Raw genomic sequence first — 72089 nt, 5'->3', positions numbered from 1 at the left:
TCAAGAGTGTCCTCCCCTCAAAATAATTAATTTATGGCCTTTGTTCCAAGGTTTGTCAGTTTCCTGCTTAAAAACGGAACACTTTAATCATGACTTTCATAAGAAAATTATAACTGAAAATAACCCGAAAATACTTCACACCATCATTCTGGAATTTAAGAGACAATCAATTACATACCAAACACTTGTACATTCTTATTAAATTACAGTTATAATTCAGTTATAATGCATGATAAAACTTCCTACTAATTAGTTTGTTAGTTTTAAACACAAATCATACATTACACAACATGAAACACATAATTGTCAGGATTATGATTAGGTTAAACCTTGAATGAGTGTTCTAGGCCCTTTAGCAGATTATGTACATGATAAGATTAAAGTAAGTTTTGCGATTGTGTCAGAGGTTATAGATTCAAATGCTGTTTACAGGAAATGATCACAATGTCTCTGGACCTCCTGATTAGTTTAGTTTAAGTGTGTAGCATTTTGGTTTATACTGAAGAACAATAGGTTTCTCTGTTGATCATGGGGGGCTCTTTAGAAGCATGAAGTTTTCAAGTCATCTGGACAAGACTCTTTTGTTTGTTTTATTGGCCAGATGGGGTTCATCTCATTTAGCTGGACCAGGCCAGACTTTAGGGAGCCATATTGTCAGCTCTTAGTTTTATGGCTCTGAGGAATTTCCGGTGCTCTAGGCAATCTTGGTGAAATTCTGTTTTAATTCTTTTTAATTTCCTTCTGCCTTCAGTCACTACAATTGCTTTGGGGAAAGTACTTTCCTCGAATACCAAATTGAAACCCTTGTACAATAACGGCAATCTTCTGATTGGCAATGATGTTTGAGCCCCACACCATTAGGTGCATATTAGGTGTTGTGTCAAGGAGCCGTGAGGATAGATGCCTGGCACTGAATTATCCCAATCAGCCAGGAGAGGGATGAAAAGGAGCTGGATATGCCAGTTCGAGAGAGAGAGAGAGCCCAGCTGACATGCTACGTGTATTGGCCGCTGCCGTTTTCATTTATGTTAAAGAACTTTGAGTTACTTGTGTGTGAAGCTGTACCATTGTGCATCTAAGCGAATGTGTTTTGTTGTTAAAGTAAGAGACAATCCTGAGTTGGAATCACTGTCTCCCGCTTCATCATTTCCTGAACCTCATTACACTGGTGCCAAAACCCGGGAGTTGGAGGAAGTTGGCCAGAGAGCCCTTGCCACTGACGGAGGGTCACAACTCTGAGGGAGTGATTGATTCTGTGCCGCTGGAGCAGTGTGTCAGCCAGCAGCCAAGAGGGATGGCTGAGGGGTTCAGTGGTATTTACCAGCGTTGCTGGGGACCGCTGTGCAGCTGGCTGAGGACAGACTGGTGGCGTGGTCAGGGACCAGCATGTTTTTTTTCCTTTTTTTCTTTTTTTTCTCTCTCTCTCTTGGTCTCCCCAACTCTCTCTCCTGAAGTAAGTCAAGCAGAATAGCTCCCCGGCCTGAATCGGGTGATGGAGGTATGTGACGAGGAGGAGGGTGTGGCTAGACCATTAGGATTGTGGCCGGACCGTGAGGATGGACGCCTGGCATTGAATTATCCCAATCAGCCGGGAGAGGGATAAAGAGGAGCTTGAGACGCCAGTTTGAGAGAGATGGAGTTGCACACAGCTCACAGACTTGTGCATTCTGCATTGGACCGGGAAGGACAACAGTGTGAGCATCACATGGAGCTGTGTGTGTGTGTGTGCCAGCGTTATTGGGCTGAAAAGCACTTATAATGTTGTGTCTGTGTTTAATTAAAGTCTTTTGTGAACCATTCACCCGGCCCCGCTTCTTCCTTCCTAGGAAAGGCAGAGATCTGCCACATGTGTATATAAGTGGGCGCTCAAGTATCATTACTTTAGATTTTCGGTAACACTTTATTTTGATGGTCCCAAGTAGATATTTAACTGACTATAAGTGAGTTATCAACTGGCTTGCTATAGCTAGTTAACAGTGTTTCAACAAACATTCAGTAGACTTTCAATAGCATGTATAACAGCAGCAAAATAACAGCTTATCGACTGATTTGCTACAGCTAGTAAACAGTGTTTCAACAAACATTCAGTAGATTTTCAGTAGCCTGTATATATACAGTGCATCCGGAAAGTACCCACAGCGCTTCACTTTTTCCACATTTTATGTTACAGCCTTATTCCAAAATGGATTAAGTTCATTATTTTCCTCAAAATTCTACAAACAATACCCCATAATGACAATGTGAAAGTTTGTTTGAAATCTTTGCAAATTTATTAAAAATTAAAAAACGGAAAAAAAAAATCACATGTACATAAGTATTCACAGCCTTTGCCATGACACTCAAAATTGAGCTCAGGTGCATCCTGTTTCCACTGATCATCCTTGAGATGTTTCCATACAGGATCAGTGATGATCTGGGGGTGCTTCAGCAAGGCTGGAATCGGGCAGATTCATCTTTGTGAAAGACACATGAATCAAGCCTCATACAAGGTTATCCTGGAAGAAAATTTGCTTCCTTCTGCTCTGACAGCGTTCCCCAACGCTCGTTTTTCCAGCAGGACAATACTCCATACCACACAGCCAGGTCAATCAAGGTGTGGATGGAGGACCACCGAATTAAGACCCTGTCAAGGCCAGCCTAATCTCCAGACCTGAACCCCAATGAAAACCTCTGGAATGTGATCAAGAGGAAGATGGATGGCCAAAAGCCATCAAAAAAGCCGAGCTGCTAGAATGTCTGTGTCAGGAGTGCCATAAAGTCACCCAACATCAATGTGAAAGACTGGTGGAGAGCATGCCAAGACACACGAAAGCTGTGATTGAAAATCATGGTTATTCCACCAAATATTAATTTCTGAACTCTTCCTAAGTTAAAATGAACATGAACTTGTTTTCTTTGCATTATAGGAGGTCTGAAAACACTGCATCTTTTAAGTTATTTTGACCAGTTGTCATTTTCTGCAAATAAATCCTCTAAATGACAATATTTTTATTTGGAATTTGGGAGAAATGTTGTCAGTACTTTATAGAATAAAACAAAAATGTTAATTTTACTCAAACACATACCTATAAATAGTAAATTCAGAGATTTACTGAACTGATAATTTTGCAGTGGTCTCCAATTTTTTTTACAGAGCTGTATGTATGGCAGTAAGCTGGTCTTCGCAAAACATGTTCGTGAGGTTTTACAACCTGGATGTGGCATCTGTCTCTGTTTAGAGCACTTTTTATACATCCAGGTATGCCAAAACCATCTGTTATGGGTAGGCTACCAGTTATAATTAATACAGCCACCATTATGTAAGCTATGGTTATAATACCCCCTCTGAGGCCTCAAGAACTCCATATAAAAATAAAACTACTTTTCCAGGGTTGCGAAAGGGTTAAAATCACTCTGTGTGATCTACTGTATATAGATTCCAATACTATAATAGCCCCTATCTGGTATTATCCATGTGGGGTTATTCATTATATATACTTAAGGCTTAGCTACAAGTCATCAGCCTGCAGGCCTGTGACTCTTTACACATATCCGTATTTAAGTGTTTTACCACTGGGAGTGTGACGTCACGTTGTGCAGTGGGATGCGATTCTGTTCCCCGTATCAATGTCGAGTGGACTGAATCGAAAGGAAACGTCTACAGTTACACATGTAACCTCGGTTCCCTGAGATGAAGGGAACGAGACATTGCAAAAGCTGGTGGCACTACTACTTCAGTATTTGAGGAAAGAGTAATTCAGTCAGAAAATCTGAAGAAATTATGCTTGAGCACCCACTTATATACACCTGATGCACACCTAAAGGGGCGGGGCTCAAACATAATTGCCAATCAGAAGATTGTTATTATTGTACAAGCCCATATTCTAACAGCTGTGTCCATAGTAACAGTGACTAAAGATGGCGATGTCCCAAACACCAGCACGTCTTATCACAATTGATGCCGCATTAAATTAACGAGTCAAATCAAGGCACGAGTTCTTCCATTAATTCATAATTAACCAATAGCAGCTTTAAATGCTTTTTTACTGAGTGCAGAGCACAGCATTTGTGTCGTGCAGCTGTGGAAAACAGCGGCTGAATCTTCGGATGACCCACAGCTCATTTCTCCGTCTCTGTGAGTTAATGAAATCCGACTTGAAACACACAAAACACACGCGTGTACAGTGCCGCATGTCTCCCACATTATATGATGTGACAGACAACTATAGTTGTCCAGTACAGTTCCGTTCACACAACACAGGTTTGCCAAAAATGTTGTGAGTCCTGAAAATTTGTGAGTGTCAATTCAGTAATAGAATGCGGTTGTCACTCTCATAAATTACCGAACTGTGTGTGAACGTAACTGTATTAAGCTCTCAAATACAGGTCTGACAACCATATTCTGTAAAAATAGCCATAGGAGCGGGGGTCATCCTTGAGTATTTCACAAGAGTCATTCACTATAAAAACAACGTTCTGTCCTTCGCCATTGTAAAATCTGAGGTTGTTACCCATCCTACCAACCACCAGAGGGAGCCCTCTCCTGAATACTGATCTTCACCCATTTCTTCACCGCTCATTTTCTGTTTACCACATGTATATATAGCCATGCATTTCCATTGTTCATTGTGAAGTATTGCCAGTTTACCCTGCCCTACCAAGTGTTTTTCCATTGCCATTGTTTATTATGACCATTGCCTGTTTTTCTGGATTTTCTGCTTTTTGGATTACCCTTTGTTTTGTTTGCGTGGTTGGACTGTCTGTTTGGTTTATTGGATTTAGCTGCCTGCTTTACGACTATGTCTCTCTGCCTGCTGACTGGATTGTTGTGTCTCTTTTAATAAACTTCCTGCACATGGATCCTAAAACCATCTCCATGGCCAGTACGTTACAACCATGTTGAATATTTCTCATTCCAATGTGGAAACTCTGGTAAAAGGAAAGCACCTTGAGTATGTTTTTGATTACTCTGTCTGTTGAGTCTCTCTGTGATAAGTCTAAATACTGAAGCTGTTAATTTAACGGTACTTTCCAGCTGTAGTAGTGTAACAGTAGTCTGATCAGTCATGGAATGCACTGACTCAATACACGTCAAACTTAACTGGCTCACAACACATAAAAAAAAAATTAAAAAAAAAAAAATTAAAAAAAAAAATTCGCCACCTGTTGGCTAATATCTTTAATGTCACAATGAAAAATGAAAAGATGTACATTGCTCTTTTACACATCTTCACTGCTCTTACACTTTAGTTTAGAATGGCATGAACACAAGCGGAGTTATGCAAACAGTGAAGCGTCTGAATGCTGATGGCGTGAGACAACTGTTGTATATATGTGACTAAAAATATAGCATACTGTAACTTGAAAAACAATGGTCGGACATTACTAAGAGGTAAAACCATTCATCCAAAGAGACTTGCAATATATTTATGCCACAAATTTCATCAGTATGATTGAATGGTAAATCAAACCCATAATCTTGCTGTTGCTAGCATAATACTCTACTTCTTGAGTTACAGGAACACAACAAGTATAGGCTCTCCAGACTCTTATCTATATATGGAATGTAGATTCTGCAGTCATCTCTAGAAACTAATTTCAAGATTGCTAATTTGTTTATATCTGCTAAATTACAAAAGTACCGGCATACTCCAGAATGGCATTCATTTCCCCCCTTGAGAATATAGTGTATCAGCCATGGAGTAATTAAATCAAATTGCACATTCCATCAGTATAGAAAACAGGTCACTGGCTGCTGTAAATGGCACTCTCAGTACAAGAAATTCACTTAGACACACTATGTTATTAAACAAATTACTTATTATTGGCACAAACATTTTATTAATAACAAATCTGCCAATTCAATGTTGCAACATTGCTATTTTACATAAAATAAAAAGCGCTATTCTCAACAGGGCACTATTCATGCCCAGAAAAAAATAATTTAAAAAATCAATATTTAACAGGTTTCGGTGACGACATATGTATCAAAAGGGTGAAATGGGCAAACAACTAATATTCTGATGTGAAACATAAATTAATTTATGAGCAAAAACAGAACATGTATGTTTCCAGTCCATTATGAAAATTCATGCACAGGTTTTGGGAGAGCACATGCTAATATGATGATAAGCGTTGGCATAGGCAGAGCTAAATGTGAAGCTGACCAGTGTCAAGTTGAAACTATATGCTCAATTAGCTTAAAAATTGCAATAATAACACATAAGTCAAGTCATTTTTATCTGTATAGTGCTTTTCACAACACACATAATTTCAAAGCAGCTTTACAGGAAATCATGCATAACATTTTTTTATTATTATTTTTTTTTTTTAATGAAACTGTAATATCTACAATGTCTTACAGTGATCATTGTGTAGTTTGATTAAATATGAGTGTAAAATGTGTATAGAAATTAAATAATTAAATAATAATGTATTTAGAACCCCTGTGACTGTGGCAATGAACACAAAACTCCACAAGATGTTGGTTAATGGATTAAAATAACCTTGGGAGAAACCAGGCTCACTGTGGGGGCCATTTCCCCTCTGGCTAAACAACATGAATATAATGCCAATATTAGTTATTTGTGTGCAGTGCAAGTCATGGTTTTAAATTTGTAAATTAAGTAAGCGTTAATGTCCAGTGTTTTAAAAAGAAAAAGAAAAGACTTTTTTATGAACTTTAAGATTAATGACTAATGTCTTTGAAGTCCAACCTGGATTAACTGCAGATGTTTACATAGATGCATTGTCCTTTATTAGTTGGTTGATGAAGGCTTTTGTTGGCAATTCAATGACAGTCTATGTATTCCTTTTCAAGAGTGTAGTCCATCAATAGAAAAGGTGATGCAGGCAGTATGTGATGAGGTGCATCACAGTTCAACCTGCAGGTCATTTCGGTGAGGTTCAGTGGATCCTAAGTCCAAGGTTCAGGCAGTGGCTTATGAAGTATCCAATGTCTTACAGTTGGATTTGGCATCAGTTCATCCTCTGAAATCAAAAGACTGAAGTGATGTCTGGCTAGCACCGGCTGTAGTTTGTCATCATCTCCTTTTGTGGATTTTGATATTCTTGGAATTATTAACAAGCCAGAATATTGCATGTCAGAAAGTCACTTAAGTACTGTGGAGCTAGACCATTCAAAGCTTCGTATGTAGTTAACAGAATTTTAAAATGAACATGAAATTTAACAGGTAGCCAACAACGATATAAAATTGGGCTAATATGATCATATTTCTTAGTTCTAGTCACCACTCTGGCAGCTGCATTTTGAACCAATTGAAGATTATTTATTGAACTTGCTGGACATCCTCCCAGTAATGCATTACAATAATATAGTCTTGAGGTCATGAACACCTGAGTTAATTTTTCGGCATCAGCAACAGAGAGCATGTGTCGTAATTTAGCAATATTTCTCAGGTGGAAGAATGCTGTTCTACAAACATTGGAAATTTGATTTTCAAAGGACAGATTGGTATCAAATATAACACCTATGTTCTTTGCAGAAGAAGGCAATGTAACAGTACATCCATCGAGATTCAAATTATATTTTAGTGGCTTATTTTTAGAGGTTTTTGGTCCATCATTAGTACCTCTGTTTTGTCTGAATTGAGTAGAAGGAAATTTCTGGCCACACAATCTTTGATGACATTGATACACTATGCTAATTTGGAGAATTGTGAATTTTCTTTGGGTTTAGAAGAAATATAAAGTTGGGTATGGTCGACATAACAGTGTAAACTTATTCCATGATTCCTGATAATATCTTCCAGGGGAAGCATTTATAAGTAGAAAAGCAGAGGTCCTAAAACGGATCCCTGTGGCACTCCATACTTTTGTTTGATTTGACAATTCATTGTTTACACATACAAAGTGGTAGCGGTCTGATAAGTAGGACCTAAACAATGCTAATGCAAGTCCACTAATGCCAATATAATTATCCAGCCTATTCAAGAGAATGTCGTGATCTATCGTGTCGAAGGCAGCACTAAGATCTAAAAGCACTAGAAGAGAAATGCAGCTGTGATAAGATGATAAGAGCAAGTCATTTGTAACTCTGATAAGTGCAGTTTTTGTACTGTGATAGGGCCTAAATCCTGACTGAAATTGTTAATATATTCCATTTCTCTGTTGAAATGAACATAGTTGGGAGAACACTACCTTTTGTAGTATTTTCAACATAAATGGTAGATTTGAAATCGGTCTGTAATTAGCCAATTCTATAGGATCAAACTGTAGCTTCTTAATAAGTGGTTTGATAACTGCCATTGTAAAGTTTCTTGAGACATGTCGTAAGGATAGCGAGGAGTTAATAATATTAAGAAGAGGATATGAGATTACTGGGAATACTTCTTTTAAGCGCTTAGTTGGTATTGGATCTAACATACATGTTTTTTTATAAGTTTTGTTAGCTCTTCATGAACTATGGAAGGATTGAAGTTGCTCATGAGCAAAGTTATGAGACACTGTTTTCTGAGGTGCTGTTCCAATTTTATTTCTGATTATTTCAATTTTATCAGTGAAGAAATTCATGAAGTCATTACTATTGTGCTGCGACAGAATATCTGGTTCAGTCGATGCTTTATTCCTAACCAATTTAGCCATAGTACTGAATAAACACCTAGGATTGTTGTGGTTATTTTCTATGAGTTTGCTAAAATATGCTGACCTGGCAGCTTTTAGTGCCTGTCTGTAGCTACAGACACTATCATTCCATGCACCGTGAAATACCTATAATTTGGTATTCTTCCACTTGCGCTCCTTTTTCCGAGCTGCTCTCTTGAGTGTGATCATTGTACCACGGTGCAAGGCGTTTTTCTTTAATTTTCTTTAATTGAAGGGGGGGGGTGACACTATCAAGAGTGCTAGAGAAGACTGTATTTATATTTTCTGTTATTACATCAAGTTCTTCTAGACTTTTTGGCTTACTGAGTATGTGAGACCATTCTGGAAGATTATTAGTGAAGCTATCTTTAGTGGTTGAAAGAATAGTTCTACTTACAATACAATAGCATTTTGTAGATTGAGTGACATTAGCTGATCGCAACACACAAGAGACGAGGTAATGATCTGAGATGTCATCGCTCTGTGGTAGAATTTCTATAGTATCAACATCAACTCTATATGACAAAATTAAATCTAGCATATGATTATGGTGATGAGTTGGTCCTGTCACATTTTGTCTGACTCCAAGAGATTTTAGAATATCAATAAATGCTAATCCCAATGTGTAATTTCAATTATCTATGTGAATGTTGATGTCACCAACAATTAAAGCTCTATCTACATTAACTACTAGATCAGATAGAACATTTGCAATTCACCAAGGAAACCAGAGTAAGGCCCGGGTGATCTATACACTGTAGAAAGGGCAAAAGACAACAGAGATTTTTAATTTATTTCTGACGGTGTCATATTAAGCATTATCCATTCAAAAGACTTAAACGTATATCCTGTACTCTGAGTAACACCAAAAACTTCACTGTAAATTGTAGCAACACCTCCTCCTCGACCCTTCAGACGAGGCTCATGTTTATAACAATTTAAACGTATATATTCATCCAGTTTAAGCCAGGTTTCAGTCAAACAGAGTGCATCCAAACTATGGTCTGTAATAATTTCATTTACAATTAGTGCTTTGGTATAAAGAGATCTAATGTTTAGTAGCCCTAACTTTATATGTTGTTTATCTTCAAAGTTTGAACTTAATACATTTTTTTTTCAAAATGATTTAGTGAGAGTTTTGTGTTTGGTAGTTCGGGGAACAGATACAGTCTCTATATGATATCTAGTTTATGTGACCTATGTGACGTCTCAAGGCAGCTAGCAGATGTTTGGATTAACCAGTTTGTCTGCTTCCTGACCTGGGCCCCAGTTAGTCAGATACTATCATTATTAAGACTATGAGCCAAATTTCTAGAGAGGAGAGCGTCACCATCCCTTGAGGGATGGAGTCCGTCTCTCTTTAGCAGGTCAGGTCTACCCCAAAAACTCTTCCAACTGTCTATAAATCCTATGCTATTCTCCAGACACCACTCAGAAATCCAGCCATTCAGTGACACTAATCTACTATAAACCTCATCACCACGACGAGTAGGGAGGGGGCCCGAGCATATTATAGTGTCTGACATCATTTTTGCAATTTCACACACCTCTTTAACATTATCTCTAGGTACCTCCGACTGGTGAACCTGGACATCATTAGTGCCTACACGAATAACAATTTTAGAAAATCTATGTTTAGCATTAGCCAATACTTGTAAATTTGATCTGATGTCATATGCTCGACATTTAACAATGTTGGCTGGAGTCTCAATTTCCACATACCTTACAATAGAATCACTAATTATTAGGGCTCTTTCAACATGATTCTCAGTAGGTGCATCACTGAGTGGGTAGAATCGATTGGAAACCCTAACAGGAACAGGAGAGTATTGTCGCTTTGCTGAGTGAGTATGCCACTGAGACGTCACCCAATTGCCCTGCTGCAGGTGCTCTAAAGCCGGAACCAAAGTATGTGTGTTGCTCACTGTTCTACCCGCATCTGAAACAGTATCTACTGGCTTCTCTTTCTCACTGCCCTCCACTAGTGTTTGAATGTGTGTCTCTATCTCATTAACCTTCTCCATCAACCTAACTAATTCCGTACATTTATCACATGTGAATCCCTCACTGCTGATGGAAGAAGCTATAGTAAACATGTGGCATGTAATGCAGGAAGAAATAACATGAGCGGATGCCATGACTTACCGTGAGTTGAACACAGTATAATGCACACATATGAAACAATAGAAAAGTGTAAAAACCCGAAGCACGTGGTAAAATGGCAAAGGATAAAATGAAGAACATACAGTATAAGAATAAGATTAAGCAATGCTAAGCAGGTTAGCAAGCTACAAACACTCGTGCAGCATGCCGTCAGCTACAGGTACAGCTAATAATAATAATAACAAGGAAAATGTGAGGGTCCCTGAGTCAATGGTTTAAATGAATGCACAGGGCATGATAGATTCAGGTGTAGAATACAAATGCTTTGACTATTCATATAGGCCTCTGCAGGTGAATAAACATGCAAAACCACAGGCTGACCTAAAACAGCAAAAGAAAGTATCACATTGCCCCAAGGTGTGTATACAATTCGATAATTCAGATTCACCAATTACAGAAGTTTGGTTCAAACTTCTCACCAAGATTGTAATACTCTGGAACAGCGGTTTAGCAACTTTAATTTTAATTTTTATTTTTGAAATATTGCATCTATCATGAGTGTAAATAAAGCTTACTAAGATCATTGCAATGCCAGCATCTGATTATTTGACAAAACACCAAGGTTTTTGAGTAAATGGTATTTGAGTACAGCCACAAGTCAGGTTTGTTTTGTTTGACAGAATAATTTCTTCTCAGTCTACAGAAGTATACAAATCTTTTCAGGAACCAGCAGGAAAAAGGCAGCCTAAATTCTGGTATTAAATGGCGTTATTCGGAGAGAAACAAGCAAACAACAAAATTATCTTGTTTCATTTATATTCTTCATTGAAAATTCCTGCATCAAAACAATCACCTGTTGTCTCTATAGGCTTTATCTTTGCAGAGTCTTTCCCAGTCTGTGTAATCTGTTTTTAATTGCAAGGGTGGGTTCCATTTTCCTCTTTGTTGACCTTCTTAGCTTAATACGGCTCAGTCTTTATTAGAATCGAATGATGCTACAGGCATCAGAGTCTTTTGGTAAGAGGATATTGCTGCATATGTTATAACAAGATTGAGTCATGTTAACACTCTTCATTATAATCTACATGCAAGTACAGTTATCTAGAGTGTCATCAATAAATGTGATTTGAGCTTTAGCTGCTGATTCTTACAAATTACTCAAAAGAATCAATAAGAGTTACCCATATAGCTTCACTGCTTTTCCATACACAAAGAGTTTAATGCTTAATTTGTTAGTAAACAAATACGTGAGGCCCCTTTGGGTGACGACCACTGCTTTATCAGCATACAGCAGCACATCCTTGACTAAATATTAAAGGGGCTAAGTGCAAATATAATACATTCTTGTTTTTCAATCTCTTCCAAAAGAGAATGTTTCTATGTTTCACATGAAAACATTACAGACTATTATGATATATGAAAGTATTATCACTGTACTCATGTAAGTAGACAACCCTACTCATTACACAAAGTCTAATAAGAAAGATGTATATGAGAATCCTAAGTCTTTAGTCTGTTTTTTCAGTTGTGAGTTGTGGAAACCTAATAAACGGACTCGTAGAATTGAAAATTAACAAAGAAATTAATTCTGTGTTACAATCCTTAAGGCCCAGGTATACTTCGTTTTGCATGTTACGGACCGACTGGCACCTGGTCGACCGTATTGCCTTTATGAGTATACTCTTCTGACCAAAAGCGAATACGAACGCGTTTGACGCTTGCCCGCTACAACTTCTTTGTGATACCATTTTGGTAGGGTCAATGGCCGATACGTGCGCCGACGATGCGCACAGATGATGACGAGTCAAGATTATCTTGCCGGCACGCGGTTGGGCCACGTGTACTGGATTATGACTACATTTATGTCATGCATACTGTGTGTCAGAGATGGGGACTCGAGTTAGAGATTCGGACTCGAGTCTCACTTGAGTCACATTTTAATAGACTTCAGACTCAACTCCAGACTCGACCTAAAATGACTTCAGACTTGACTCGACTCGAAACAAAGGACACCTGAATGCTTCAAAAATGACTTGAGTCTTTTAACCTTAACTATTAATTAAAGGAAGATTTTGTGTTTTATTTGTATAGTTTTATCTTCTTCACATTTCCCAGTGTGTCATGATCTATCGGACCCTTATCATAGAATTCGATAATGTATTTCCGCGTAAAGAGTCCCATAAAAACTTGACGGCACCCACCGTGCCATTTGTGCTAACATTTGTTTGTGCCCTCAGAAGCAGAAACTTCAGGGAGAACACATTCTCAAAGGTTAGTCACATTAATTAACACACAAAGCTAGCTAATATAATATTGTACTGTCGCAAACATTTGGTTGTGTAGCTACATAGCTCATTAGGATCGCTGACACAACCAGAGGTTGCGTCAATTTAAACCTAGTGCTTTTATTAATGTTTTATTAAGGTCTAATAAACATGTGTAATGCAGTTCTGCCCCCATTAATGATAAGAAATGAACAGTATATATTGTGATAAATATTGATATCGAATTTATGAAAAGAAATATTGTGATTTTTTTTTTTTTTTGGTCAAAATCGCCCAGCCCTACCTAATGATTCACATTATGTTGCACTGCACGTGTTATATTGCATTGCTTGTGGGCAGGCACTGAGCCTTGTTGAACTGACCATAAGAAAAACTGCAGCACCTCTATTACAAAAAAACGTACAGGATAAGTTAATTAAGTCTGTGAAATCATAAATAAAATGAAATAAAATAAATTTTTACAAGATTAGGTACAATCCTATTAGTATCTCAGATTTTTCAAAGATCATTCTATGGAGGTGAGGGCATGGTCGAGCGTTCCTCTGGGGAGAGAGGAAGCGGTAAGTGTTTTCACCTGAAATGAATTGCTGCTAATTGTGATTTCTATGATCACAGTGAGAGGTGGGGAGATAAAAGACTGCCCAAAACCCCAGAGCGGGAGAGAGAGTCGAGCCTGCATGTGTGTGTGTGTGTGTGAGCGTGCAGCCCACAATGTCGAGTGTGAAATTTCTGTAAATTGTGAAAATAAAATAGCATTTTGAGTTGGATGCGACCCCGGCAGCAGTGCACCCCCATGTGTTTCTTACCAAGATGGGACCCCAAGATGACCCAGAAGCATATCTGGAGCTCTTTAAGCATATCGCTGAAGCGATGAAGTGGCCACAGGGCCAGTAGGTGTTGCATCTGCTACCACTGCTGACCGGGGAAGCCCAGATCGCAGCACAACAGCTTCCAGTTGCCAACCTCCTGGATTACACAGTGCTGAAGAAGACCATCCTGCAACGGGTCGGCCGTAACCCTGAAGAACATCACCAGCATTTACGCTCCTTAATACTGAGTGAGGTCGGCCGCCTGTTTGCCGTCGCCCAGCAGCTCCACGACTCCTGCTGCCAGTGGGTGCTGGCCAAGGAGTATAGCGACGCCAATGATGTCGTCAACTTGATGGTGCTGGAGCAGTTTGTCTCCCGGTTGCCGAAGGGGATGGCCAAGAGGGTCCAGTGCCATCGACCGGCATTGCTGGATGAAGCAGTGCAGCTGGCAGAGGACAATCTGGCAGCGTATCCAGGCGCAGGTGCGCCCCCTGCCTTTCCTTCCACTAATGTCACCTCCCCGGTTCTCTCTCCCCCCCTCCTTTCTTCGGTCCTGTTCCGTTTCCCTGGAAACACTCCCCCAAGACAGGCAACCCTCTGGGGTATCACCTGTTTTCAAAACAAAGAAACTTCGAACCAAAAGAGTCTGCAAGCAAAAAGGGAAAGCGACAGAGCCTATAACAATAAAACACGAAACAACATCGGCTCGGCTTGGCTCCAAAATCTTAAAGGATTTAAAAACGACCCAGAGATGGAGTTTTTCTCACTCGACAGGTAAGATATTTTATTGGACCGATAGTTAGCCAGGTCGTTCTCTTAGCGTGGTAGTTCGTTAGACAGTGTTAGCCACTTTAATGGGGCATTTTATTATGTATTGTGGTACTGCAGTGTTTGATTTCATTTTCGAGGGAGGACAATGGGGAAAAAATATCATTATTCTGGTAACAACACAATCTCTAAACTAGTTACTGCCTTAGTCTATTTGCCTGCTAGCTAAGTTATAATAGTTTCCACCATTTGACTTTTTCTGATATGACTTGCAATCATTGTCTAATGACAGCGTTGCCTAACTTTTGTTACATTATTTATTTTGAAACAATTGTTTTCAATTAGACAAAACAACAGTGGGAGATACTCTACTTACCTGATAATAAGACATATTTTTCAGATATCCATCTTTTTATTCCTTTTGTTATTTAAATAATAATATTAATAATTTTGAGGGGAGTGGGCAAGTTTTGTTATCGTTAGTGACATTCACTCTGATAAGTTGATCACCTGTAACCATGGTTACATCAGTACTCCTCAAATCATCAGATTCATCCACGCAGAAGAGCAGAGCCAAAGCCCAGCTCACGTATTTACCAAAACAGTGTTCATTCACAAGTAACGTCCTGGTTACTTGTGTAACCTCCGTTCCTTGATGGAGGGAATGAGACGTTGTGTCGATGTAGTGACACTAGGGGTCACTCTTGGGAGCCCAAAACACCTCTGGTCTTTGATAAAATGCTTTGATTTTGAATACCACTCCCCCAGACATATAAAAGGGTATAAAAGGAGCTGGTATGCAACTGCTCATTCAGATTTTGTGCTGAGGAGCCGAGACAAGATCCCGGCCATTTCAGTGGGTATATCAGCGTTGTGGCAGGAGGGACACAATCTCTCGTTCCCTCCATCAGGGAACGGAGGTTACGCATGTAACCAGGGCGTTCCCTATCTGTCACTCACTCAACGTTGTGTCGATGTAGTGACACTAGGGGTCCCTATACGAAACGCCGCAACTGGCTGAACTGTGTTATGTGAACTGGTGGTGTGTGACGGGCAGACCACTGTGTGCCTCGTAGCCAGCGCACCAGGCTGACACGTAACCTCCCCCAACATAGTTATGAGTGTCGAATGGCACTTTGGGGACAAGTCAACTACCCAAAAGATAGAGACGGGCTAGCCCAGTCATGGCCTCTTATCCCCTTTTTTTCCCTCTCCCCCAAAAAAGGAATTAACCGACTGGGGCCACCAGGTCTAGTCGGGGGGGTGTCACTCCCAAGGTGAAGACACCGTGGAGACCACACCCCACCCAAAGAGGGGGGGGGGGGTATTTTGAGTGGAAATATGTCACATGGTCTTGCTGAGCTTTGTCGGAAATATGCCTTGTGGAGAAGTCCCATGGTAGGTCCCACCCTGTGGGGGAGGTGTTTCTACAAGCATGGTGACTGGGGCAGAGGGGCCTCTGAATGATGCAGTTTACCAACAGGGAAACGAATTAGTGGAAGATATACGTTGCATGGGGTTACCTACGGGGAACCACCACATGCGGAGCACCTACCCCAGTACAGGGCTTAGTTAGCACGTGTACTGAGCCGGCAGCGAGTTTCTCCGCAAACTCGTCTGCCACAGGGCTCGGAGGAAATCAACCAGGGAACACAGTTTGTGAACACTACTGGGAGTAAACGGCGCATGTCTTCAGCTCAAGGGAGGTGAAAGGCGCTATGCGCAAGCGATACACACGGCCAGCTGTCCCGGACTTACCTGCGTGCCACTACACGGGACGAAACCAGTTCCACCCAGAGATTGTAGAATTTCGCAAAGTTGTTGGGTGTTGCCCAGCTCGCTGCTCTGCAAATGTTTGTTAGAGAGGCACCGCTGGTCAAGGCCAAGGAGGCCGCTACACCCCTGGTAGAATGGGCTCATAGCCCTACCAGAGGCGGCATGTCCTGGGTGTGATATGCCATAGTTATGCATCAATGAGCCAGTGGGCGATCCTCTGCTCGGAGACAGCGCTTCCTTTCCGCTGTCCAACAAAGCAGACAAAGAGCTGCTCAGAGACTCTAAAGCTCTGTGTGCAATCCAAATAGATGCGTAAAGCGTGCACCGGACACAGCAACATCAGGGCTGGGTCTGCCTCCTCCTGGGGCAGCGCTTGCAGGTTCACCACCTGGTCCCTTAAAGGGGTCATGGGAACACTGGGCACATAGCCCGGTCGGGGTCTCAGGATCATGTGAGAGTAGCCCAGACCGAACTCCAGGCATGTTTCGCTGACAGAGAACACTTACAGGTCTCCTACCCTCTTGATGGAATTGAGCACAGTCAGGAGGGCAGTCTTCAAAGAGAGTGCCTCAAGCTCAGCTGACTGCAAGGGCTCAAAGGGGGCTCTCTGTTGACCCCGAAGATCTACAGAGAGGTCCCATGAGGGAGCGAGGTGCGGTCTGAAGGGATTCAACCTCCTGGCACCAATCAGGAACCTGATGATCAGGTCGTGCTTCCCTAAGGACTTACCGTCCACTGTGTCATGGCTATAGCGGCCCCTCCAATATTCAAGGTGGAGGGGGACAGCCGCCCCTCTAACCTCTCCTGCAGGTAGGAAAGCATCAATCCGACTGCGAATCTCTGGGGGCAAACAGACGCCACTTAAAGGCATACAGGCGCCATGTAGAGGGGGCCCTAGCCTGAGTGATTGTGTCTACCACCGTGGGTGGTAGGCCACTTAAGTCTTCTGCATCCCGTCCAGGGGCCAGACATGGATATTCCAGAGGTCTGGTCGCGGGTGCCAGATGGTGCCCCGTCCCTGAGAAAGAAGGTCCTTCCTCAGGGGAATTTGCCAGGGAGTGGCTGTCACGAGGAGTGTGATGTCCGAGAACTACATCTGGGTGGGCCAGTAGGGTGCTACCAGGATGACCTGCCCCTCGTACTCCCTGACCTTGCACAGGGTCTGTGCAAGTAGGCTCACTGAGGGAAAAGCATATTTGCGAAATCCAGGGGGCCAGCTGTGTGCCAGCACGTCTATACCATGAGGTGCCTCGGTCAGGGCATACCAGAGCGGGCAGAGGGAGGATTCTTGGGAGGCGAACAGGTCTGCCTGTGCCTGCCCGAATCAGCTGGACCACCTGAGGGTGAAGACCCCCTGCTCTAGGGGAATGCCTGCCCATAGAAACGTAAGGTCGGTCCAAGGGCTGAAGAGGCGGTGACAGATCGGCGTGATGGCCATGCGATGTGTCCCGCGGTGCCATGCCCATCTCAGGACTCGATCTGAAGCCAGTGCTGAAGCGGTCTCATATGCATCAACCCGAGTGGAGTGGCCACCGCTGAGGATGCCATATGCCATAGGAGCCTCTGAAAGAGTTTCAGTGGAACCGCTGTTTTCTGTCTGAACGCCTTCAAACAGGTCAGCACCAACTGTGCGTGCTCGTTTGTAAGGCATGCCATCAACGAGACTGAGTCCAACTTCAAACTGAGAAAAGAGATGCTCTGAACCGGGAGGAGCTTGCTCTTTTCCCAGTTGACCCGAAGCCCTAGTCGGCTGAGGTGCCCTAGTCCCTGTGTGCACACAACACATCCCGAGAGTGAGCTAGGATTAGCCAATCATCGAGATAGTCGAGGATGCGAATGTCCACTTCCCTTAACGGGGCAAGGGTTGCCTCTGCGACCTTCGTGAAGACGCGAGGGGACAAGGACAGGCCAAAAGGGAGGACCTTGTACTGATACGCCTGACCCTTGAATGCAAACCGCAGGAAGGGTCTGTGTTGAGGTAGAATCGAGACGTGGAAGTACGCGTCCTTCAGGTCTACCACCGCAAACCAATCTTGATGCCGGACGCTCACCAGAATGCATTTTTGCATCAGCATCTTGAACGGGAGTCTGTGTAAAGCCCGGTTCAGTACTCGCAGGTCCAAGATTAGATGCAACCCACCGCCTTTTTCGGTACAATGAAGTAGGGCCTGTAAAATCCCTTCTTCATCTCGGCCAGAGGGACAGGCTCTATCGCATCCTTCCGTAGGAGGGTAGCGATCTCCACACGCAAGGTAGCAGTGTTCTCGCCCTTCACCGAGGTGAAGTGGATGCTGCTGAACCTGGGCGGATGCCTGGCAAACTGAATCGCGTAGCCAAGTCAGACGGTCCGGATCAGCCATCGCGATGGATTGGAAAGCGCAAGCCACGCGTCCAAGCTCCAGACAAGGGGGACCAAGGGGACAATCTCGTCGGACGTACTGGCAGGTGGGGCCTCGCGGCAGGGCAGAGCCCGAGGTGCCACGCCATGTTGTGGCCGTGCTGAGTTCAGGAACATCGAAGCACTTACCTGGCTCCTTGTGACCACCCCCGGAACAGCCTGGGACGGGGGAGGAAGAGGCCTGTCCTCATGACCCGTGGAGACTGGCACATCGGGGGCGGATTTGTGCCACAGCTGGGCGAGCAGGGGCAGGGAGACCGCCGCTGGAGTGCCAAACCTGCCAAAATGGAATGGTGGAAGGTGGTCGTGATGACGGCCGTGCACACACCGGGTATGTGACCCAGGGAATGAGGAAACTGCTCTTTTACTGAACTGTTGGGTACCGCAGCCACTTGGGCATGCGGCAAAATTAAATGAAAAGGCAACAAAGGATTCTCCTCCCGGCCCTCCACCGGGGGATGGAGTGGTCTGCTTACCAGCTCCAAGGCAGTGAGTTTCGCCTGTCTCAGGGGCGCTTTGAAGTCTTTTGTGGGTTCTTGGTGGCCGGCCGTGAGACGGGTGGTGTCTACTTCCTGCAGTGGGCTCCACGCCGGGGCCGGGCCGCAGGGGCGGGCTTCAGCGGAGCTGGTGCAGTCACCACAGGGGGGCGCCCTTGGTGACGAGCAGGCGGGGTGCGGGATCTTGAGCCGTGCCGGGGCAGGATGTGCAGGATAGCCTCCGTCTGCTGCTTCATCTTCGAGAACTGCTGGGCAAAGTCCTCGACGGTGTCGCCAAATAGGCCAACCTGGGAAATGGGAGCAGCAAGGAACCGTGCCTTGTTGGCCTCACCCATCTCGACCAGGTTGAGCCAAAGGTGGCGCTCCTGGACCACCAAGGTGGACATCGCCCATACGAGAGACCACGCCATGACCTTCATCGCCCGGAGAGCGAGGTCGGCACAGCTCCTGCATCAAATCTGGGCGGAACTACCCTCGTGCAGTTCCTTTAGCGCCTTGGCTTGGTGGACTTGCAGGAGAGCCATGGCATGCAGGGTGGAGGCGGCTTGTCCAGCGGCACTGTAGTCTTTGGCCGTCAGGCCTTGGACGGGAGCTTTGGGCGCCCGTGCCAGGTGGTGGCGCTCTGCGGGCATAGGTGCACTGCGAGCACCTTATTCATCGGGGGAATCGCCGAATAGCCCCTGGCCACCCCACCATCGAGGGTAGTGAGGGCGGGGGAGCTGAAAGATCAGGACCGGGCAGTAAAAGGTGCCTCCCACGACCTTGTCAGGGGAAAGCAGAGGATTCCACTCTAGCCCGATGCTCGCGGCTGCCCGGGAAAGCATGTCCATCATTTCTGCGTCAGCCTGTGACTGGGCGACCGTACCCATGGGGGGGAGCCCAGCTGAGGCTTCCGCGTCCGACTGGATGAGCCCGCTCTCCGATGCTGCGCTCGAGAGCTCATCAGCTTCGCGTGCTCCGAACAAGAGGTCGAACTTGCCGTGAGACGAGCCGGCGGACTCATCCGGAAGCCCGATCGGGGCAGACGAGCGTGCTGGGGAATGGGAGGTCCATGGGGGGATACCCGGTATCCAAATCGCCCACAGTGCTAGCCGCGCTGGCCTCATACCCGTAGGTAGAAGGACCGAGGCAGGGAGCCGCTGGGGCGGCTTGCTTTCTTACGAAAGCAAGTCGCGACCGCAACGTTGCCATGGTCATGTTCTCCCAATGAGTACACGATTCATCCACAAACGCTGTCTCCGCGTGGGTCGTGCCCAGACACGAAAGACAGTGATCATGACCGTCAGAAGTTGAGAGATAATGACTGCAACCAGGAATAACACACAAACAGAAAGGCATCTTTAAAAAGATTCGTCTTTAAAAAGACGTTCCGTGTGTGCCGCTCTTTTAGAGAAATATACTCTTTTAGAAAAATATACTCTCTTTTTTCTGCCGAAGCGCCCAGGGGCGTTCTCTGTAGTGCACCAGTGCAGAGGAGGGAGAAGCCGCTGAAATGTGCCGTCAGATCCAGCAAAGGTGAATGAACAGTCAGCTCAGTAAACATCGACCGTTCAGCTCCGAAGAGAAAATCTGAATGAGTGGTTGCATACCAGCTCCTTTTATACCCATATGTCCGGGGGAGTGGTATGCAAATACCACTCGCCAATTTTCATTGGCCTTTTATCAAAGACCAGAGGTGTCTCAGGCTCCCAAGAGTGACCCCTAGTGTCACTACATCGACACAACGTTGAGTGAGTAACAGATAGGGAACTTGAAGTTCTATGCTTCAACTGCTAGAGGGCCAAAAGTTACATAGTGTAGCTTTAAACTTGCATTGCCGCTCCAAAAGTTTTCTTTGTTACATAGGGTCCAAGTATCTATACATGTACGACACCAATCAATGTTAACATTAAGCCAGGTAGCACCATTTTCAATACTTGTTCACACCAAGGGAAATCTGATTTAGTCTGCAAGCAAGATTGATTCTATATTTGAGCTTGCCCTCCAACAGACAGTGAAAATATGTCTGATAGGTTTTCACTTCAAGGCTACTTACACTTCTTCGGACCCAGGAATCTTGTTATTTCCAAAGCCCTCATGCCTAATTGGCCTCAGTCATTGTCTTGTTAGATAGATATGGTCCACCCTGATATTTTGGCTCCTCTAAGGGCCACTCATTTTTTCAATACCCCTTGTTCTTCACAAGATGTCCACTTTGTAGGGAAAGGTTCATGATACTCTTGAGTATCATTGACAGAATCCCTTGTCCTTGGTATCAAGGAATCCGTTGAGTGTATCCAAGGATGAAAGAAAAAGGCAATGTAGCCAGATCTCATTTTATAATACATGAAGTGTTTTAAACTTTGAAATTGAATTCCAAACTTCTGATATGAAAACATATGCCTGATGGTATATTCTCAAGAGATTTCAATATGTACAGTAGACACATTGCAAAAATTGATTGATGCAAATGCATAATGGATATTTATATCTCATGATGTTTTGACTGACATCACCTTGTGATACCCCCTCTTAAGATCCAGAATTCCTCGACATCCTTAAATATTTCACATGGTCCAATGTATAGCAATATAGCAATAGCCTGTTGATAAAATACAATTACATAATTTATATTCTATAATGTAACATCAGGAGGTTACTTAAATGGCTTCCTGAAAATCACTTGTGTTGACTTAGTATCCAAATGTAATGCTTTTCAATGGGGGTGATCAACATTCTTACACAGGAACACAGGAATTCAACATTCTAATCAGTGTGTTAGTTTTTTTATTTTTTCACTTAAATTCATACCCAAAGTGCAGTATGCTGGATAAGTGCTACAATATGGTAATTTTTTCATGCCAAGAAAATTGCCTGCACTGTGCATTTGTTGTCAAATCTGGGTTGTGCAAAATTCTGAATTTTAGAATGAACTCCCTTTCAGTTCATGAGTTGGAATTTGAATTTAATTTACCATGCCCCACAGGAAGTGGAATTTACTGAATTGCAATTCAAAGAAATTCAACACAGTCACACTACACAATTTTATTAGTCCAAGACGCTTTTTGTGACAAATAATTACATTATTTATTTATTTACCTTTTTTTTTTTTTTTTTTTTTTTTTTTTGGACAAAGTATGCCTATTTATTCTCTAATAAGTATAATTACATTTTTGCTTTTACTTATAGACATAATATCTCTCTCTCTCTCTCTCTCTCTCTCTCTCTCTCACTCTGTATCTAAAAAAATTATATATTTTTTTTATAATTATAATTATAATTATTTATTTATTTATTTATTTATTTGCTGTACAGCAAAAATGGTCTACCACATTATTTTCAGATAACTACATAAAAATAGATTCAAAATTTTGAGTAAATTGATTGTTTAATGTACAGAGCAAATTAGAGCATTTCCGGACATGAAGTGTTCATCCACCATGGTCCATAAAATGAAAATGTTTTAAATATAGTGAAATAAATGAAATACAAATTTCTATTAAGTAAATTAACTTAATGTTAACATGCCATGACTTTTACATAGTAGCAATACGTATTACATATTCATTTAGTTTATTGTTATTAATGGAGAGCAAAGTGCTTGCTGTTTTAAACCAATAATATCCCATTTTTACTTATCACATGAACAGCTATGAGAAAAAAAAAACAATAAAAAACAAAACAAAAACAAAAACACAAAGCTTTTTAAAATGACACGCACAGACCTCGATACTTGGTACATAAAACACGTCTAGAGTAACAATCAACAATTGATAATTTTATTAGAGAAACAAACTCATCCTGACATTGCAAAACAAGTTACCTACTGTGACAACAAAATCATCAACATGAAACCATTTTATTCATGCCCCATTGCATGCAGGGAAGAATATAAATGGGACTGAACCACGTAATCATTTTGTGTAGACCAGTTTGAACTCAAATAAATGCAGTAATCAAACTCCCTGCTGTGACTACTGGTTCGACTTAAAAATAATTTAAGTAGTTGAAATATAAAAGCTGCATAATCAAGTAAATCTTTCAATATTTTTTTTCAGCAGTGTTTACTTGATCTAAGAACATTATTTACTGTATAATGTTTCTGGAAATAACGTATTTGTTATGCATATGACAATATGATACCATGTTTCATGTTATACTGAAAAATAAAATGTATTATAAAAAAATAAACTTGAAAACAGTCATTTGAATTTCTTTGAATTTCATTCCATTTCAATTCTACTTCCTTAAATTCAAATTGCAATTCTACATCCTTTTTGCTACCTCAATTCAAATTCAATCCAAATTCAGAAACTGAAATGGAATTGAATTGACATCCTTCATTAAATTCTGAATGGTGCACAACCCTGTGTCACATCCTTTTTGATCTCCAGCTAGCAAGATACAACATTTTCAAAAAAGTTAAAGAACACTGTTTTGGTCAGGGTTTAGGGTTAGGGTTTGGGATTAGGGAGTATATTCATGTCATTACTACTCAAATGTTTCCAAAAAATCAGATGGGCTGTGCCTTTCACGTTACATACATTCAAAAGCTTCATCTGTATAATGTTTGCTCATGTCTTGTGCAGCAGTAGTTCAGAAATTGGGAAAGCATAGATCGGTTTTGTCAAAAAAAAAAAAACAAAACAAACAAAAAATAATAATAATAATAATAATAATAATAATAATAATAATGAAGCTCTTCTTGCTGATTTTCCCACAAGATTGTTGTGTTTGTGGGTAGGCAAAGCATAAGACATAATTGCAAAACCTTTGAAAACAAATGTCTTTTAGCAGTCAAAGGATCACAAGGATGAAAAAGCCACTGTTGCTCTGCAAAAACAGAGAAACATCAGAAAACATTCTCTGCTTGTTACTGGAATATGACAGCCTTTTTATATTCTTTGCTTAAAGCTACACTATGTAACTTTTTTTGTTACAAAATAACAAAATGTTATTAATGAGAGAGTGCAACAAAAATCCATCTTCCAAACCATGTCTTTACTTTACCCAAATACACTTTGATAAACCTATAATAATGATATTATATTATAAATATTTTAGAACTGTCAAGACGGATTTTGCGGGAAATTGCATACATACGGCATTCGCCCGTGCGTGTTGACATCATATCCAAACACAGAGAAAATAAGATCCGGCTACTGTAGCACGTGTGTGTCGGAGTAGCTGAAGCTGAAAGTTTGTTGTCACAACGAACGAGAAACTTTGACCATGGATCATTCAAAACGGCAAACCTCCTGGGAATCACCGGTTGTAAAAACAAAAAAACCCCAAACAGAGCAGAGTCTACAAGCAAAAAGTGAAAGTGACAGGGTCCGTAATAAAACCCGAATCAACATCAGCTTGGCTTTTCAGAGGTGGCGACAACTCCGAGATCTGAAATGATTTAAAAGCGACCCAGAGATGGCTTTTTTCTTACTCAACAGGTAAGATATCTTATTGATATTGTTTATGTATAGTTGTGTGTGTGTAGTGAAATACAATAATTATACCGTAATTGGTGCAGAATTTTTCGTGCAGAACACGTGTTAAATTTTCTTTATAACGGCAATAATTTATATAAATAAATTCTTTAGTCCTAGGCTTGCCAAGGAAATGTGAGTCTTGAAATGATGTTGACCACTGGTTGGTAACAATGACAATCTATAAATTAGTTACTACCGTGGTCTATTTGGCCAGAATACCCTGCAGTTATAAAAACTTTACAGCATTTGACCTACAATGTCAGACTAGCAATCATTATGTCTAATGTTAACAAACGTTGCCTAACTTTTGTAACGTCATTTATTTCAAAACATCAATGGTTTAAATTGAGTCAAAACAACAGCGTAAGATATGGCACTTATCTGCTCAGATGACGTGTTTTCAGATATCTGTCTTTTTCTTTCTTTCATTATTTATTTGTCCATTCGTTTTGATAAGATGTCCTGTATCCATGTGTACACCAGTGCCTCGAACCACATTCATCCATGCAGAGGAGCAAAGCCGAACCATAACCAAAACAATGTTCTTTGGCAAGACACTCGCAGTTTTATTTTTTAACCGCTAGAGGGCCAAAAGTTACATAGTGTAGCTTTAAGGGTCAATATCACTTTCAGCTGTGAATTGTTCCCCCACATGTCACCCATGTGGTTTTGTTTTGCGTTTCCATGGTATTGTAGCACATGCTATGGTGTATCCAGGACGGCACTGACTTGCATGTAGAAGGCCTGCTTTCACAGAACCCTCCACAAAGTATTCAACAGAGAATGTGAAAGAGGAGAATAAAATTAAGGAGGTTTGTTCCAGCCTGTCACCAAGGTGAGAGGTCATGTCAGTAGGCAATATCATACTTAAAGTATGCAAAATTGGCTCTGTGGTGAGAGCTCCCTTAAAGGGACAGTTTACCCAAAAAAATGAATTCTGTCATTATTTATGTGTCATCATATTGTTCCAAACCTATGTGACTTTATTTCTTCAGTGGAACAGAAAAGGAGATGTTATACATAATAGTTAGTGTCAGTCAACATTTGCTTTCATTATGTGAAAAAAAAAAAAAAAGATGCAATGAAGGTGAATAGTGACTAAGGCTTTCAGTCCCTAACATTCTGCCTAGAACTAATTTGTGTTTCACAGGAAAAAGAAAGAATGCAGATTTGGAACAACAAGAGGGTGAGTAAACAATTACATGTTTTCTATTTTGGGTGAGCTATTCCTTTTAGAAACGTTTCCACTTTCTCAACCCAAACTATTTTTCTTGGCTGTTCTTTTCTTGTCAGGTAAAATTAAGTACAGAAGAAAAATTAAGGTGCACGAAGCACCTGTAATAACCTGCAAACCCCAGGACAGCATGTACCTACCTTTATGTAGTGGGTCTGTATTAAGACTTTCACATTTTATTATGCTACAGCTGATCTGGAATCCCAAGTAACACATTTCTTATAACCCCAGATGACTCTTCTTCAGCCACCTTCTGAACTCATATCAGATGCTCTCAGAATGGACAACTACATCATCCTGCTAATTCTTGATGTGGATAGAGAATTTCATCCTTCAACAACTAGAACCCTTGGCTTGGGGTCTCTGAACTGACAAAACCTCTCACTGAGTTTTTGTTTCTGATTGTTCCTCAATGTCATCCATGTCCAGGCCCTCAGCTGAGTAGGCAGAGCCCTGCAGGGTGGGTTCAGGTAAAATTTTCTTTAAATTAAGTTCAGTCTATTCTCTAAAAGATTGAGTATGTTAATATAACATATTGAAAATATATTTGTCTTGGCGGACTAGATCTGCAACACTGCTGCTGCCAACGGAAGTACGGAGACAATCTGCTGCTAGAAAATACACATACATACAGTAGTAAGTTAGCATATGGGCATGCTGCTGCAGCTGCACAATTAGACAAAATGCAAGGCATGTTGCATTGAGCATGTATGATGCTGTTGCACAAATAGACATTACAAACAATACCCATGTAGCAGATCTAGACAAGTGAATCTGGGGTGGAGGTGAGTTTCAGAGAAAAAACTCTTGCAGCGTGCTGCAGTGAAACTGCCTGTCCACAAAACTGAGCAATTTAAATGTTAGACAAACAGAGAGATGTAAATTGATAGTCTTACCATTAACATGTCAAAGGACCAATCTGCTTACACCGTGCGAGCCGATTGGCTTAACATATCACGTGAGCGAACTGACTGGATATCAGATAACCACTCAAAGAACCTATCAGTGTGTGCCAATGCTGTGCTGTCAAGCTGGTAAGCTCAAATGGTAATGTACCCCACGTTTTTCTTCTACCATGAATGGCCCCTGCCAAGAGGCAAAAAATTCCCAGTTAAAAAGGGAATCCTGTTTTAACACTATATATCCAGAGCACAACTTAAAGGATAATATGTAATATATTTACTGTACTAAAGCATAAAATTATCATAATATGTTATCAGAGATTTAGGAAACATGCTAAGTTGAAATACTGGCTTCTCCGAAAACAGTGCTACAGCCAGTATATTCTACTTTGTATTTTTTATTTGTATAGCGCTTTTCACAACACACATCGTTTCAAAGCAGCTTTACAAAAAATCATGCATTAACAGAAAATGAAACTGTAATATCTATAAAGTCTTAGCGTCATCATTGTGTAGTTTGAATAAATATGATCGTAAATTGTGCATACAAATAAATAATTAAATCATAATTGTATTTAGAACCCCAGTGAGCAAGCTGAAGGCGACTATGGCAAGGAACACAAAACTCCATAAGATGTTGGTTAATGGAGAAAAATAACCATGGGAGAAAACAGGCTCACTGCAGGGGCCAGTTCCCCTCTGGCTAAACAGCATGAACATACTGCCAGTATTAGTTATTTGTGTGCAGTGCAAGTCATGGTTTAAAATTAAGTAAGTGTTAAGGGCCATTGTTTTGTATGAACTGTAAGATTAATGACTAATGTCTTTGAAGATCATCCTGGATTAACTGCAGAACTTCACATAGATGTATTGTCCTTTGTTAGTTGACTGATGAAGGCTTTTGTCGGCAATTAATTAATAGCCTATGTATTCCATTTTAGGAGTGTAGTCCATCATTAGACCAGGGTGATGCAGGCAAAGATCAGTGAGGTGAATCGCAGTTCAACCGGCAGGTAGGGATGGGCGATACCACTCATTTTAATTTCCAGTCCAATATTGTCGATACCGATTCCGATACCAATACGATACTTCTATTAAACAGATTTTAAACAGATTTTTTTTAAATTTTTAACATGGAAGACATATTAAACAGATTTCTTGGGATAAAATGGGTAATTAAAAATATTATTTTCAGTCATAATTCAAGTCATTATTATTATTATTATTATTTTTACTTTTGTGAGACCAAACAGAAAATTACTAGACTTCTGTTTTGTTTACCCTTACAAAAATTTACCATGGTTTCATTACAGTAACTATAGTAAAAGTTACTACATGGTTACTACAATATTACTTTAGTAAAACCATGGTTAACTATTTTTAATTACTTATTAACAGCAACTACACACAAACTTATTGGAAATTCCATCTTAAGATATGTTGTTATTTTAGCACGAATTTACTCCAGAAGCTGTTTCTCTGATTTTCTATCATTACCTCTACAAGGCACTGATCCCTCTTGTTTGAATGAGCCTTGTGACAGTGCAAGCGCTTATCTGCTTGTATCTTTCAGCATCACTGTAGGGATGGTATTGGCCAGGTGATGAGTGGTGCCTGGTTTCCTCCAGACATGACGCTTGCCATTCAGGCCAAAGAGTTCAATCTTTGTTTCTCATGGTCTGAGAGTCCTTCAGGTGCCTTTTGGCAAACTCCAGGCAGGCTGTCATGTGCCTTTTACTGAGGAGTGGCTTCCGTCTGGCCACTCTACCATACAGGCCTGATTGGTGGAGTGCTGCAGAGATGGTTGTTCTTCTGGAAGGTTCTCCTCTCTCCACAGAGAAATGTTGGAGCTCTGTCAGAGTGACCATCGGGTTTTTGGTCACCTCCCTGACTAAGACCCTTCTCCCCCGATCGCTCAGTTTGGCCGGGCGGCCAGCTCTAGGAAGAGTCCTGGTGGTTCCAAACTTCTTCCATTTACGGATGATGGAGGCCACTGTGCTCATTGGGACCTTCAATGCTGCAGATATTTTTTTTTGTACCCTTCCCCAGATCTGTGCCTCGATACAATCCTGTCTCGGAGGTCTACAGAGAATTCCTTGGACTTCATGGCTTGGTTTGTGCTCTGACATGCACTGTTAACTGTGGGACCTTATATAGACAGGTGTGTGCCTTTCCAAATCATGTCCAATCAACTGAATTTACCACAGGTGGACTCCAATCAAGTTGTAGAAACATCTCAAGGATGATCAGTGGAAACAAGATGCACCTGAGCTCAATTTTGAGTGTCATGGCAAAGGCTGTGAATACTTATGTACATGTGATTTTTTTCGTTTTTTTATTTTTAATAAATTTGCAAAGATTTCAAACAAACTTCTTTCACGTTGTCATTATGGAGTATTGTTTTTAGAATTTTGAGGAAAATAATGAATTTAATCAATTTTGAAATAAGGCTGTAACATAAAAAAATGTGGAAAAAGTGAAGCGCTGTGAATACTTTCCGGATGCACTGTATCAAGAGTTCTAGAGAAGACTGTATTTTTATTTTCTGATATTACTTAAAGTTCTTCTAGACTTTTTGGCTTACTTATTATATAAGATAAATCTGGAAGATTATTCATGAAGCTGTCTTTAGTGGTCGAAAGAATAGTTCTACCTGAATGATAGTGTGGTGTAGACTGAGTAACATTAGCTGATTGCGGCATACAAGAGATGAGGCAATGATCTGAGATGTCATCGCTCTGTGGCAGAATTTATATAGTATCAATATCATATCCATATGACAGAATTAAATCTAGCATATGATTATGGCGATAAGTAGGTCCTGTCACATTTTGTCTGACTCCAAGAGAGTTGAGAATATCGATAAATGCTGATCCCAATGTGTCATTTTCATTATCTATATGAATGTTGAAGTCACCAACAATTAAAGCTCTATCCACAGTAACTACTAGATTTGATAGAAAATTTGCAAATTCACCAAGGTAATCAGAATATGGCCTGGGTGATCTATATACTGTAGCAAGGGCAAAAGACGACAGAGATTTTTTATTTGTATCTGATGGTGTCACATTTAGCATTATTAGTTCAAAAGATTTAAACTTATATCCTGTCCTCTAAGTAACACCAAACACTTCACTGTAAATTTACACTAATCTACTATAAACCTCGTCACCATGATGAACAGGGGGTTCAACTTTTGCCAGTTGATCTCCAAATGGCGAAACCGGACATTGTTAGTGCTGACATGAATAACAATTTTAGAAAATCTACGTTTAACATTAGCCAGCACATGTAAATTTGATCTGATGTCACATGTCTAAGCCCCCAAAATGCATTTAACAATAGTGGCTGGGGTCTCTATTTACACGTTCCTTACAATATAATCTCCTATAACCAAGGCTCTTTCAACATGATTCATGGGTGCATCAATGAGTGGGGAGAATCAATTGGAAACCCTAACAGGAACGGGAGAGTGGTGTTGCTTTGCTGAGCGAGTATGCTGCCGAGACCTCACCCAAACGCCTTCTTCAGCCGGAACCAAAGTGTGTGTGTTGCTCGCTGTTCTATCCACATCCAAAACAGTATCTACTGGCTTCTCTTCCTCACTGACCTCCACTAGCATTCGGATGTGTGCCTCTAACTCATTACCCTTCACTGTCAGACTGACTAATTCCTTACATTTCTCACATGTAAATCACTCACTGCTGATGGAAGAAGCTATAGTAAACATGTGGCATGCAATGAACGAGCAATAACATGAGCGGATGCCGTGACTTACTGCAATTGTTTGTTGTTATTGTTATGGTTGTTCTTGAGCGGCGAGGGTTTGAGATCGATGTGAATCCCTCATGCAATTGTTTGCTGTTGTTGTGTTGGTTCCTGATAAGCAGATGCTTGAGACTGATGCAATAATCCATGTAAAGCACAGAGGATAAAACGAATGCATGCAGTGAAATATGAGATGTAGACAAGGTGAAAAAATAAAAGAAAATGGTGCGTGCAGTAATATACACGCAGTTGAAACAGTAGAAAAGCAGAAAAAAATGTAAGCACGCGGTGAAATGGCAAAGGATAAAACGATGAGTGTAGAGGAATAAGCAATGCTAAGCAGGCTAGCAAGTTACAAACAAACAGACTCATGTTTGGCATCACCACCATAAGTGGGGAATGGCTACACTGGGCACTGAGAAACACATAAAAGAAAATACAAATAACAAAAATGAACATCATATTATAAACAAAACGGAAAGAAAAAACTCTGGCCACCATTAAGAGGATTCTGATACCAGAAAGGGGTGGTCATCAGACTTTGATGGGTTTACTGCTGACACGTAGCTGCTCTAATACACCCAAAGAGTGCACACTGATAGGCTACCAAAACCCATCTACAACTATGGGGCATAATCTAAAAAAACAGACAGAGGCATGCTTTGATTGTTATCAATAGACAACATTTTAAGTATCCTAAATAGACACAATTAAATATTATTTTCACATGTTTTACATAATTTGGCAAAATTACAGCTCGATTGGAAATGACACCCAATAAAAAAGTGATATTTAACTAGATTTTTCTTTGATTTCTTTTACTATCACTTGCCTCGTATTTTATCTCAATAATGCTCTTCACTGACACTTTTTTTGAATTAGTAAACAAATTATTATTATTTCTTTTAATTGTTAGAAATTGTTTTCACACAATAAATACTGACATTATTTAGGTTAATTTAACTCTTGTTTAGATTCTCATAGTTTTAAACATGTAATAATTTGTATTTTGATAATTCATTTTTAAAGTTTAATATTGAAAGTCAGCAGTAAAATCTATACATAAAATATGTACATAAAAGGCATTTGAAAAGTGCTGAAAATAAATGATGATGGCCTGGTAAAATGTTTACAATACAGTTTTAATGAGACTTTAACATAAAAAAAAAATAATAATAATTTAAAAAATAATAATAATAATTTAAAAAAAGTTTAAATCTATTCATTTTCTTAAAAAGAAAACCCCTGGGAAATGAAATTGCCTGAAGCTCAAGAAACACCCTAATACATTTTTGGTTGAAAACGCATTTATTTTACTGTTTATAGCTCTCATTCACACTGGAACAGCATTTCCCTCCACTGAAAATGTAGAAATTTGAAAATTATAATGTGAGAAAGCTAAAAATATATATTTTTCAGTTTTCAACAGGACTTTGACAGTGGCCCTGTGAGATTTGCTCCAATTTGCTCAAAGGGTACCTTGATTATTGCCACAATAGAGCTGGATGAATGGGCCAATTCATACAAGGATGTTGCTTTATTTAGGCCTGCGTTTTAAGAGATCAGTGAGAAAGTATTCTCACTGTTTATAAGCAGAGGTGGGTAGAGTAGCCAAAAACTGAACTCAAGTAAAAGTACAATTACTTAAAAAAATTTTTTTTTTTTACTGAAGTAGAAGTACTAACATAAATAATTACTTGAGTAAGAGTAAGAAAGTATCCAATTAAAAGAGTACTCAAGTAGTGAGTAAATCCCCTATATCCCATTACATAATACACATTGAACATGTACTACAGAATTATTATTATTATTAATGGAAATTCTGTCATCATTCACCATCATGTTGTTCCAACCCCATTTGACTTTCTTTCTTCCATGCAACACAATAAGGAGATATTAGAGAGAATGTTTGTGAGTCACTATTTACTTTCAGTGAATGTTTGTTTTTTGTTTTTTTGTTTTTTCTGTATATTTTGAAAGTGAATGGTGACTGAGACTGTCAGTCCCTAACATTCTGTCTAACATATTTTGTGTTCCACATAATACAAAGTGTCACACTGGTTTGGAATGACATGAGGGTAGAGAACTGATGACAGAATATTAAATTATGGCTGAGCTATCACTTCAAAGGGATAGTTTACCCAAAAATGAAAGTTCTCTCAACATTTAATCACCCTCATGCCATCCCAGATGTGTATGACTTCCTTTCTTATGCAGAACACAAATTAAGATTTCTAAAAGAATACTTTAGCTCTGTAGGCCAAAATTGTGATGCTCCAAAAAGCACATAAAGGTAGCATAAAAGTAATCCATAAGACTCCAGTGGTTAAATCCATATCTTCAGAAGTGATATGACAGGCGTGGGTGAGAAACAGATCAATATTTGTCATTTTTTGCTAGACAGCAGGGGGCGATATGCAGAGAAGAATGTGAATCACCAAAAACACAAGAAGAAGAATGTGAAAGTGATCTGTTTCTCATCCACACCTATCACATCGCTTCTGAAGATATTGATTTAACCACTGGAGTCTTATGGATTACTTTTATGCTGATTTATGTGATTTTGTTTAGCTTTAAAATATTGCCACCCATTCACTTGCATTGTATGGACCTACAGAGCTGAAAAATTCTTCTAAAAATCTTCATTTGAGTTCAGCAGATGAAAGAAAGTCATACACATCTGGAGTGGCATGAGGGTGAGTAAATAATGAGAATTGTAATTTTTGGGTGAACTATCCCTTTAAGGGCTCTTGTCAGATCTGGATGAATTTGTCAATAAGAAGAGAGGTTTGGAAAGATTTCTAGTAATTATTACAGTGTAAACGTGAAAATGTCCCACAAGGACATTATATATAATGCTGAAATATAAACCAAAGCAAGATCATTCTATAGTAATGCCTTCTTTCGCTATTTCCTAGCTTTTAATGTCCTGTGTGGATTCTTATTTCAGTGTAGTTACAGTTTTCAGTGTCGTAAGTATTTAGATCATTAGTTCTGTACAGCAGTACCACCGCTCTCTAAATGCATATACGCAGCCTAGTTAGTAGGGCACCAGCCCCGGTTGTGGAACACTCGCTGTGTCTGAAACCGCCCCCATCCACTATATAGTGCACTATTTCGGGTGTCTGCCATTTTGTAGGAGTGTCTGAATTCTGAATGATCCACTTGTTCCCTAATTTTGTTCACTCATTATTACCCACAATGCACTCTAATTTCGAGTGTACATTTGATGTACACTCGACGATGGTTAATTGCCAATAATCCACCACGGGGAAGAGGTACGAGCTGGGAGTTTACTGCTTCCTTCACTCCTGCAATGTTTTATTTCATGCTGAATGTAGTAAATTACTTTCTGACAAATCATTACTTGATTAAAATAACATAATAACATATAGAGAGACAAAACATACAGATACATTTTAAAATTTACTCTTTATTTGATCAAATGTGTTTACTCTTTATATTAACACACAGTATATATTAAAAATGACAAACAGAATGAAGATTTATTGTATTAATATATTATTTAATAAGAATAACAAGTAAGGCCCAAGTATTTTAAAATTTCATATGTGACGTTGTTTCTGCTTGGTTTTGTAAAAGTTCATCCAGTTACAAGAAGGCCATGATCTTAATTACTGTCATAGAGGTCACACATTTGTGCATTTGCACTGATTTAAAAATGTACACTTAAAAACTGATGTCATAAGAGCCCAGTTACATTATCACCCTGAAAATGACCATCTCATTACACAGAAAAGCCCACGTTAGGATTAGAGCCAAAACTTACCTCAGCGTGCTGCCTTAAATTGGAGCTGTGATTTTAATCTTGAAATATCAGCTTGTCTTGGTGTTAAATAAAGGCACTTCATGACGAAACTATTCGTTTTTCACTGTGAGGAGCGAAGAAAGTGTTTCACTTTGAAGAGTTTGATGCTGCAGCAGTGATTGAGTGACAGTCTGTGACAGCAGCATGCGCAGCTGTGTGAACTTCCTTTCTCATAAAAGTCACATTCAATAATCTCTCAATAAATTACACATTAATTAAAATTAAACCCAGTAATGTAACAACAGGAACGCCACCCATTGTAAAGAAGTCAAAGTAAAAAAATGTCATTAGAAATTTACTTGAGTGAGAGTAAAAAGTACCCACTTTTAAACCTACTCTAAATTATTATTATTATTTTTTTAAGTTACTCAAGTAAATGTAATGGAGTAAATGTAGAGCGTTACTACCCACCTCTGTTTATAAGGCATGGCGGTTGCAGGGTTCCCAAGGTTCTCCGGGTCAAATAATCTGTGTTGGAAGTGAAAGAAATATTAGTGGACTTTTCACTTTTTACTCACAAATCTTTTCCTGTCACCAGTTCCTGTTTCTGTGGAACATGTATACATGCGCTCAATGTTATGGACTGAATGGTCAAGGGATGTTGTTTGTTAGATTGCATGCAGCGACCTTGGAGTTACATAGAGAGTACCACTGTTTTTGCAGTTTTAAAAGAGTAGATGATATTCTACTAATGTGCATGTGGAAGATTCCAGCAATCCTTGGGACTATTCAAGGGAAACACAATTCAAAAATCTCTTTGTCACATTGTATGTCACATTGAGTAAAATATACTGTGTGCAAGATAACTTTTTTCCACTTATTACTGCAGAAATAAAACTTCTACAGATGTATACTCTTTCAACACACTTTTATTGTCCACAGTTTCCGTTGATGTTATAAAATACAGCACTTTGATGCTTTTTGTATACACTTATATATAATAAAATACCAAAATAAATGATTTAACATCTCCTGTAATGGTTCATAGCATATTTTTTAGTCTTCTTTTGTTGCTTCGAGAACAAAATGATTGTCAAAGTCCTATCTTTGTTGAAAAGGCTCATCTTTGATGATGAGAGCTATATTTGTTATACCCTGTCCCAAGTGAATTGTTCTGTAAAAATAGGACACACGAACAAGACACAATGATAATTCGTAGTCCATTTGTAATAATGCCTATATAAGAGTCTTCTTAAACTTTTCAGGGAGCGTCTTGGACAACATGAAGTTACATTATGTTTGTTTTTATTTATCACAGTTCAGTTACAAGTTGCAGGTCATTCTTGACTGGTTCCCAGTCTGGATTGGGTAATAATCAATATGGCGTGTGTAATGACCAGGTAAACATGGCCTGAAACATTGCAATTGCTGAAAATACAGGTGCAATAATTGAGAACACAATAGAATGTAGTTATATACTGTATAATGCAACACTTTTGGGGGGGAATAATCTTATATACACTGATAACACCTAAAATCGATCTCTCTTGGACATCATTGTGTGACACCAACTTTCCTGACATGTACAAACAATGCCTTATACTGGATGGGGATGCATAACCTGCAATGCTTTCTCATAAGCCACTACTGTGTATAGCCATTTAATTAGTTACGGTCATTGGAGGAGACATTTGTCTTGAAAGATTACATGTATCATTTAGCGCGAATGTATTTTTTCACACTAACAGTAAGCTGTATTAATAATTCATATATCCACAGCCAAATCGAACCAATTTTTTTATTTTTTTATTTTTTATTTTTAATTTTGGCAAAAGCAGTATACTGTACTTTAGGAGGCATTATTTATCATTAAAAAAAAAGCTTTATCCATTTTGTCTACAGCTCATAATGACTCTTGTACAATAGCTGGCATGCGCACAGATTTTGTGGTGCACTTTGTAGGAGGCGGTGTACATTTGTTGAGGACTTTTTTTTTTTTTTACCATATGACACCTCATAGGGTGAGTGTATCTTGGCAGCTTGCCTTGCTCGAAGAGCTCCGTTAGTCTAGTAATAGATGTAAGTTGACAAAAGCTTTTACCCAATAGCCTGTGGGTAAGCTGTGGCAATATGTAATATTCTTTTCCAGGCAGATTTTTTATTGCTGGCATGATGCAGAAATGTATATCTGTAATATTGTACATTTTTTCATACTAGAATTTTCTTATAGGACTTAATATTGATACAGTTTTCTGGATTGTCTCAGTGGGCTTTAAAGCAAACTCACATTTTATGTGGTGCTGGATAATTGTTGAATATATATCAAGTTCTGTTTTAAATATTAAATCTCATAAATGCTGTCACACAAACATTGTATGACAACTTGCAAAGAGTGACACTGAATATAGGGTCACACTGTTCACAACCAGGGCTTCAATAATGAATCACGGCTCTTGAGGTTGTCAGGGACATCTGCATTTCCCTTATAAATAATTAACTGAATGACTTGTTATTGAGTATTACTTTTAATGCAATTCTGGAAAATTATGTATAAAGCCTGACTGAAAAATGAGACCATGCAGACCTTCTTTTTTTTTTTTTTTTTTTAAGGGGGTGGGGGCCTTTAAAAAGCCATAAATAAAGTCAGTTTCCAGAATGGGCCATCACGGATATGATTCATTCTCACAGTGTCATGCAAGGCATGATAGAGTCCATATAAATATGAATATGCATATATAACTCTTTTAACATCAGAACCAAAATTTGAAAAGGCCACTTTTTATGATATGTCAGTGTTTTCAGCTTGTGTATAGGTTTTGTTTGCTTAAATGATAGACATTAAACTTTTAATTAAACTAATTTAGCAAGATCCTTCTGTAAATGGTGTTGGCTATAGAAATTTGTTTAAAAGGCATCCTTCTTCCATGATTAAGAGAAATGGCTTAATGGATTAAGAAAGCTTTTTTTTTTTTACCCTTAGAGATGGCCACACAAATTGTCAATAGCACATTTTATTTAGGAACATTTTGTTTCAAAATTATTTATTATAATTAATTTTTACTGTTTTTAACCTGAATATTAACATTTCAGGATTTTTTTAAATTGTAAGAAAAAGAAACATAATGATATAATATACATTCTGCACTATTTCTAGGCCACTAATTAAATAAGTAAATTACAGTGACAATGTTAACTCCTTTGTATGAAAGGTCAGATTTGATGGTAACCCTTTACAATACGCTTCCATTCGTTAACATTATTAAATGCATTAGGTATCATGAGCAAACAATTAACAATATATTTTTAACAGCATTAATAAATCTTTGTTAATGTTAGTTAGTAAAAATACTATTGTTCATTGTTAGTTCAAGTTAATTCATAGTGCATTTACTAATGTAAATAAATACAACTTTTGTTTTTTAAAACTATTAGTATATGTTGAAATTAACATAACTAAGATGAATCAATGCTGTAAAAGTATTGTTCATAGTTAATTAATGTTAACTAATGTTGTTAATTAATGTTAACAAATGCAACCTTATTGTAAAGTGTTACTGATTTCCTTGCTCTTTTGGAACATTCTCAAATTATGCTGTGAAATCGTGGCTCATCAGTGTTTTTGCGCAAACATTGTGCAGTCTATACCAGCTCGAGTGCATGCTGTCATTAAAGCAAAAGGGGGACATACTAAATACTATACAATTGGGCAACACAGATGAGGCTTATCCATTTGAGTAGTAGAATTTAATATTTAAATGGCACAAATAATTTTAATTTCCTAGAAACGTCTCTAATCTCAACTCTGATCTCCATGTATCGAGTAGCATGTTCATACTTTAAAGCAACAGTCTCACCCATCTTTGAACCATATTATTTTTGGGTAAAGGATTTCCTGGTGTTGTTGACTGTCAATGAGTGCAGTTTAGCACTTTATGTCTCTGAGGCCACTGGAAGAAGTATAATTGAGAAATCAGCAGGCCCCCTTCACTTCCCACAAAGTGATTCGCTTACATACTGCATTGCTACACCAATCACAATTGTAACGGTTTAGCTTTATTTGTACTTGAAGATTGTATGTCTGGTGGCACCCTGTTCTTATCCTGGCAGGGACTGCTCGGGAAAGTGGCAAACTTTCATTCTGGCAGGCAGAGGGTATTGATTTATTTGTGCTATTATTTTGTCTTTGAAGTGGAATGAAAACAGATGTTATGCTAGAGGACTATTTTAGGGTGTAATCTCGGAGAGGACAGTCAGGCTGTACTTTTGGCTATTTCTCCATTCACATACTGTTCGGTGCAGGACTAGTGATTTCTCAAATCTTGTGAAATAGTTTTCTTCTGTGCCAATTTTTATCCACTTCTTTCAGTGAATGGATCTGGAAAAAATGACAAACATGAAAGTGGATTGATTTTACACATTTGCATGCCAGAATGATTACAAGCAAGAGTCATCTGTTATTGAACAACAGGTTTGTGGGACATTTGTGAAATGAAATATTACTTTGATTACATTCATTCACACATGTTTATTTAAATACATTTCATTTACCCTTCATGTTCTGTTTGGGGTCTGAGAACCCAAAATCCTTTTAATCGCTCCAAAATGTAAACTCAACTTTGAAGTATCTGGTTAATACTTCATGTTTTTTTTTTTTTCTTCTAGTCTTATGAGAATTAATTATAACATTCATTACACATCCCCCATGAAAAATGCAACATTACTTCTGTTTACTATATCAGGTATGAAAACATGAGATGAAAGCAACACATTTTCACATGTTAAGACTTCTGTTTGGTGAAAACACCTGCTAGTTATCTATTGCATATTTCTAGTACATTTGCTACAGTCACATTTCTGAAAAGTTTATGCTTATTTTGTGATACAGCAGGTTAAAGCTTCAAAAATATCTACATTATGTAAAAATGGGTTTTGATTAAGTCACAGGAACATATTGAAGAATTTCAGTTACTTCAATTTAATGTTGGCAATGATATAAATGTTGGGAGTTCACATCCAGGAGGATAAAATAAAAACAGAAAATGTAATATCATTGAGCATTTAACAAATATCACTTACCACATGCACAGTAAGCCATTGTTTTACAAAATAAATTATCTCTGCAAATTAATGCATACAAGTGTTTTGGCCTAAGTTCTCATTAGGTCAAAGCACATTTCCTGCAGCATGCCTGAATTGTGAGGTTATCAGTTAGCCTAACAATTACTGTAAATCTTGCAAATAGCAACAGATACATAACTAATTATGTTCTCATCCCTGCAGCCATATACTGATCAGTAGTGATGTACTAATATTCCAGTTACTACAAGTGAAGTTCAGTTTGTACCTCCTTGGATCATCAATAGACCTGGAATTGTTCTTCAAACATTAAGACTAGATTGGGTGCACATAACATCAACAAAATAGAGGTATTCATTTTAAACTTTTTATATAAATGATATTTCTATGCATGCTATATGTATAAACCTTGTATAATCATCCTGCAAAACAATTATCTTGATTTTCCTGCCACCTTACTTATAAATAAATGCCATAACAAAGAAATGGTGGAATGGTGCATCTCAAACGCAATTCTGAATCTAAAAGAATCTGACAGTCAATCATGAAAATTGCCTTGAAAATGCATTTGAAAAGATTTGATTTGAGGTCCTCCTGCTTTGTACTATTTATTGTTATTGTTAGTGATCACCCTATCTTGGCTAACAAACAGGTTCATTCTAACCTAGAAACTCTGATTTTGGTAGAGCACATTCCTACTCTATCACCATTATGCCCGTGAGCAATGTACTTAACCCCATGTTGCTCCGGGGGACTGTCCCTGGAATTACTGCACCATAAATTACTTTGGATGCAAAAGCGTTTGTTAAAATGCCAAGTGCTGAGTAACTGGTGTATATTAATTTACCAAATGAAAAACAAGAGCATCAACATGATATTTATTATACACAAACAAGGTATTTACATGACTCAGCAGGTATCAAATCATTTCTCATTGGAGCACCCTGCTTATGAAAACATTTGCAGTATTGTTGGATACTTGAAATATGAAGTGTAAATGAAGATCACATAAAAGTCCTTTCAATGGCACAAGCTCCAGTTAGTCAAATGGAATCTGGCAAGCTTCCATGTAGCTTTATTCTGTTCTTTGTCCCCCACAGCTGATCCTAGTTAATCAACCTCAGCTGGGGGTTCTTTGTTAATAACTCCAATGGCATGACAAACCTGTAAATAGCAGTGTTTTTACATTTGTCACATGCCTCGGTGCTAAAAAAAAAAAATTGTTGGTAGCCAAGGCTGGGCGATAATATCACAGTACACAATATACTGTATATATTAGGGGTGTAATGGTTCTCGGTAAAAAAACAAACCATACGGTTCGCCACCTACGATTCGGGAAGCATTGGCACCGCAGTTCACCTCAAGTTTATTGATGCATCTGGAGGTTTTGTGAAGAAAATAAAGTGTCAACTAGACACACACAGAAACAACCTCCGCTAATGCACATGAATGGATCTGTAAATGGATATGCTCCGCCTGTGTTTCACGTGGGTCAACTTGATGACATCACTGTTCTGCAAGCGATGTGTGTAGTTGAAAATGGCAAGTGGAGAAAAAGAGCCACTGATAGAGAAGGCCCCTGCATTATTCAGGTATCCTGTCTGGAAACATTTTCTTTTTGCAGTCTATTACAACACTGATGGTCAAAAACGTTTACAAAACAGGCACTGTTTGCAGATATTGCTCGACTCGAGTGCCGTATACTGGTAATACATTGACAAATGATAATTTACGGCGAAATCATCTGGGAAAGATAGTGCGTGGCACACACAGGGCCGCAGATGAGCCGAAACTGCACACACTCCCTTTCGTTTTTATGCAAGCACTCTGTGACGATTTGGACAGTCATAAAACAATAACTAAAGCGACTGGGGTGTTATTGCCAACTATATGTTTCCCTACTCCATTGATGAAGATGTGGGATTTCCACATATGATTAAAACACTCGAGCTGTGTCACAACATCCCTCGTATCCATTTTAATAGCAAAGTTCCTTCTACAGTGATGTACAGCTTCTGAATATTGAATATATTTGCAATAGAGTTTTAAATGCATTTTATGTTGATGCATGTGTCATGTGTATTTTGTTGATTCATGTCTTTTATTTTGAAATGTTTAGTTCCTGTTTTCCTTGTCATGTGATTTCTGTTTTCCCTCCATGTTCATGTGTCATGTTTTCATTGGTTTATTGTTTAATTAGCTTGTTATGAGTTCTGTTTGTTCATTGGTTTATGTTCTCCCATGTCTTGTATTTAAGCCCTCATGTTTTCATTGTCTAGTGGTCAAGTATTGGATGTGAATGTTGTTTTGTTGTCAAGTCAAGTCAAGTCAAGTCAAGTCAAGTCAAGTCAAGTCAAGTCAAGCCAAGCCATAGTCAAGTCTAGTTTATGTCAAGTTCATGTTTTTGTTAAATCACGTTTATAGTTAGGGTTTTGGATTCACTTTTGTAAATAAACTGCACTTGGGTTCTCATCTTCATCATCATCTTCGTCTTCATCATTGCCGCAGCCAACATCGTTACAGCATGTAGCGTAATAGTGCAGATATTAAGATAAAATATTGATTTATTAATTAGAGAAAAGTTTTTTTTTAGTTAAAGACACAGCGAAAATTAACCATGGTTTTACTATGTAATATTGCACTAATCATGACTGCTGTCACCATGGTTTTCTTTGAAGAAATCATGGTACCCTATCTGTCACTCACTCGATGTTGTGTCGATGTAGTGACACTAGGGGTCACTCTTGGGAGCCCAAAACACCTCTGGTCTTTGAAAAAGGCCAGTGGAAATTGGCGAGTGGTATTTGCATACCACTCCCCTGAACATACGGGTATAAAAGGAGCTGGTATGCAATCACTCATTCAGATTTTTTCTTCGGAGCCGAACGGTTGATGCTCACTGAGCTGAATTCTCACGGCTGTCCATTCACCTCTGCTGGATCTGACGGCGCATTTCAGCGGCTTCTCCCCCTCTGCACTGGTGCGCTGCAGAGAACACCCTGGGCGCTTCGGCAGAAAAAAAAAGAGTATATTCTAAAAAAAGGGTATATTTCTCTAAAAGAGCGGCACACACGGAACGTCTTTTTAAAGATGCCCTTCCGTTTGTGTGTTATTCCTGGTTGCGGTAGTTGCGGAGACAGCGTTCGTGGATGGTTCATGTACTCATTGTGAGAACATGACCATGGCAACGTTGCAGTCGCGGCTTGCCTTCGTAAGAAAGCAAGCCACCCCAGCAGCTCCCTGCCTCAGTCCTTCTACCTATGGGTATGAGGACAGCACGACTAGCATTGGGGACCTCAATGGGACCACCTCCACCGGGTATTCCCCCACGGACCTCCCATTCCCCAGCACGCTCATCTGCCCATATCTGGCTTCCGAATGAGTCCGCTGGCTCGAGTTCGAGATACGGCGAGTTCGACCTCTTGTTCGGAGCCCGTGAAGGTGATGAGCTCTCAAGCGCAGCATCGGAGAGCGGGCTCGTCCAGTCGGACATGGAAGCTTCAGCTGGGCTTCCCCCCTCGTGTACGGTTGCCCAGTCACAGGCTGACGCGGAGATGACGGACATGCTTTCCCGGGCAGTCGCGAGCGTTGGGCTAGAGTGGAACCCTCCGCTCTCACCTGAACCCTTGCAGCTCGATGATTGGTTCCTGGGCCCGCGGCGCCGCTCACAGCCACGCCCGCCCCAGTTCCTTTCTTCCTGGAAGGGCATGAGGAGCTGACAAGGTCGTGGGAGGCACCTTTTACTGCCCGGTCCAGATATTTCAGGTCCCCCGCCCTCACTACCCTCGATGGTGGGGCGGCCAAGGGGTATTTGATGATCCCTCGGTGGATAAGGCGCTCGCGGTGCACCTATGCCCGCAGAGGGCCGCCACCTGGCGCGGGTGCCAGAAGTTCCCATCCAGGGCCTGTAGGTTTACGTCGTCCCTGACGGCCAAGGCCTACGGTGCCGCTGGACAAGCCGCCTCCCCCTGCACACCATGGCTCTCCTGCAAGTCCACCAAGCCAAGGCGCTAAAGGAACTGCACAAGGGTAGTTCTGCCCCAGGATTTATGCAGGAACTGCGCTCGGCAACCGACCTCGCCCTCCGGGCAACGAAGGTCCCCTGATTGTCTCTCGGGCGGGCGATGTCCACCTTGGTGGTCCAGGAGCGCCACCTTTGGCTCAACCTGGTCAATATGGGAGAGGCCAACAAGGCACAGTTATTTGGCGCCCCCATTTCCCTGTTCGGCGACACCGTCGAGGACTTTGCCCAGCAGTTCCTGCCCCGGTGCGGCTCAAGATCCTGCACCCTGTCTGCTTGTCGCCAAGGGCTACCTCCTGCGGTGACTGCACCGGCTCCGCCGCAGCCTGCCCGCATGGCCCGGCCCCGGCGTGGAGCCCACTGCAGGAAGCAGACTCCACCTGTCTCATGGCCGGCCGCCAAGAACCCGAGAAAGGCTTCGAAGCGCCCCTGAGATGGGCGACCTAGGGCCGAGGAAACCTGCTGCTCGGGAGCTGGTAAGCAGACCACTCCATCCCCTGGTGGAGGGTCAGGAGGAGAATCTTTTGTTACCTTTTCATTTAATTTTGACACATGCCCAAGTGGCTGTGGTACCCAAGAGTTCAGCAAAAGAGAGGTTTCCTTGTTCCTTGGGTCACATACCCAGTGTGCACGGCCGTCATCACGACCACCGTCCACCATTCCATTTCGGCAGGTTTGGCGCTCCAGCGGTGGTCTCCCCGCCCCTGCGCACCTAGCTGTGGCACAAATCCACTCCCAATGTGACGGTCTCCATGGGTCACGAGGACAAGCCTCTTCCTCCCCCATCCCAGGTTATTCCGGGGGTGGTCACAAGGAGCCAGGTAAGTGCTTTGATGTCCCTGAACTCAGGTTGGCCATGGCATGACGTGGCACCTCAGGCTCCGCCCCACCGCGAAGCCCCACCTGCCGGTACGTCCGACAAGATTGTCCCCTTGGTCCCCCTCGCCCGGAGCTTGGACGCAGTGGCTTGCGCTTTCCAACCCGTCGCGATGGCTGGTCCAGACCGTCTGACTCGGCTACATGATTCAGTTCGCCAGGCATCCGCCCAGGTTCAGCTGCGTCCACTTCACCTCGGTGAAGGGCGAGAATGCCACTACCTTGCGCGTGGAAATCACTACCCTCCTACGGAAGGGTGCGATAGAGCCTGTCCCTCCGGCTGAGATGAAGAAAGGTTTTACAGCCCCTACTTCATTGTACCTAAGAAAGGTGGTGGGTTGCGGCCAATCTTGGACCTGCGAGTACTGAACTGGGCTTTACACAGACTCCAGTTCAAGATACTGACGCAAAAATGCATTCTAGCGAACGTCCGGCATCAAGATTAGTTCACGGCGGTAGACCTGAAGGACGCATACTTCCATGTCTCGATTCTACCTCGACACAGACCCTTCCTGCGGTTTGTATTTGAGGGTCTAGCGTATCAGTACAAGGTCCTCCCTTTCGGTCTGTCCTTGTCCCCTCACATCTTCACGAAGGTCGCAGAGGCAGTCCTTGCCCCGTTAAGGGAAGTGGGAATTCGCAATCTCAATGAATGGCTAATCCTAGCTCACTCTCGGGATGTGTTGTGTGCACACAGGGACCTGGTGCTCTCACACCTTGGCCGACTAGGGCTTCGGGTCAGCTGGGAAAAGAGCAAGCTGGACTCAGTCTCGATGACGACGTGCCTCACGAACGAGCACACACAGTTTGTGCTGACCTGTTTGAAGGCATTCAGACAGAAGACAGCGGTTCCACTGAAGGCTACTGGGGCATATGGCATCCTCAGCGGTGGCCACACCACTCGGGTTGATGCATATGAGGCCGCTTCAGCACTTGCTCCAGACTCAAGTCCCAAGATGGGCATGATGCCACGGGACACATCGCGTGGCCATCACGCTGGTCTGTTGCCGCCTCTTCAGCCCTTGGACCGACCTCACATTTCTATGGGCAGGCGTTCCCTAGTGCAGGTCTCCAGGCGCATCGTGGTTATGACAGACACCTCCAAAACGGGCTGGAGTGCTGTATGCAATGGGCATGTATCCTCTGGCTCCTGGACGGGCCCGCGGCTACGTTGGCACATCAACTGCCTCGAGATGTTGGCAATTCTGCTCGCCCTGCGGAGGTTTCGGCCATTGATTCAGGGCAAGCATGTGTTAGTTCGGATAGACAACAATGCAATGGTGGCATACATCAACCGTCAAGGCGGTTTACGCTCCCATTGTATGTCACAACTCGCCTGCCATCTCCTCCTCTAGAGTCAGCAGCACCTCAAGTCGCTGCGAGCCACTCACATCCCGGGCGACCTCAACACTGCAGCGGACGCGCTGTCATGACAGGTACGCCCTGACCAAGGCACCTCTCAGTATAGACATGCTGGCACACAGCTGGCCCCCTGGACTACACAAATATGCATTTCCCCCAGTGAGCCTACTTGCACAGACCCTGTGCAAGAACCTGTGCAAGGTCAGGGAGGACGAGGAGCAGGACGTCCTAATAGCACCCTACTGGCCCACCCAGACGTGGTTCTTAGACCTCACGCTCCTCGCGACAGTCCACCCCCCCCCGGCGAATTCCCCCGAGAAAGGACCTTCTTTCTCAGGGACGGGGCACCATCTGGCACCCATGACCAGACCTCTGGAATCTCCATGTCTGGCCCCCGGACGGGACGCGGAAGACTTAAGTGGCCTACCATTCACGGTGGTAGACACGATCACTCAGGCGAAGGCACCCTCTACAAGGCACCTTTATACCTTGAAGTGGCATCTGTTCACTAAGTGGTGTTCTTCAGACATGAAGACCCCCGGAGATGCGCAGTCGGATCGGTGCTTTCCTTCCTGCAGGAGAGGTTAGAGGGGCGGCTGTCCCTTTCCACCTTGAAGGTGTATGTAGCCGCTATAGTGGCACACCATGACACAGTGGACGGTAAGTCCTTAGGGAAACATGACCTGATCATCAGGTTCCTGAGAGGCACCAGGAGGTTGCATCCCTCCAGATCACGCCTCATTCCCTCATGAGACCTCTCTGTAATTCTTCAGGGTCTATGGGGAGCCCGCTTTGAGCCCCTGGAGTCAGCTGAGCTTAAGGCACTCTCTTTAAAGACTGCCCTCCTGACTGAGCTCACTTCCATCAAGAGGGTAGGTGACCTGCAAGCGTTCTCTGTAAGCGAAACGTGCCTGGAGTTCAGTCCAGGCTACTCTCACGTGATCCTGAGACCCCGACCGGGCTATGTGCCCAAGGTTCCCATGACCCCATTTAGGGATCAGGTGGTGAACCTGCAAGCACTGCCCCAGGAGGCGGCAGACCCAGCCCTGATGTTGCTGTGTCCGGTGCGCGCTTTACGCATCTATTTGGATCGCACGCAGAGCTTTAGAGTCTCTGAGCAGCTCTTTGTCTGCTTTGGTGGACAGCGGAAAGGAAGCGCTGTCTCCAAGCAGAGCATCGCCCACTGGGTCATTGACGCCATAGCAATGGCATATCACGCTCAGGACGCGCCTCCTGCAAGGCTACGAGCCCATTCTACGAGGACTGCGGTGGCCTCCTGGTCCTTGACCAGTGGCACCTCTCTAACAGACATTGCAGAGCAGCAGGCTGGGCAACACCCAACACCTTTGTGAGGTTCTACAATCTCTGGATTGAGCCGGTTTCGTCCCATGTAGTGACAGGCACAAGCAGGTAAGTCCGGGACAGCTGGCCGGGTGTATCGCTTGTGCATAGCGCCTTTCACATCCCCTGAGCTGAAGACGTGTGCTGTTGACTCCCAGTAGTGTTCACAAAGTGTGTTCCCTGGATGACTTCCTCCGTGCCCTGTGGCAGACGAGTTTGCGGAGAAACTCGCTGCCGGCCCAGTACATGTGCTAACTAACCCTTTACTGGGGTAGGTGCTCCGCATGTGTTGGTTCCCCATAGGTGACCCCATGTGACGTATATCCTCTGCTAATTTGTTTCCCTGTTGGTAAACTGCATCTTCCTTGAGCAGAGGCCCCTCTGCCCCAGTCACCATGTTTGTAGAAACTCCTCCCCCATTGGGTGGGACCTATCATTGGACTTCTCCACATGCATACTTCCGACAAGGCTCGGCAAGACCACGTGACGTATTTCCACTCAAAATCCCCCCCCCCCCACCACCGACGGGGTGTGGTCTCCGCGGTGTCTTCCCCTTTGGATTGACACCCCCCCGACATAGACACTGGTGGCCCCAAATTTCACTCTTTTTTTGGGGAGAAAAAAAAAGAGGATAAGAGGCCACGACTGGGCTAGCCTGTCCCTATCTTTTGAGCAGTTGACTTGTCCCCGAAGGGCCGTTCGACGCTCATAACAGCGATGGGGGAGGTTACGTGTCGGCCTGGTGCGCTGGCTACGAGGCACACAGTGGTCTGCCCGTCTCGCACCACCAGTTCACGTAACATAGTTCAGCAAGTTGTGGCGTTTCGTATAGGGACCCCTAGTGCCACTACATTGACATCGAGTGAGTGACAGATAGGGAACATCCTGGTTACTTTCATAACCTCTGTTCCCTGATGGAGGGGATGAGACATTGTATCCCTCCTGCCACAATGCTGGACTACCCACTGAAACGGCCGGAACCTTGTCTCGGCTCCTCAGCACAATCCTGAAAGAGTGGTTGCATACCAGCTCCTTTTATACCCGTATGTTCGGGGGAGTGGTATGCAAATACTACTTTTTCAAAGACCAGAGGTGTTTCAGGCTCTCAAGAGTGACCCCTAGTGTCACTACATCGACACAATGTCTCGTTCCCTCCATCAGGGAACGGAGGTTACGAAAGTAACCAGGACGTTTTGATACAATTAATCATGGTTTTACAACAGTAATACTGTAGTTTCCATATAGTAACCATGATTACCAAATCAAATCCCTTTATTGTCACTCAACCATATACACAAGTGCAACAATGGGTGAAAGTCTTTGGTGCAGTTCCAAGCAACATAGCAGTATGACAATTAAAATAAACATCTGATTTACACATATCACAGTTTACACATCTGTTACACAACACAGTATACACCTAATAATATACAGTATACACAAAATAAGAAGACTGTATACAAAAAATAAAATAATAATAATAATAATAATAATAATATACAATATACAGTATGCACAAAATAAGAAGACTGTATACAATAAAAATACTCCCCCCACCCCCATGTAATCAGTGGAAATAATATAAAGTGTTGTGTTGACATTCATCTGTTGGTTGATAGTCAGTTGCCAGTGTGTTATTAAGAGAAGTATAAAATCTGAGTCCAGTCTGAGGCTAATAAAGTGCTGTGCTGATATATGTATCATGATCGATCAAGAGTTCAAAAGTCTGATTGCTTGGGGGAAGAATCTGTCATGAAGTCAGCTGGTGCGGGTCCTGATGCTGCGATACCGCCTGCCTGATGGTAGCAGCGAGAGCAGCCCATGGCTCAGGTGGCTGGAGTCTCTGATGATCCTCCTAGCTTTTTTCACACACCGCCTGGTATAGATGTCCTGGAGGGAGGGAAGCTCACCTCCGATGATGTCTCTGGCAGTTCGCACCACACTTTGCAGGGTTTTGCAGTTGAGGGCGGTGCTGTTGCCATACCATGCAGTGATGCTGCCAGTCAGGATGCTCTCTACATTGCTGGTGTAGAACTGTGTGAGGATGTGGTGGTTCATTCCAAACTTCTTCAGCCGTCTCAGGAAGAAGAGGCGCTGGTGAGCCTTCTTCAGCCTCTCAGTGTGGACGGACCATGTGAGTTCCTCAGTGATGTGGACACAGAGGAACTTGAAGCTGCTGACTCTCTCCACCAGTGCTCCATTGATGGTGATGGGGCTGTGTTCTCTGTCTTTTCTCATGAAGTCCACCACAAGCTCCTTGGTGACATTGGGGGAGAGGTTGTGCTCCTAACACCAGCGTGTCAGAGTGTGCACCTCCTCTCTGTAGGCTGTTTCATCATTGTCAGTAATCAGACCTACCAACGTCATATCATCAGCAAACTTAATGATGGCATTGGAGCTATGTGTTGCCACACAGCCCTGAGGGTCAGTGATGAGGAGATGTTGCTGCCCATTCTAACCACCTGGCGTCTGCTTGACAGGAAATCCAGGATCCAGCTGCACATCGAGCTGTTTAAGCCCAGAGCCTAGAGTTTCACATCAAGCTTGGAGGGCACTATGGAGTTGAATGCTGAGCTGTAGTCTACAAACAGCATTCTCACATATGTGTTCCTTTTTTCCAGGTGGGAGAGAGCAGTGTGTAGTGTAGATGCAATAGCATCATCAGTGGAGCGGTTGTTGTGGTATGCAAACTGCAGTGAGTCCAGTGAGGCAGGCAGCACAAAGCAGATGTAATCTCTAATTAGTCTCTCAAAGCATTTGCTGATGATGGGGGTCAGAGCAACAGGACACTAGTCATTTAAGCAAGTGATTTTGTATTGCTTTGATACAGGCACAATGGTGGACATTTTAAAGCATGTGGGGACTACAGACAAGGAGAGGGAAACGTTGAAAATGTCCGTAAAAACACCAGCCAGTTGGTTCCTGCATGCTCTGATTACGCGGCCCGGAATGCCATCTGGACCCGCGGCTTTACGGATATTCACCCGTCGGAAGGATCGGGTTACATCTACTACAGAGACGGATTGTGAACTAACCTCTGTAGCTTCGGCCGCGAGAGCTCTCTCCCCGAGGGCAGTGTTATTTCCCTCGAAACGAGCATTAAAAGTATTTATTGCTCATCCTGGAGAGAGACAGCGGTGTTCATGGCGGAGTTTTTATTCCCTTTGAAGTCCATGATGATATTAATTCCCTGCCACATGCTTCTAGAGTTGGTGGTGTTGAACTGTCCTGCAATCTTGTCCCTGTACTGGTATTTGGCTGCTCTGATAGTTTTGTGGAGGGCATAACTGGTTTGTTTATGCTCCTCCGCGTTCCTGGAATTAAAAGCGGAGGTCCGCGCATTAAGTTGTAGCAAATTAGCTCAAAAGGGAAATATGAATAATTAATTATGGTTAATTATTCATATTTCCCTTTTGAGCTAATTTGCTACATATTATGGTGGAGAATTGCGACATCGTTTTAAACATTGTTTGCAAGCGACCCAGTAATCAGTCTTGTGTGTTTGTCCCATAAGTTTTATTAACACCTTATACATGCATACCTGTTTCTGATAAAATCAGAAAAAATTATAGCTTGAATGCGCCTTCCTACGAATGGTAGAAAGTTTTCAATGCTATAATGCATGTTTAAATCGTACAATAAGAAATTAACCTGATATTAGTGAAGAAATCCTAATTTCTGTTGTTAATAGAGAGTAAATCTTCACTGACGAAGAAATCTCAGATTAGCAGCACGTATAAATGGTACCAGAATAAATTAACCTGATCTTGGGCAAAGAAATCCCCACTTTCAGCTTTAAACGCATAAGTCTTCTCTGATGATGAATCTCAGATTAGCGGCATGAATTAAACTGAGTGACGAAGAAATCTCACTACAGTATTGTTAATGGTGATTTGAGCGACACTCCTCATTTCTCAGAATGTGTTATGTATCATTGTGTTCATATTGATCCACTCATGTGAAACAATTGTGTTGAATTAATGGTGTAATTCTAGCCTAGCTAACTAGTAATTCACAAATTTCTGTGAAGTGAATGTGCTGTTTTGATTTGTGATAGAGTTGCATGCGACGTCATGACTGACCGTGCTTGAGTTTCCCATGCAAGTTTACAGCGACTCAAATGCTGCTCCATTTGTGGTGCTGTGGCCGTGCAGTGGTCTCTTAGCAACGTGTGACCCCGGAAGGTGCGAGCAGGCTTTTCCGGTTCAATCTGATAACAGCGCAACACGTCACCAACCTTCGTGTAAACAAACAAACTGCGTGTAGCCAAAAGCTAGCTCTTTAGCAGCCCTACATGCATACAAGTTAAAGCCCTTTACATCAACCGTTAGCTGTTAGCATCCGACTAACACTTAGATACAGTGTGAGTGTAATGTGTTAAACCAATCCTCTCTCTCTGCCCCTCCTCACTCTTGGTTTCACCCTCTGTTTGAGCTCTCACATGCTTCTCTGTCTCAATTATTTCAGTCCTTCCCCATATACTTTGGGTTTATTTGTGTTATTTTGATTTTTATTTTATTCCTCCTCTATTTTATTTTATTTAATTTATTTACTTTTGTTTTAGCCGGAATATCCCTATTCAGCTAAGTTGAATTTAATTACATTTGAAATTTAATTAAATCAGTTTGTTTATTTACCTTTCCTTTTAGTTTCCTAGAGCTATAAGGACATTCTACTTTTACCTTATTTTAGTTATTTTACCATCACCATCTTCCCTCTCGGTATAGGATTACAGTAGTTCTAGCACCTGTTGTTTCCTTAATGAGCTATACAGGTAATTAGTAGCCTAATTCCTGTCTCTTTTCTACCTCAACTCACTCCTTAGCACCTAGTACATGGAGTACGGTTACCGTTCAATGCACTGTAGGCCCCAGAGAGAACTAGAAACACTTCCTATTGTTTCTGTTTATTGACTTTGAGGTGTTTGGTGTGTCCCTGCTAGCTTAGCTAACAGCGCCCCTAGGATTTATGAGTCTACTGCAGCATCACTCGAACCAGTGACACCTGCTTAGCCGTATCTCCTAGCTTAAACTAAATAGGGAAAACCCTCCTTTCTTCTTTTCTCTTTCTGATTTCATCTTATTGTTTTATTTCATTTTTGTTTTATTTATTACCCTCATAGTGACCAAACCTGTGTGAACCATCAGTATTTTGAGTAATAGTTTGAAGATACATGTAGCCCCAGTCATTAGCTGCCCCGTTCACTTACAGCCCGTCAATAAAGATACTCAAACCTTTTATTTGTGTTCACCAACATCAAATCTTAGCACCTTGCCTTACTAGCTGCCCCACATCAGCTATTCACACCTTACATAGCCCACATATCCATTCCCCCCACACAGAGCGCTTACCACCTCTGTACGAACTTGCATTTGCCTTTGCCATTTCTCTCTCATGTTCCCACAAGTGTGCCAGCATGCCTCAGACATCCAGCCCTGCCACCCACCAGGACCCCATGAAGACCCGGCAGAGCAGTGTGATGGACATCTTTAAGCCAAAAGCAGCGAACGACCTGCAATGGCAGAGAAAGGAACAGTGAGACGGCAACACAAGCGGACACCCCACACCCAGCCTGAGCCGCAAAGAGATGACCAGCATAATATTCTCCTTGGCCCACGCTCTCACGGGCCTCAGACAGGAGGTAAATGAACTAAATCTGCAAGTCACAGAGTTCCACAGGGATCCAACCCCCACTCAGCAAGAGAAAGCACAGGACAGATGCAAGGACCCTGACAGAATGGAGCAACAGAAGGAGATCACCAGTCTTCAGGAGGCTCTGACAGGTGCTGGGCACCAAGAGCAGCTGGAGACAGCCACCAGACAGGATTTGGAAAGAGAACTGTTTTACACAAGGACACTGTTAAAAACAGCCAATGTGGAACTTAAAGAGAGAGAGGCTGAAGCTAAGGCGCTTGAAGGCCACCTGTGTGTAAGTCCAAACCCTGACTCAGCAATTCTGCAGCATCAAAGAGGAGCTTAACATGGTCCAAAAAGGACCCCACAAAGAAAAGTCACCCTGCTGAACATCACATCAGCAGCGCAAACTCCCCCAGCCCTGCACACAGGCACAAAGGGGGGAGGAGCCAAAGCCCTCTGCTTAACACTTCACCAGCCAATTTCCTGAAAGCCTCTGCAGCCGCAGAAGGAAAAGGATTAATTCTGACAAACCCTAAAATGACACGTGTAGTGACACTCAAAGACCTCAACCAAATGGCCAGAAACATCCCTACATTCACACCAGATCTCGCAGGAGACCACGACGTCCATGCTTACCTGCGTGACACTGACTTTCACCTGCAGTCTTTGACCAGTGTGAACCACCCAGATAGACTTTATCTGCTCTGGATCACTTCCAGGCCAGAGTTGCGACGCTTTCTGGCTCGGCAGCCAGAAAACATCCAATCAGACTACCAGCAGCTGAAACAAGCCATCATAAAGGAATTCTCAGACCCAGAGTCTGAAACGGACTTAGCGCTGCCCTAGACACCAAACAGGGCTGGCATGAAACTCCCTATGTTTACTACCACAGACTCAGACAAGCTTACTTCGGAGCTTCCAAGGAACCTGAGATGGAGGAGGACACCAGCTTCAAGAGCCTTTTCCTCCGAAACATCCATCCTATTGTAAGTCACCATTTAGGCATTAGGGCCTGCCCCCACACAATGCCTATTCAACAACTGCGTGACCTGACACAGAAGGCCTTTAACAAACACAAGGCCTCCTCAAAAAGGGTTTGTAAGACCCCAGTGATTATGAACTGTAAAACCCAGAATCCAGAGCTGGCACCAGAAGGCACCCAGCATTGCCACAATGCAAGACCCTTAAACAAAAAGCTTCTAGCCAGCAGAGGGCAGAACCATCACCATGGCAACAAACCCAGGTACCAAACCAACTGTTGGGAGGAGCCATGGAAAAGAACACCCTCTCCCTGCAAACACCACAGGACGTCCCACGGCAGTCTACAACAACATCCTCCTCCACACCCTTCAAACAGGTGTCAAACGGAGGCTGCACAAATACAGCAGGACATGCCTACTTCTGAGTTACAGGAGCTGCTGACACTAGCAAAAGAGCTCCTTGAACAGAACTCACCTGAGGAGCACTGGGAAGAACAAACTTCTGACTCCTTGCCCAGCACAACTCAGGCAAGCTCAAGTCGGCACCGCCGCCAGAGCAGAGTGACACTGCAGACTTCAGATGCCTTGTGAATGGGCGCAGAACCGAGGGTGAACGATCACCTGCTGCCCTCTTGCCACCAGTACTTGGTCAGTCTGAAACTCTCTTCACACTACACAACTCCCATAAGCACTTTCTGCAACCACAAACAAACACCTGTCCCAAACGAACTGACTTCAGGATGACAGGTGACACTACCAAGGCACCTGCTGCCTCAACACCTGCTGCATAAGCCTAGTGACCTGAACCTTGCTACTGTCTAAACCATCCGCCATGGCACAACCACCACTCCAGGAGGCACAAACAACCAGGGAGCCCACCACGGCCTTCCAGCCTTGTGTGCCGGATGCGTGTCTGATCTTTCTGCACCTTTGACTTCGCTCGATGTTGTCAATAGGACGGAAAACAACGTTCGAAAGGGGGGATGTATGTAGCATCTGGACCAATCAGACACACATTATTTAATGAATAATCCAACAGACATCTCAAGACCGTAACAAGAAAAGGTCCAGGTAGGCCCAAGCAGACTCTGAGATATCTGCTCCCCCACTGATCATTATCAGATTTTACTCCCCCTTGCTGACACTGGTCCAGCAACTAGTGGACCTCAGAGACATTCCAGGTGGGGGAAGGTAGCCACATGAAAAAGCAAAGGAATGTGGGGAGAAGTAACTCACTCCATTCCCCCATAGGAAAGACACATAAAGCCCGTAAAACAGACTTTTCTTCATTCATTTATAGACAAACTGTTCTATAAATGAACATGCATATCCCCAGGACATTGTGTGTATGATTATTACTGTCTCGTATAGTGTCTTTTGTACTGTATACCATTTTATGCATGCTTTATGACAGAACCACTAGATAATGTAAAATTATTGGTATCCGGGCTGGCAGGCCTCAAACACATCAAGCCATGTGTAACTTCCTCGACCATAACGTAGTCAAACTAACACCGCAAGTTCATCATTTCTTCATTCAACGCAGAAGAAATTGATTGCAACTTCAACACCATCGACTCAAGGAACCATCAAGACTTTCTCCCGAGACTGCATCCGGGTGCTCTCTCAACAACCAAGGCATTGCAAGTATCGTACAATTAACTAACTAAACAGAGGTTTAGTATAAGCTGTGAACCCATTTGGCAACAAAGATGCTTTGAAGTTTTGATGCTAAGGAAGTTATTTTTTGGTGGCCACGAAAAATATTCTTTCTGAGAGTTGATAGATGATCAATACTGAGTGTTCGCTGGACAAACAGATTAATTGATTGTAATGTTAATTCAGCTACATCAAGTTAATTCTATTAACTGATCCAAATATTTATAATGAATTATAACGAGTTATGATTAATTATTCATATTTCCCTTTTGAGCTAATTTGCTACAAAGTGCCGCACGAACATTGCTATTAATCCATGGTTTCTGGTTAGGGTAGATCTGACTGGTCCGACCAGCACTGGATTGTTCTGAGGGTGGGTGCTTCCTGTTTCAGTTTCTGCCTGTAAGCGGGCAGAAGCAGAACGGAAGAGTGGTCCGATTTGCCAAATGGTGGGCGGGGGAGGGATTTGTAGCCATCCCATAAGGGAGAGTAGCAATGGTCCAAAACCCGGTCCCCTCGTGTGTTGAAACTGATGTGTTGGTAGCATTTCGGTGCTATTGACTTGAAGTTGGCTTTGTTAAAGTCCCCGGTCACAATGAACGCGGCCTCAGGGTACGCGATTTCCTGCTTGCTAATACTCCCATACAGTTCCTTGAGTGCCCGGTCTGTGTCGGCTTGTGGTGGAATGTACACAGCTGTGATAATGACCGCTGTGAATTCCCTCGGTAGCCAGAATGGTCGACACAGAAGCATGAGAAATTCCAGATCAGGAGAGCAGAAAGACTTGATAGAATGTACGTTCCTCTGATCACACCAGGATTTGTTGATCATAAAACCTACACCACCACCTCTGCTTTTACCTGAGAGGTCTTTCGCTCTGTCCGCTCGGTGCACAGAGAACCCCGCGGGTTCGAGTCTGGAATCTCTGCAGACATCCAAGTTTCTGTAAGGCAGATAATGCAGCATTTCAGATAATGCAGCTCTCATTGGAAAGAGATCCACACTCTCAGCTCACAGAGCTTGTTGTCCAGAGACTGAATATTTGCCAGTAGAATACTGGGTAGCGGGTGTCGATTTGCATGACGTCTTAGTCTGATGAGAACGCCGGCTCTCCTTCCCCTTTTCCGGCTGTGTTTCCGCAGCCGTGATGCCCAGACAAAGGGCTCCGCTGTCGTGTTTGTAAACAGCGGGTTGGCATTGAGGTATTTAAAGTCTAGTTTTAAGTGTGCTATTGCAGAATCAATGTCCAAAAGTGTTTGTCTATCATAGACAAAAAGGCAGACAACATCCAAGACAAAAAACATAAGAATTGTAGACAAAACAAACAAAAAACTGCAACATTGGGTCAGAGCTCGCAACCCAGCAGCCCTACTCGGTGCCATCTTGAGTCTGTACTATATAATGTAAACTATGTTTTAAACTTATGCTATATTATGCTATATTATACAATATATAATATACTTATACTATATATTGTAAACATGACAGTAATCATGTTGATTTTGTGGTTACTATGTTTTTACTACAAATACCATAGTTAAACAATGGTTACTGTAAAACAATGATTTTTATTCAGGGCAAATCTGTTGAAGTGTTTGTTACCAAATATAGTATTCTTACTTTGGCAGTAATATTGTTTTTCTGTACATTGCAAATACCGAACTGTACTGAAACCGTGACCCTAAAACCATGATACAAACTGAATCGTGAGAAATTTGAACCGTTACACCCCTAGTATATATATGGGCTGTGCAGCGAAGCCATTATCTGTATCTGTATTTGTTCTTATGACAAAATTATCTGTATCTGTCTCTGTATTTGGATAGAACCGGCTCTGGGCAGGGCTTAAACCGGAAGTGTGTTAAAACTAAATGAAACGGCCATTTTTAAATGTTTATAGTTTCTATTAATAAAATATGCCTTGTGTATGCCTTTTCATAATAATAGCCTAATAATAATAATAATAATAATAATAAATATAGCTGCAAGCAGCAATTAAGGGGCCAAGCACATCAACCATTATTAGGCACCACAATGGCATCCCGCACAGAATCTAACAAGAACAGATTTGTGATTATAGGTGAAACCGTTCAGAAATTATAAGCAAAAATATGAATTTTTCATATCTCGTGACCACTAGGAGGCACTGTGCTGAAACTATGCAGGTACCCTCAGGTCAAGGTTGTCATAACACACACCAAATTTGGTGTGAATATGCTAAAGCATTGCGGAGATATAGCCTCATGTCCAATTTGGCGTGCTCTATGTCAAATTTGTTCACACGATATTCGAGAACCATTTGACTAATCAATTTGAATTCCATAAATTTTTGTCAGCCTGGCATGAAGATGATCTGATTCAATTTTCAATGGCAAAAAATAAGTAATTAAAGCAATCTGGTCATGATTTTAGGCAAAATGATTGAAAAACCTTGAATATTATCTATTGCAATGGGACATAAAAGCTTATTACTTTTGACCAACAGGTGTCACTCTCACCAAATTGATGTGGTGTGGTCAAGGTATGGTCATGATGACACATATAAATTGTCATGTCAATACGCCAAAGCGTTGCCGAGATAGAGCCTGAAAACCATTCTGGCACCGTGCCATCAAATTCATTGTTGTGTTAAACGAAAACGGCCTATATTCGATATAGCCTCACGTCTAATTTGGCATGCTCTATGTCGAATCTGTTTGCACGTTATCCGAGAACCGTTTAAATTTTTGTGCGAATTGGACAAACGGTCTAGGAGGAGATCGAAAAAGTCGTTTTTTGAAAAAATTCAAAATGCCGGAAAAATTTTCAAGATGGAAAATGACGACATGGGGTGCAATTGAACTTTGATTCTAGCACTTACGGTTCAAAAGTTATTAGCATAAACGTGTGAAACTTTGGGCATTTGGTGGTGCTAGAGGGTTTAAGTTAGAGACTCCAAATTTGCTCCAGTTAATGTTCAGTTAATCTGTGTGCCACAACTTTTACAACTTTCCCACATACGGTTCTATGGGCTACCATTGACTCAATGGCGGAAGAATAATAATAATAAAAAGAACATTAACGATTACAATAGGTGCCTATGCACTTTCAATGCTTGGCCCCTAATTATTATTATTATTATTATTATTATTATTATTATTATTATTATTATTATTATTTTATAATTATTACCAGATGAAGCTGAATTTGTTGTCCACATTAACTGTGGAATGTGTTGTTAAATTTGGTTTCTCCTTATATTTCTGATATTAATATCTGCCTGAAACAGAATTTTCATTTTCTGTTCATGTATAATTCTGGAGGCAGGAGGTGTCAAGCAAAATGTGAAATAACAAGCACACATTTTACAGTGAATAATAGTACAAATTCAAGTATTAAAATAAATATAATAAATCAATATAGCCTAGAAACAGGTGAAAGTCCCATTAGTCTAGCAGGAATTGTTACGATAGGACACCATTTAGTTAAATAATAATAATAATAATATTAATATTAATAATAATAATAATAATAATAATGCTAAATTTATACAGCACCTTTTCAGAGCTCAAGGACACTTAACATTCTCAAATGTAGCGCAGTTTAATGAAGAAAAAAAATAAATAATAAGAAAGAGCAAGTTTCAGTTTATTTGTTTTACATAAGCAGGGATATTCCAAATAGATGAATACTCCATGGAGCATTTAAACCTTTATGGATCATTTTAACTTTTTTTCAGAATAAAGTCTTAACCAGATAAATACCTTAATCGCTGATGTGAATATATTTGTGGTCAACTTTAAGAGAAGGCTAGACGAGCTCCAACGTGAAATCATCACTTCAGGTAAGGAATTTAACATCGCGCTCAGGTTTAGGCTATAAATAAATTCATGGCAATCACATGTGAAGCGTGTGATATAGTAACAGACAGTTCAAGAAGTGGAAAGTGTACACGATGTTACACTTGACAAGCTCCAGATGCACAAAATTTACAAAGAGCGCGGCCATTCGATCTGAAATCACACCGTGCATTTTCATTCATAATGTTTATACTTTAGAAATATTGGCTGCACACATTCATACATTTGTTGTAATTTAGAATATGTTCATTTTTCAATGTCACTTTATGCTTGTGTTTATTGGATTATCAGTCAAACAAATATTATTATTTTTTATTTTTTTGTAAATATTATTCGGATGAATCCGTTATTCGTTTAGAAGTCATTATTCGTGTCTTTCCGAATAGGTTATTCAGCTTCGGGCACATCCCTAATCATTTCTATCAACCAATCACTGTCCTTTGATGTCATCATTGTCGTGTGCTGACCAACACCACCTCCCATACTTCAAAAGTTCCTTCCATATTGACCCAGACAATGGGTAAGTTAATTGGAGCTCCACCCTCTCTGCATTTCTTTTTGAAACCAACAATTTTTTATTCTATGAAACATTTCAGAAATTCAACTCTTAATGGCACTGTGTAATACATCAATGAGCTAGCTGATAGCTAATTACATGAAACAGGTATGTACCATTTAGCTAGCTGGCTAAGTTTAGTTAGCATGCTAACCTAGTCTTTTATTAGTGTTATACTGTTATACACCAATGCACCTTTATTAATATATCTTTTTTATTTTTCTAAACTATTCAAATGATGTTTAATAATCAGGTAATCAGAATGTCCCTCTTTGATTTATGTGGCTTGAGCCTGAATATATTTTCAAATGGAAATCATGTTAATCAAGTTAATATCTCAAATATCTTTGAAATTATATATAGATGTTCATCTAACATGATCCTTTCAGTAATTCTGGATATATTTGCTAATGTTGATCCTGGGCAATTATATATATATATATATATATATATATATATATTGAAAATGCACTGTGGTCGCCAAAAGGTTTGATGGTAAACACTAGATAATAAAAAATAAAATGTCTTATTCATGTTTAATAATTGATAGTTGAATATCTGGCAACCACATCGGAATGCTGTTGTCTTAACAATCAACATGCTGTAAGCAGTGCACCTGAATCAACACAGTCAGTAACATTTTTAGACAAATCTAACATTTAAATAAATGCGGCTTCTTTGCCAAACTTTGTCAGCGTCCAACTCAACATTCAACTCAGTTCTAATTTAAAGAAGCATCTCAAGCTAGTGCTAAGTTCATTACATTTGTTGACAAATAGCTAGCTAGCTAGCTATTCAGATTCACTTAGATGTTTAAAGAACAGGTATAGTGGCTCAGATAAGATAGTAATGGCATATGACACATAATTTCCAATTGTGCCTTGCCTTACAAATATGTATTCTAAAAGTAATTTTAATATGTTACTTTTTTGTGTGATGTATCTGAATACATTACTGAATTCATTTAAGAGAGTCTAGTATTCGGCCCAGAATACTTAAGTATTCTGCCCAACTCTCATTCAAGCTCATTCACTTTGAAGTCAAAAACACAAAAACTGAAGGGTTTTGCTTCAAAATAATTGCTTAATCTAAAGTAAAATTAAGAAAACAATTAAACAAAAAACACGGATTTTATGAAAAATAATCGTAATAAATAAAATGAAGAGCCCTTAATTTACTAATGTAAAATGTACGTAGATCCAGAATTATTGAGTCATCAGTTGGTTCATATAGCGGCAAGCTGAAAAGTGTTTAATCTGCATTTAATCTGTCAGCCAATCAATTGACACACTCCATCTTCACCTAACATTTAATTGTCTTGCCTCAATTGCTTGCAAAGCAGTTAGCTGGTCTCACTGCAGCACACTATGAGAGCTGTCTCTTTAAAACCCTACTCCTTTTCAGCACCACCTGTCTCATTCTGCTTAGGGAGGATCTTATGTTTGTCTATTTATGCAGCAGCAGCAGTATGTATTGCATACTCGCTGCAGCATGTTTGTATATGTTCTTATCAGTAGCAAGACTCAATTGCTTTGAAGCAGCATAAGCTAATATAGTCCACTAAAACCAAACCTACGTACTAACTTGTCATATCCATCATAATACTTTAGGATTTATTCAAGAGAGTTGTTTATCCTGGATTAATTTATTTTTGCTTGTCCTGAATAGTAATTTCCTTTTTGATTCTTGTAATTTGCTGAAGGATCATCAGTTTTATTTCATTTTTCATTATGTCCATCCTAGTTTGTATTTATGATTGATAAATATTTCACTGTATACAATCTGTCACCACCATGTAAAATTTGATAGTTTCTTCAGTATGTTTTTTGATATAATTTTAATATAACACTTTTGTGTGTTCATTTCAGAGATGTTTCATAATAAAGGAGTTTATCAAAAGGAATGTGGAAAATGAAGAGAGGAGAAAAATAAGACTGAAAAACATAAAACTCAAGGTGCATGTTCTTAAATCTGAAAACCAAGAAGAGAAATATATCACAGAAATAATTAACAATGAACACAAAAAACCATCCAGGACCACAAATTATTCCAGTTTAAAAGACAAAGAAAGAGGATATTATATTTTCCATTGCAGAAGATCTGGAAATGTTTTTGAAAGAAGTCACAGAGCAGTAGGATGTAAAGCATACATCACTTTTAAAGTAAGAAATGACTGGAAAGGACACAAAGTTGTTGTACAGAGAATGTTTGACCAGCGTAATGGTCATGATCTTTCTGAAGAAGATGGCCATTTTCAGCAGATTCACCCTGAGCTTGTGGACCAGATCAAGAAGTGGATCACGTTAGGAATAAATCCAGATGTCATCCTTCTTCAAGCTGAATAAACTCAAGGAGAATCTAATTATCATTACAGAGAATACTTTGTTATCCCAGAAGACATACATAACCGTTCTTGTATGCTTAGGAGGAAACACCTTGATAAAGATGACTGTAAGAGTATAGAGAAATTGTTAGCTGGGACTTTAAAAGAGGATGTTATATTTTATCAGCCTCTGGATAAGGACCAGGACCTGCTAATTGTTCTTTAAACTGAGTGCATGAGAAAAGACTTACACACACATGGAAGGAACATTGTGTTTTTTGATGCCACACACTGTGTGAATCAGTATTCATTTCCACTTTTCACATTGCTTGTGAGAGATGACCATGGTCATGGATTTCCTGTAGCTTACATAATAACAAGCAGTGAGACCCAAGAAACCCTTAAGCTTGCACTTCAGAAGCAACAACCTGTATTTCCTAAGCCACCAAGTTAATTTATTTAGAAACTGACAAATTTGTGTTTGTTTTGTTTTTTTGTTATGTACTGTACTGTAGCATAGCAATGGGGAACAAGGTAACTACATTTTCTTTTTCTTTAAAGATGCTTCATGGTTGACAAAGACATGAGTGAAATAAATACTTGAACAAAGTTTTCCCTGAGTCTGACATTCTGCTCTGCTGGTACCATGTACTCCAAGTAAGTAACAGGGAATTTTTAATAGGAAACTTTTTTTTTATTTTATTTTTTATCAATTTAATTATCAGTAATTGTAATAATACTTGCATAATACATTACATATGTTCTGGTTCACAGGCTGTTGTTCGGTGGTTGATGAAGTCAGTTCCTTATCTGTCACTCACTCGACATTGTGTCGAAGTAGTGACACTAGGGGTCACCCTTGAGAGCCCGAGACACCTCTGGTCTTTGATAATAGGCCAGTGAAAATTGGCGAGTGGTATTTACATACCACTCCCCCGGACATACGGGTATAAAAGGAGCTGGTATGCAACCACTCATTCAGATTTTCTCTTCGGAGCCGAACGGTCGATGTTTACTGAGCTGACTGTTCATTCACCTCTGCTGGATCTGACGGCGCATTTCAGCGGCTTCTCCCTCCTCTGCACTGGTGCACTGCAGAGAACGCCCCTGGGCACGTCGGCAGAAATAAGAGAGTATATTTTTCTAAAGAGCATATTTCTCTAAAAGAGCGGCACACACGGAACGTCTTTTTAAAGATGCGTCTTTTTAAAGATGCCTTTCCGTTTGTGTGTTATTCCTGGTTGCGGTCGTTATCTCTCAACTAATGACGGTCACGATCACTGTCTTTCGTGTCTGGGCACGACCCACGTGGAGATAGCGTTCGTGGATGGATCATGTACTCATTGCGAGAACATGACCATGGCAAGCCACCCCAGCGGCTCCCCACCTCGGTCCTTCTACCTACGGGTATGAGGCCAGTGCGGCTAGCACTGGGGGCGATTTGGGGACCCCAATGGGACCACCTCCGCCGGGTATCCACCCACGGACCTCAGATTCCCCAGCACGCTCGTCCGGAGAGCTGGCTCATCCAGTCGGATGCGGAAGCCTCTGCTGGGCTCCCCCCCTTGGGTTCTGTTGACCAGTCACAGGCTGACGTGGAAATGACGGACATGCTTTCCCGATCCCTCCGCTGTCCCCTGAACCCTCGCGGCTCGATAATTGGTTCCTGGGCTCGCGGCGCCACTCACAGCCATGCCCCGCTCCAGTTCCTTTCTTCTCGGAAGTGCACGAAGAGCTGACAAGGTCGTGGGAGGCACCTTTTACTGCCTGGTCCTGATCTTTCAGCTCCCCCGCCCTCACTACCCTCGATGGTGGGGCGGCCAGTGGCTATTCGGCGATTCCCCCGGTGGATAAGGCGCTCGCGGTGCACCTATGCCCACAGAGCACCGCCACCTGGCGCGGGTGCTCCAAAGCTCCCGTCCAAGTCCTGTAGGTTTATGTCGTCCCTGACGGCCAAGGCCTACAGTGCTGCTGGACAAGCCGCCTCCGCCCTGCACGCCATGGCTCTTCTGCAAGTCCACCAAGCCAAGGCACTAAAAGAACTGCACGAGGGTAGTTCCGCTGCTCCCATTTCCCAGGTTGGCCTATTCGGCGACACCATCGAGAACTTTGCCCAGCAGTTCTCGATGGTGAAGCAGCAGAAGGGGCTATCCGGCACATCCTGCCCCAGTGCGGCTCAAGATCACGCACCCCGCCTGCTCGTCGCCAAGGGCGTCCCCCTGCGGTGAATGTACCGGCTCCACCGCAGCCCGCCCCTTTGGCCCGGGCCCGGCGTGGAGCCCACCGCAGGAAGCAGATGCCACCCGTCTCACGACTGGCCGACAAGAACCCATGATAGGCTTCAAAGCGCCCCTGAGACGGGCGAAACCCACTGCCTTGGAGCTGGTAAGCAGACCACTCCATCCCCTTGTGGAGGGCCGGGAGGAGAATCTTTTGTTGCCTTTTCATTTAATTTCGTCACATGCCCAAGTGGTTATCACGACCACCGTCCACCATTCCATTTTGGCAGGTTTGGCGCTCCAGTGGAGTTCTCCCCGCCCCTGCGCACCGAGCTGAGGCACAAATCCACCCCCGATGTGACAGTCTCCACGGGTCACGAGAACAGGCCTCTTCCTCCCCCGTCCCAGACTAATCCGGGGGTGGTCACAAGGAGCCAGGTAAGTGCTTCGATGTCCCTGAACTCAGCACGGCCACAACATGGCGTGGCACCTCAGGCTCCGCCCCGCTGCAAGGCCCCACCTGCCAGTACGTCCGATAAGATTGTCCCCTTGGTCCCCCTCGCCCGGAGCTTGGACGCGTGGCTTGCGCTTTCCAATCTGTCGCGATGGCTGATCCTGACCGTCCGCCTCTGCTACGCGATTCAGTTCGCCAGGCGTCCGCCCAGGTTCAGCGGCATCCACTTCACCTCGGTGAAGGGCGAGAACGCTGCTACCTTGCGTGCGGAGACGCTACCCTCCTACAGAAGGGACAGTCCCTCTGGCCGAGATGGAGAAGGGGTTTTACAGTCCCTACTTCATCGTACCGAAAAAAGGCGGTGGGTTGTAGCCAATCTTGGACCTGTGAGTACTGAACCAGGCTTTACACAGACTCCCGTTCAAGATGCTGACGCAAAAACACATTTTGGCAAGTGTCTGGCATCGAGATTGGTTCACGGCGGTAGACCTGAAGGACACGTACTTCCACATCTCGATTCTACCTCGACACAGACCCTTCCTGTGCTTTGCATTCGAGGGTCAGACGTATCAATACAAGGTCCTCCCTTTCGGCCTGTCCTTGTCCCCTCGTGTCTTCACAAAGGTCGCAGAGGCAGCCCTTGCCCCACTAAGGGAAGTGGGCATTTGCATCCTCAACTATCTCGACGACTGGCTAATCCTAGCTCACTCTCGGGATGTGTTGTGTGCACACAGGGACCTGGTGCTCTCGCACTTCAGTCAACTAGGGCTTCAGGTCAACTGAGAAAAGAGCAAGCTCCTACTGGATCAGAGCATCTCTTTTCTCGGTTTGGAGTTGGAATCAGTCTCGTTGACGGCGCGCCTCACGAATGAGCGCGCACAGTCGGTGCTGACCTGTTTGAAGGCACTCAGACAGAAGACAGCGGTTCCACTAAAACGCTTTCAGAGGCTCCTGGGGCATATGGCATCCTCAGCGGTGGCCACTCCGCTCGGGTTGATGCATATGAGACCGCTTCAGTACTGGCTTCAGACTCGAGTCCCGAGATGGGCATGGTGCCGCGGGACATATCGCGTGGCCATCACGCCGATCTGTCACCGCCTCTTCAGCCCTTGGACCAACCTCACTTTCTACGGGCAGGCGTTTCCCTAGAGCAGGTCTCCAGGCGCATCGTGGTTACGACAGACGCCTCCAAAACAGGCTGGGGCACTGTATGCAACGGGCATGCAGCCACCGGCTTATGGACAGGCCCGCGGCTGCGTTGGCACATCATCTGCCTCGAGTTGCTGGCAATTCTGCTCGCCCTGTGGAGGTTTCAGCCGTTGATACAGGGCAAGCATGTGTTAGTTCAGATAGACAACACGGCAATGGAAGCAGTGACCAGTGACCAGTGGCGCCTCTCTAACAGGCATTTGTAGAGCAGCAGGCTGGGCAACAACCAACACATTTGCGAGGTTCTACAATCTCCGGGTGGAACCGGTTTAGTCCCGTGTAGTGGCACGCACAAGCAGGTAAGTCCGGGACAGCTGGCTGGGTGTATCGCTTGTCGCATAGTGCCCTTCACCTCCCCTGAGCTGAAGACGTGTGCCGTTGACTCCCAGTAGTGTTCACAAACTGTGTTCCCTGGTTGATTTTCTCTGAGCCCTGTGGCAGACAAGTTTGCAGAGAAACTCGCTGCCGGCTCAGTACACGTGCTAACTAAGCCCTGTACTGGGGTAGGTGCTCCGCATGTAGTGGTTCCCTGTAGGTAACCCCATACGACGTATATCTTCCGCTAATTCATTTCCCTGTTGGTAAACTGTGTCTTCCTTGGGCAGAGGCCCCTCTGCCCCAGTCACCATGCTTGTAGAAACTCCTCCCCCGCAGGGTAGGACCTACCATGGGAATTCTCCACATGACATACTTCCGACAAAGCTCGGCAAGACCATTTGACATATTTCCACTCAAAATCTCTTTGGGCGGGGTGTGGTCTCCGCGGTGTCTTCCCCTTGGGAGTGACACCCCCCAGACTAGACCTGGTGGCCCCAGTCGGTTCATTTCTTTTTTTTGAGGAGAGGAAAAAAAGGAGGCCACGACTGGGTTAGCCCATCTCTATCTTTTGGGCAGTCGACTTGTCCCCAAAGGGCCGTTCGACACTCATAACAGTGTTGGGGGAGGTTACGTGTCGGTCTGGTGCGCTGGCTACGAGGCACACAGTGGTCTGCCCGTCACACATCGCCAGTTCACGTAACACAGTTCAGCCAGTTGCGGCGTTTCGTATAGGGACACCTAGTGTCACTACATCGACACAGCGTCGAGTGCGTGACAGATAGGGAACATCCTGGTTACTTGCGTAACCTCCGATCCCTGATGGAGGGAACGAGATGTTGTGTCCCTCCTGCCACAACCCTGAACTACCCGCAAAAATGGCCGGGACCTTGTCTCGGCTCCTCATCACAAAACCTAAATGAGTGGTTGCATACCAGCTCCTTTTATATGTCCGGGGGAGTGGTATGCAAATACCACTCGCCAATTTTCATTGGCCTTTTATCAAAGACCAGAGGTGTATTGGGCTCCCAAGAGTGACCTCTTGTGTCACTACATCGACAAAACGTCTTGTTCCCTCCATCAGGGAACGGAGGTTACGCAAGTAACCAGGACGATTCCGGTGTTAGTGGGCCATCCTCTTCAACTACCCAGGGAGAAAACCTAGACCGAGGCTGGCGGCTGGCATTCAACTTAATATCTAATTTGGTGTTCCAAAAAGAACCAAATTAATATGGGTGTGTAATAACATTAAGTTGGATCTATGATTACAGAATTTTCATCTTTGTGTGAACTATCATTTTAAAATAATATCAGTAAATCTGCATTTAAAAAGCAAGTAAATGATGAAAACAAACAACTAACAAACACTAATTCTGTTTTGGAAAGTGCTTCCAGCATTTAATTTGTTTTCACACTTTAAATTGTTTTTCGTATTTCAGGTTCTTCCACAGACTAAAATACCAGTTCTTATCTGGGATAAGAAATCGATGTTTGGATGACTTGCTTGATGTCCTCCTTTGCAAGACAGACACTTACTTTCAGGTGATAAAACACCTGCAAATGGCTGGAAGAATGCCAAACTTGGTTGCCATGAAGTCAGAGGAAACATTTAACAAAGCAACTGGACTGATGGAAAAAAGCTAACCTGACCACGTTACAAGAGAATCATCACAAATATATATGTATAATGTACCATCTGAACAAGACCCTTCCCTTTCCTACAGAACCTGCCCAGCAGAGTGCTTCTGCAGTTGCCCTGTTGGTGTGAGAGGTCAAGTATGCAAACATTTGGCATTGCTAGACATACTCAAAGATAAGGATAATGATAGGTTCCCTGAACTTGCTTTTCAGCTGGAAGCTCATGCAAGAGCTGTAGAAGACAAAGGTCACTTCAGTGTCTGCTCTGAGTTGACAATGGAAATCGATGTGGAAAGCCTTTGTGGGAGAGGAACATTTCATGCATCTCTGAAATCCTGTTCTTGTACGTGTTGCATATTCTCATATCATGGTATATGTTCCTGCCTTATTTTATCAGCAAAGATGTTTGGCATGACCATTAATGAAAAAAAAGATGTTCTGTGAATAAAACTGATAATCCTGTTATGTCTTTCAAGCAACAAGACAGTAGTATAGACATCCAGAAACTAGAAGACATTCTTGAAATTGTCAAAAGATTGCAGACCGTTCCAGAAAACATTAAAAGTCAAATAACTGATCTGCATGTTAATGTGCACCAAGAAGATTCTTCAAGGAAGATACAGCCACTCTTCCCACACACTGCAAAACACAGAAAATGACTGAAACATTTTCAATTTCCAAGACAATCTGCATTACCAACACGAATTCTGAATGGTTTAAATGAAAACCAAAGAAAAAATAATTGCAGGGCCAGCTGCAGAATACCTGGACAATATCAACATCTGAAAATGAAGTGCTCTGATCTTAAAAATTGGGGATCAGATGAAGAACTGATTTTAGGATTGTTGGCAAATGTCTTGGGGTGAAGTGAATATAAATTCCTAAACAAAACTGAAGAATCCACAAAGCTATTTTTCTTTTCAATGTAATGTAATGTAAATATATACAGGTGCATCTCAATAAATTAGAATGTCATGGAAAAGTTCATTTATTTCAGTAATTCAACTCAAATTGTGAAACTCGTGTATTAAATATATTCAGTGCACACAGACTAAAGTAGTTTAAGTCTTTGGTTCTTTTAATTGTGATGATTTTGGCTCACATTTAACAAAAACCCACCAATTCACTATCTCAACAAATTAGAATATGGTGACATGCCAATCAGCTAATCAGCTCAAAACACCTGCAAAGGTTTCCTGAGCCTTCAAAATGGTCTCTCAGTTTGGTTCACTAGGTTACACAATCATGGGGAAGACTGCTGATCTGACAGTTGTCCAGAAGACAATCATTGACACCCTTCACAAGGAGGGTAAGCCACAAACATTCATTGCCAAAGAAGCTGGCTGTTCACAGAGTGCTGTATCCAAGCATGTTAACAGAAAGTTGAGTGGAAGGAAAAAGTGTGGAAGAAAAAGATGCACAACCAACTGAGAGAACCGCAGCCTTATGAGGATTGTCAAGAAAAATCGATTCAAGAATTTGGGTGAACTTCACAAGGAATGGATTGAGGCTGGGGTCAAGGCATCAGGAGCCACCACAGACAGACGTGTCAAGGAATTTGGCTACAGTTGTCGTATTCCTCTTGTTAAGCCACTCCTGAACCACAGACAACGTCAGAGGCGTCTTACCTGGCCTAAGGAGAAGAAGAACTGGACTGTTGCCCAGTGGTCCAAAGTCCTCTCTCATCTGAAAAGCAAGTTTTGTATTTCATTTGGAAACCAAGGTCCTAGAGTCTGGAGGAAGGGTGGAGAAGCTCATAGCCCAAGTTGCTTGAAGTCCAGTGTTAAGTTTCCACAGTCTGTGATGATTTGGGGTGCAATGTCATCTGCTGGTGTTGGTCCATTGTGTTTTTTGAAAACCAAAGTCACTGCACCCATTTACCAAGAAACTTTGGAGCACTTCATGCTTCCTTCTGCTGACCAGCTTTTTAAAGATGCTGATTTCATTTTCCAGCAGGATTTGGCACCTGCCCACACTGCCAAAAGCACCAAAAGCTGGTTAAATGACCATGGTGTTGGTGTGCTTGACTGGCCAGCAAACTCACCAGACCTGAACCCCATAGAGAATCTATGGGGTATTGTCAAGAGGAAAATGAGAAACAAGAGACCAAAAAATGCAGATGAGCTGAAGGCCACTTCAAAGAAACCTGGGCTTCCATACCACCTCAGCAGTGCCACAAACTGATCACCTCCATGCCATGCCGAATTGAGGCAGTAATTAAAGCAAAAGGAGCCCCTACCAGGTATTGAGTACATGTACAGTAAATGAACATACTTTCCAGAAGGCTGACAGTTCACTAAAAATGTTTTTTTTTATTGGTCTTATGATGTATTCTAATTTGTTGAGATAGTGAATTGGTGGGTTTTTGTGAAATGTGAGCCAAAATCATCACAATTAAAAGAACCAAAGACTTAAACTACTTCAGTCTGTGTGCACTGAATTGATTTAATACACGAGTTTCACAATTTGAGTTGAATTACTGAAATAAATGAACTTTTCCATGACATTCTAATTTATTGAGATGCACCTGTATATAATGTGAACAAATGTGTTCTGAAAATATAATTCCATCTATGTAAATGTGGTATTTTAGATGGTATTCTGTATTGATTAATTATTACAATAAACATTGTCTCTTTACAATGCAATTCCTGATTGGTTGAGGTGGTTTGTGTGTTCGTGTTCATGCTGTTTGAGCAAATTAAGTCAATTGAGAGAGCGACATGAACTATCATTATAAATAAAACATTATAAACATTCAATAGCAATATATATATATTCAACTGATCACAAAGTATAGTCAGGACATTACTGATGTAAAAAACAGCACCATCACTATTTGGAAAAAAAAAGTCATTTTTGATCAAATCTTGACAGGCCCCATTTCCAACAGCCATCACTCCAACACCTTATCCTTGAGTAATCATGCTAAATTGATAATTTGGTACTAGAAAACCACTTGCCATTATATCCAACACTGCTGAAAGCTTTTTGGTTTGTTAAATGAAGCTTAACATTGTCTTTGTGTTTGTTTTTGAGTTGCCACAGTATGCAATAGACTGGCATGTCTTAAGGTCAATATTAGGTCAAAAATGGCAAAAAAGGAACAGCTTTCTCTAGAAACTCCTCAGTCAATCATAATTTTGAGGAATGAAGGCTATGCAATGCTTGAAATTGCCAAAAAATGAAAGATTTCATACAAAGGTGTACACTACAGTCTTCAAAGACAAAGGGCAACTGGCTCTATCAAGGACAGAAAGAGATGTGTAAGGCCAGATGTACAACTAAACAAGAGGATAAGTACACCAGAGTCTCTAGTTTGAGTAATAGATACCTCACATGTCCTCAGCTGACAGCTTCATTGAATTCTACCCGCTCAACACCAGTTTCTTGTACAACAGTAAAGAGAAGATTCAGGGGTGCAGGCCTTATCAGGTCAGGAACACAATGAATAAGGAAATCAGAGTGGCTAAAAGAAGATACTCTGAGAAGATGAAAAACAAGTTTTCAGCTAACGACCCTGCATCAGTGTGTAGTGGCATGAAACAACTTACAAATTACAGGACTCTTGCCCCCAACCCTGTGGTGGACCAACAACTGTCTGACGACCTGAATGTGTTCTACTGTAGATTTGAAAGGCCCAATCTCACACCCCACACCCGCTCTGACCTTCACTTCACACAAACACCAATATCTCCTGCAACCCCCCTCCTGCTACTCAACCTGCACTTAAGATCTATGAAGAGGAGGTGTGCCATGTCTTCTGAAAACAAAAGACAAGGAAAGCACAGGGTCCAGATGTCGTTTCACCCGCGTGTTTAGATCCTGTGCTAACCAGCTGACCCCTATCTTCACACTGATTTTCAATAGATCACTGGAGCAGTGTGAAATCCCATCCTGCTTCAAACACTCAATCATCATTCCAAAAAAAACAAAAATCACAGGACTTAATGACTGCAGACCTGTCGCCCTGACGTCTGTGGTTATGAAATCATTTGAGAGACTGGTGTTGGCCCACCTGAAGGACATCACTGGACCCTTTCTAGATCTGCTTCAATTTGCTTATCGAGCAAACAGGTCTATGGAGGATGCAGTCAACATGGGATTTCATCATATCCTGCAACATCTGGACAGACCAGGGACATATGCAAGGATCCTTTTTGTGGACTTCAGTTCGGCTTTCAAAACCATCATCCCAGCTATACTCCAGACTAAACTACACCAGCT

This window comes from Myxocyprinus asiaticus, chromosome 27, assembly GCF_019703515.2.
Source record: "Myxocyprinus asiaticus isolate MX2 ecotype Aquarium Trade chromosome 27, UBuf_Myxa_2, whole genome shotgun sequence".
Lineage (NCBI taxonomy): Eukaryota > Metazoa > Chordata > Actinopteri > Cypriniformes > Catostomidae > Myxocyprinus > Myxocyprinus asiaticus.
The sequence above is the reverse complement of the archived record's forward strand: the minus strand, read 5'-3'. Positions refer to the sequence as shown.